Genomic DNA, 72089 nt, shown 5'->3' with positions numbered 1-72089 from the left:
AACGATGTTGAAATTGATTGGGATGGTTGTGAATTTGAAGAAGTTATTGAGACAAATTATTAGAAGTGTTTATTTTTTCAGGTATTTGAAGAACTGTTTTCTCAAAATACAGAAAGCACTCTGCCGAAATTTTTATAAAATTTACAGAAAAATAAAATAGACAAAAAATTTTAACTAGTTTTCAACTTTAATTAAATATTTTTAATACCTATAAAAAATGCTCACCACTTATAAAAAAATTAGAAAATTATTTTAAAATCTCTTGTAGGGTACTTAATGAGTTATCGGTAGGTGAAGTTCGGTAGTTCATTAGGTATTCTATGGGATCATGTTACGCCTTACAAAGGGGTGAGGTGTGACATGTTTTAGTGGTATCAGAGCAAAATTTTTGAAGTACGTTTTAACTTATGAATTTGTGTTTTTTCTTTGTTAAGTACAACTGCTCAATGTCCTTATTTGTTACATACAGTGCATTACATCATAAATATGAACTAACGGAGGGAAATCTCCTTGTGTTATTTGTTCAGGAGATACCCTAACTTCAGACTGAAATGGAAGAAGGGGATCGCTCAGTCGAGCAATCTGTTGAAGCTGAGGCACAAGGGGAAGCCCCAGCTCTACAAAATGTCGGATCGAGTACCACCCCACAAATGCCGCAGCTGCAGTACATTCGCATACAGATGACTGCGATGTTTCAACAAATGGCTGGGGGTATGCTTGCTCAAGCTCCACCCCAAACACCTGTGGTACAACCACTGCCTTCAGCTAGACAGTATGACAAGTTATTAAAGTATGAGGCTACAGAATTTAAGGGTATAGTGGACCCTTTAGAGGCAGAGTAATGGCTTGAAAGGATGGATAAAGTGTTTAAGAAGCTGCACTGCCCAGATGAACTGAAGTTTGAATACTCCGTGTTGCTACTGCAAGGGGATGCGTATGATTGGTGGAAGACCATCCCCCACAGCTTAGGTGAACCACCAGTACTGACCTGGGATGACTTCATCAAAGAATTCAGACAAAAATACATTCCAGACGCATATGTGGATCAGAAACTGCAAGAATTTCTGAGTCTAAAACAAGGCAACTGAACAGTGGCAGAATATGAGAGGGAGTTCTCCCGCTTAAGCCATTATGCTGGGAGTCTCCTTTTTACCAGCAAGGCAAGGTACAAGAGATTTGAAACGGGTTTGAAGCCCAGTTTGAGGATGCAAGTAGTGGGATTCAGACACAGCAACTTCTTTGAGCTCATCTCTCAAGCACTTGAGCTAGAAAGGATTGAATCAGAAGCGACACCTGTAAAAGAAAAATCAGAGAAGACTGAGAAAACAGAGAAAGATAAAGGTGAAAAGTCAGTAGAGCAAGGTCCTAGTGGTACCTCTGGAAAGAAGAAGAAATTTGGTGGTCCTAGCAGAGGTCGAGGTGGAAGATTTGGAAGGGGCAGATTTTCTGGACAGAGACCCCCTAGGTCTGGTCAGCAGTCGAGCAGGGGTTCATATGCTGCCCACCCCTATGAGACTTGTGGCAAGATTCATGGGGGAGAATGCCATTGGGCAACAGGAGCCTGTTTTAACTATGGAGGCAAAGGCCATTTAGCTAAAGACTGCACTAGTGCTCCTAGATTCGGTCCAGCTCCTACGACTGCAGAAGGATCTGTTTAGAGTCCTGCTATCAGAGGTTCACAATCGGTTGGCAGAGGAAGAGGCAGAGATAGAGGCACTGCTTCTGGCAGGTACTGTTGGCCAGTCAGTACAAGGAAGTGCTTCAGCTAGAGTTTATACGATGAGACAGCGAGATGAGGTTGAGACTTCTGATATGGTAGCCGGTACATTCTCTATCTCTGATCAAGATGTATTTGTGTTGTTTGATCCGGGTTCAACCCACACATATGTTAGTGCTAGCATAGTCAGTTCACTTACTGTTCCATGTGCTAAAATGGATTTTGAAGTGCTAGTAACTAGTCTATTAGGACAAGAAGTTTGGGTCAACAGAATTTATAGAAACTGTTCTTTGGTGATCCAAGGACATGTTTTTCTGTCAGATTTGATTGAAATACCCTTCAGAGATTATGATATCATCTTGGGCATGGATTGGTTAGCCAGGCATCACGCCATGATTGATTTGTAGATCAAGAGTCACTTTTGGTCTCCCTCTGTATGGTGATGTGGTAATACATGGGGAGAGGCATTTATTGCCATCAAACATCATTTCGGCTGCACTAGCCAGAAGGATGATCAGAAAGGGGTGTGAAACATACTTGGCACATGTGATAGACACCCAAGTGGGGAGTCTAGCACTGAGGGACATCCCTACTATATGTGACTTTCCGGATGTGTTTCCTGATGAATTGCCTGGATTACCTCCAGAAAGAGAAGTGCAGTTTGAGATTGATGTTATGCCTGGTGTAGACCCAATCTCCATAACACCATATAGAATGGCACCTGTAGAATTGAAAGAGTTGAAAGTGCAGTTGCAAGAGCTGCTTGACAAGGGCTTTATCTGCCCTAGTGTGTCACCTTGGGGAGCGCTAGTGTTGTTTGTAAAGAAGAAGGATGGCACTCTCCGGTTATGCATTGACTATCGGCAGTTGAATAAGGTGACAATAAAGAACAGATACCCATTTCCCCGCATTGACGACTTATTTGATCAGTTGAGGGGTGCAGCTGTGTTCTCCAAAATTGACCTGAGATCAGGTTATTATCAGCTGAAAGTACAAGAGCAGAGTATTCCTAAAACTACCTTCAGAACCCGCTATGGCCATTATGAGTTCTTGGTCATGCCGTTCGGGTTGACTAATGCTCCGGCTGCTTTTATGGATCTGATAAACACTATCTTCAGACCATACCTCGATCAGTTTGTTGTGGTATTCATAGATGATATATTAGTCTATTCTAGGAGTGCATAAGAGCATGATAGACATATGCGGATTGTACTACAGACTTTGAGGGAGAAACAACTATATGCCAAATTGTCGAAGTGTGAGTTTTGGCTGAAAGAAATATCTTTCTTGGGGCATATAGTATCAGTAGAGGGCATCAAGGTAGATCCAAGTAAGATAGAAGCTGTCCTTAATTGGAGGCCACCCAGAAATATCACAGAGATTTGCAGTTTTTTGGGTTTAGCTGGATACTACTGTTGATTTGTGAAGGGATTCTCCATGTTGGCATCTCCATTGACCAAATTACTTCGAAAAGATGTGAAATTTTAGTGGATGGATAAATGTCAACAGAGTTTTGATGAATTGAAGAGGTGTTTGACTGAGACTCCATTCCTGACTTTACCTACTCCAGGTAAAGAATATATAGTTTACACTAACGCTTCTCGCAATGGGTTAGGCTGTGTACTGATGCAAGATCGAAATGTCATTGCCTATGCATCACGCCAGCTGAAACTGCATGAGAGGAATTATCCGACACATGACTTGGAGCTTATAGCTATTGTATTTGCTCTTAAGATCTGGAGACATTATTTGTATGGGGAAAAGTATTACATCTACACAGATCATAAGAGTTTAAAGTATTTGGGCACTCAGAAGGAGTTGAATTTGAGACAGAGGAGATGGTTAGAATTGATAGAAGACTATGATTGTCTGATAAACTATCAGCCAGGGAAAGCTAATGTTGTGGCTGATGCCTTAAGTCGCAAGGCTATGGCAAGTCTACGGGTTACTCCTTTGTCTATGGTCCATGAGTTGAGATCATTATATGCTAGCTTAGAGATTAATGATGAGGGGCAGACAGCAGTTGCATGGCATGTATAGCCAGTGTTGATTGATCAGATCAGAATGGCTGCTCATAATGATTAGAAGTATCAGAAGTTGTTAGAAAAAGTCAAACAGGGCAAGAAACTAGAATTCTCAATAAGAGATGACGGTCTACTGCTACACCAGGGTAGAATGTGTATTCCTAATGATGTTAATTTGAGGAAGATCATTTTGAAGGAATCACATGAGTCTCCTTTTACCATGCACCCTGGTGGCACAAAAATGTATAGAGAGCTAAAGGAGCATTACTGGTGGATAGGTATGAAAAGAGATGTGGCAGAGTTTGTTTCTAAATGCCTAACTTGTTAGCAAGTGAAGGCAGTACCCGCTGGGTTGTTACATCCACTTCCAGTACCAGAGTGGAAATGGGAGAGAATAACGATGGATTTTGTGATGGGACTTCCGAGGACACAGAAGTGTCATGATGCAGTTTGGGTCATAGTTGACAGACTGACCAAGTCTGCTCATTTTCTACCAATTCAGATGGACTACAATTTAGAAAGATTGGCCAAGTTATACATTGATGAGATAGTAAGACTGCATGGAGTGCCAGTATCCATCGTATCTGACAGAGATCCTAAGTTCACTTCTAGATTCTGGGGTAGTCTTCAGAGAGCCCTAGGAACTAGATTGAACTTCAAGATGCGATATTCCACCCACGCATGCATGGTCAGTCTGAAAGGGTAATTCAGATCTTGGAGGACATGCTACGGGCTTGTGTGATTGAGTTTGAGGGCAGTTGGGACACACACTTGCCTTTGATTGAGTTTGCTTACAACAACAGCTACCAATCAAGCATTGGAATGCCTCCATATGAAGCTTTGTATGGCAGAAAATGTAGAACTCCCCCGTGTTGGGATGAGGTAGGTGAAAGAAAGATGATTGGGCCAGAAATGTTCAGCAAATAGAGGAGAAAATTAGACTGATCAGAGATCGACTTAAGACTGTATCAGACAGTCAGAAGTCCTACATTGATTTAAAGAGAAGAGATATTGAGTATGCAGTGGGTGAGAAAGTATTCCTCAAGGTTTCTCCTTGGAAGAGAATTATGAGATTCGGCAGAAAGGGGAAATTGAGCCCTCATTTCATTGGGCTATATGAGGTTCTGGAAAGAGTGGGTCCTTTGGCATATTGTTTGGCGCTACCTCTAGAGTTGGAGAAGATACATAATGTCTTCCATGTGTCTATATTGAGGAGGTATCGATCAGACCCATCTCACGTACTACCAGTAGAAGAAATTGAAGTGAATCCAGACCTCACATATGAGGAAGAACCCATAGAGATTTTGGCTTATGAGGTGAAGCAGCTACGAAATAAGCAGATACCGTTAGTGAAAGTGCAGTGAAACCATAATTCAAGCCAAGAAGCTACTTGGGAACGAGAGGAGGACATAAGGAGACAGCACCCATAGCTGTTCAAAGATTGATACCAGGTAAAATTTTGAGATGAAATTTATTTTAAGGGGGGGGAGAATTGTAACACCCCTATTTACATAGCCTGGTATATTTCACTATTTCGGTGACCGGAGCCGGTCCGGACAATTAAGGGGATTAGAACCACATTTAAGACAACTAGAGAAGCCATAAACACAAATAATTAGTAATTGCCAATTAGTTAAGTATAAGAAAGAAAAACAGAACATAAGAAGTTAAATGAGCCGAGAGTCACAGCGATGGGTGACCTTCTCAGGAAGGATTGCGAAGTCAATTTAAACTCAAATTTTGAACCGTAAAATATGACACTGTGGTCCTTAGGACTATTGCGAACACAGTGGAAAAGAGAAAATCATGAAAAAGAATTGTTAAGCCAGTCAAATAATTAGGTCAGAGAGAAAGAAGAAATATTGAATTATTTGCGAAACGGGTTGAACAGGCGAGGGGCAATTTGGTCAATTAACTCCGAGAGCTGACTCCTGACCTGACTGTCAAATAAAATCAGAGAAAAGAAAATTTCGGAATCGGAAATCAAATTAAAGAACTAAAGGAAAAATAAAGGAAAAAGAAAAAAATTAAAAGTTGAATTATTAAATCACACATATGACATCATGAATGATGTCAAAATTTATTTTAATTTTCCCCCAATAATTGACCAAGTCAAATATAATTAGTAAACACATAAAACACGAAAAAATTAAATGAAAATTTACTCTTCTTCCCTCACCATTTTCGGCCAACTCTCTTTCTCCCAAGCTCTCTCACTCAAAACTCCATTAAAGCTCATTTTGAGCTTGATTAAACCCTAAATCCCACCATAAAAACTCCCCTTTCTATCATTAAACCTTGTTAACTCCACTTGAGAAGAAGCTTGAGCAAGAAAAGAAAAGAGGAAAAGGAAGGAATTGAAGGATTTGAAATTCTAAGAAAGGTTAGTAAGCTAAACTTGATTTGTTAGTTAATTTAATTGTGTTTATAGTTGAATAAACTTAGAAATTCACTTAAAAGGAAATGAAAACAACTTTGGAGAACTAGTTATGGAATTTGGTTAGTTAGGGTTTGATGTGGAAATGTAAAAATTTGATTGAATTAAACTTGTTAGAATGCTTGAATGATGTATGTAAGCTATGGATTGGTGATTGGAATGTATTAGATTTGAAGTGCATGAAAATTAGGGTTTGGGCACCTAGGGATTGGGAGGCAAAAATGTGAGAATTGGTCAAATGTTGTATTTGACCTTGTTTGAGATGAAAAATGGTCATTTGTGACCAATTGAGATGTGTTGGAAGTGTTAGAAGTGAGTTCAAATTCAGACTGAAAATGGCCATGCTGCAGGCAGCAGGACCAAGGTCCCTTTGAGGGACCAAAACTGAAAATTTACAAGTCCAATTGGTGTGAGGCTAATTGGGAATGAAAATAGACACAAAATGGAACATTTTTCATTAAGGAATTATGCCCAAAAAGTGACTAAAACCTAGTGAACAAATTGACCAAATCCGAATTTATGCAGTCTGACTTGTACAAAATGACCAAATGAACAGTATTTGTTCATTTAGCCATACCTTGGGCTAGGTAGGTTTAAATGACCTAAAATTTTACCAGTGGACAACTGAGATATAGACCTAAAACTTTCATGAAGAACACAAACCCAAATTATGCCCTTAACCAAGTCATTTGGCCATCCAAATTTGGTGACCTAAAACTGCTAGAACCAGTTTGGTGCCCAGAAATCTGGGTTAAGTCCAATCCGGCAACCATGATTCAAATGGCTATAACTTGAGCTACAAAACTCCAAATGGAGTGATTTAAAAAGGCGAATAAATTTAAGACAATAGGAAACATTTTCTATGAAGAAAGTTTTGTCAAATTCTAACAGAAAAATGACCAATGGAATAGTGCATCATAAGACACCAAAACTGAAAATTTGCAAATTTGCCTAAAAGACTTAGATTTTGAGTAAACAACCAAAATCAATAAATTTAGTAACCAAAATGTAGTATGTCGGTGAAGTTGGAATTCCCATACCTATTAAGCCTTAGAAAGTCAACAAATTGACTTGAATAGTATCGTGATTAGTAACCCCGAAACACAAATTTTAAAGAACGTCAAGTTTAGCACATTAGAACTAGGTATAAGTGAATTTGAATTTATTTTGGATTTCTGATAAGTTATGATACTAAAACACTGTGAAACTATGTGTTTCAGTGGAAAAGAATATCGGGAAGGAACCTGAGGTGTCGAGTCAAGACCAAAAGGTGACTTATATAAGGTTTGTGCACAACGTAGAATTTCTATAAAATTTCTTCTGCATATTGTTTTGAATAATTTGAAATATTGAATTGTGACACCATTGTGATGAAATATTTATTATGCTTTTAATGTAAATTGTTGAAAGTTATTTGTGTATATTTGAGATGGCATAAATGTTTAGTAAATTGTTAAGATAAGTTTTGAAATCACAGTGTCATGACCATATATTTGAACACCTTACTAGCATGACTAGTGGGGGTAATCAGTTTCGAATTTTAATTCTTTCTCTGGCTGAAGTGTTGAGGTGTGTGCCAGTAGAAGAAGAAATTGAATGGATATCCATATATTTGAGCTAGCTAGCCTTGTGATATGACTTCTCCTTAGCCTCTGGCTATTGAGATTATATTTGTTTCGAATGGCATAATATAACTGTGGGTTTTATGAAATTGGTTTTGATATACTTCGAAATGAAATTATTTTGATTAAAATCTCATAATTCATGTTTTGTATTTAATTCTCATATTCAGTCCAATTTTTGAATAAATATGATTTAAATTCTGCATAAATATTATTTTAGTATGTTATGCACCACTGAGTCCTAGTACTCAGCGATAGTTGTTATTGCTGTTACAGATATAGAGACTAAAGGAGCAGCAGATTGAGCTCTTGAGGATTGAGGAGCCACCTGCTTTGAAGTATCGGGTATATTTTATACCCTGACTGAAAAAAATTTATTTTAATGTATGTAATTTATGTAAAGGTATGTACATGTAAAATTGGTCTTGAGCAGCTTGTATAAAGTTTGAAATAAATTTTAGTTTGAATTTCTTTTAATGTAAATTTTTGTAATAAAGTATATAAATTGTTTTATCTTTAATGAAATATGAATGGAAGTATTTTGTTTTAAAATGAATGAAATTGATAAATGATATTTTGATGATTTTGAATATTGAAAATTGTGGATTTGAATTTTTGGAAATTGATAAACGATGTTGAAATTGATTGGGATGGTTGTGAATTTGAAGAAGTTGTTGAGACAAATTATTAGAAGTGTTTTTTTCCAGGTATTTGAAGAACTATTTTCTCAAAATACAGATGACACTCTGCTGAAATTTTTATAAAATTTATGGAAAAATAAAATGGGCCAAAAATTTTAAATAGTTTTCAACTTTAATTAAATGTTTTTAATACATATAAAAAAATGCTCACCACTTATAAAAAATTTAGAAAATTGTTTTAAAATCTCTTGTAGGGTACTTAATGAGTTATCGGTAGGTGAAGTTCGGTAGTTCATTAGGTATTCTATGGATCATGTTACGCCTTACAAAGGGGTAAGGTGTGACAGCATGTATTATCAGTATTGTAATAATTTGGGTTGTAATTTCATTTATTTGAGGACTTTAAAGTGCATATTCTTGTAAATTCGCCTTGGTATGCCAAGGATTACAATGTAATTGGATTGCAAGAAGATTAAGGAGGTCAAGAGCATTGGTGGGACTAGTGGGAGGAAATCAAGATCAAGTGGTGATTATGTACTCCTTCAGCAACTATTGTAAAATGAATTAATGAAATACACCTAGGAATGTCCTGATTCAATTCTTGGTGGCTCAGAATTGAATCCCTTAGAAAGTCCATGATCATACCATATTATTTGTTTATTCATGTATGCATGAGGTGTATGTGAATGTATGCAAGTATATGATATATGCATGGCAATTGGATAATGTGCAAAGTGAGACCATAATAGTAATTAAGTCAATCACTAAATCTTCCAAACAAATGATTAAGTTGGAAATGGTATAATTAAAGTAATTATATCATGGGCCTTCCATTGAGGCAATTATTTTAAGAAATTTTAAATACTTGCATGTGATGCATTTATTTAAGAGATTTTCTTAAGAATAATTATTAAGCATGAGATGTTGTAAATATGTAAATAGTTGATGGCCAATAATGGATATGCCCGAGGACATTAAAATTATTTGCATGTTTACTAGCTCAATGGGATCAACTTAACTAATGCAAGATAAATCAATAATGGATGTGCCTGAGATTTTGAGCATTAGGGGCTAGATAAATGATTGAACCTCACATGAGATGTGATGGGCAAGGAGTTGCTCACTTATAGTTTATTGTAATTCCAATAATGGATGTGCCTGAGGATGATCAATAAGACTATAAGAATTCAATTACCCACTAGAAATCGATCTAACTAGGATTTTCGTGTTTTACTTTGGAAGTGTAGGATTCGCCAAGTTAGTGGGAGGACCAATTTGATTAAAAGACTATAATCATTTTGGTTAATTACTTGATACATTTACTAATTAATCTAGTTATTTTCTACAGTTAATTTTCTGATAATAATGAGCACACAACAACTACCACCATCCAATATCCTTGCAAACATACTTGATCATAATAGGTTGACGGGACCTAATTTTTTTGATTGGCTCAGAAATTTAAAACTTGTGCTGAACCTAGAATGTATTGAATATGTTCTAGACTCAAAGATTCCTGGTCCCTTACCTCCAGAGGCCACTCAAGAGGAACATGACACTTTGGACAAGTGAAAGGAGCATGATATGAGAGACAAATATTACATGCTTGCTTTTATGAGTAATGAGTTACAGAAGCAGCATGAAAATATGCAAAATGTAAGTGAGATCCTCCTTCACCTGCAAGAGTTGTATGGTGAGCACAGCAGGAATACAAGGTATGAGATATCTAGACAACTATTCCGCATGAGGATGTCTGAGGGACAGAATGTAGGAGATCATGTCCACAAGATGATTCGGTTTATTGAGCAGCTAGAACATCTTAACTTTCACATGGATTTCCAACTGCAGACGGATTTGATTCTTCAATCCCTGCTTGAGTTATTTGGGAATTTTGTAATAAATTTCCATATGACAAAGCAAGAGTGTACTTTGGATGGGTTACTTAATATGCTGGTTATTGCCCAAAAGAATATGCCGGGCAATAAAGGAAAAGAGGTGGCTTTGATTGTATCTTCATCTTCTGCTGGAAAGTCCAAAAAGAAGAAGGGCAATAGGAATAAGAAACCTCAAATTCCTGGACCTTCTAAGAAGACAGCCAAACAGAAGGGAAAGACCAAAGCTGATAGAGACAAGGGAAAGTGTTTTCCACAGTCAGAAGGATGGGCACTAGAAGAGGAACTGCCTAGAGTATAGCAATCTAAATGAATGTAATGCCATGATGAAAATCAACTCAAGTTCAAAATATATTTCGCACTTAAGATTAGGTCATATTGCAGAAGATAGGATTGCAAAGATGGAGAAAATGGGGATTTTATTCTCATTAGGTTCTGAAACTTCTCCAACTTGTGAATCCTGCCTTCAAGGAAAAATGACTAGATCACCTTTTGTTGGACAAGGGTTAAGAGCTGAAAATATTTTGGAATTGATACATAGTGATGTATGTGATCCATTTAAGGAAATGGCTAGAGGCGATTTTCATTACTTTATTACCTTTACTGATGATAAATCAAGGTTTGGGTATTTGTATTTGATGACATACAAACAATCCTTTGAAAAGTTCAAAGAATTTAAATGTGAAGTAGAAAATCAAACAGGAAAAAGTATTAAAACTCTTCGATCAGATCGTGGAGGTTAAAATTGGAAAAACTAAAACAAATCCCAATTAATTTATGCATAAACCCCCAACTATGGAATCATTTTTACCATTAATTAGCATTTAATTTAAATTACCCATTATTAATTTAGTTTAATTGCATCTAGATTTAGAATTTATTTGCTTGCTCTTTACTTATTCTGTTTAGCTTTATCAATTTCAATTAGTTTGTTTGCATTTACACTTTACTTTCATTAATCATTAGCCCACATAATCGCTTCTTTCATAGTTTGGTAATCAAATGTCAAATCCTCATGGAAATGATACTTTACTTATTATTTTATTACTTGATACGGCTCGTATACTTATAGATATGAAATCATCATTCTTAGCAAGATGTTGAAGTATATCAACTTCAATCATTACGGCATCTCGATATTTACTTATGCTATGGACTAACTTGATTGCAACATACTCCATGTTTGACGATCCCAACATTCCAAAACTTGGCCAAATGTGCCTACAACACTAGCAATTTGCTGAATGGCACAAGCAAAATCACAAAAATTTAAGATCTTGTGGATAACATTAGCACTTGGTTGCTAACCTTCACCCATTTTGCTGAGTATTTTATCTGTTACAGAATATTGATGAAATGTTCTTTGTCAGAAATGGGTACGTAAATAATACATTATATACATAAAATATTGTACTAAAACTTAGATAATAACCTAAATATAACTCTAAATTTTCAAAAAATTGATTTCCTGTCTATTTCCCAATGAAATTACTAAGCCAAATTTTGCTGCATACCAAAATGGGGCATGTTCTAATGTACCGCAAGAACAACCAGAATGAGTGAAATTAAAACCAAAACTTACATCGTGTAGTTATATTTTCCCCCAAACTAAAGACATAATGCCCCTCGCAATCATCGTCCCGTTTTGGCGGTGAAGCATGCCTTGAGGCTCCTTTGTTTCCGACCACTATCAGAGGCCTTTACGCCTATGAACATCCATCGAACAAAACCATCCCATCCAAGTCAGATTATGATAGCCCATACTTTGATTAATTCTTATCCATTAAAGAACCCTAACCTAAATAGAATTCTTTGTGCCAGCTCGCAGTTTGAGATTTGTGAACTCTCTTTAGAAAACCCTAAACCTAGCCAGAATTGAAGACCCTAAAACAAACGAACCTCAAGTTCAGATGGCCCATTGTCCCAAGCTAGGAGAGACCGTTTCCTAATTCACTCCTTTGCCATTTTCTCAACTTCCACTGTCATACTTAAGCAAGCAAGCAATTGATCCCCTGTTCAAGCTACACAGAAATCTGTAAGACAAAATTCCAGCAGAACTTTAAGAAAATTAGGGTTTTGTTGTTAAGAGAGATTTGGAAAAGTTGGAAGGGAAGGATTGATAAACGATTTGATTAGGGTTCATTGAATAACGTTATATATGTTCGCGAATTCTTTGGTTGTCTTTCGCAGTTCATGGTATGTAACACCCTCATTTTAGCTAGTCCGTGCATTCGACTATTCCGGTGACCAATATCTGTTCGAACAGCTAGAATGACTGGAATTATATATAAACTAGAGTGAGGAGTCATAAATAATTCAAATAATGGTAAGAAAAATTAAGGAAAAATTTTAGAAATGAAATACAATAAAGTTAAATGAGTCGGTGCCCTAGCGATGGGTGACCTAACGAGAAGTAGCGGTGAAGATAGCTAGTAGCCCTAAACCTGAGGGAAATCCCGTAAAATAATTTCTGGGATGCCAGATAAGAGTCATTGAGGTTTTGATGGCATTAGAATGCCAAGAAAATGCTTAGAAAAATTTTTAGATCGGTACAGACGATTTTGGCTCAATAAGCTAAACGGAGGGCATTTTGGTCATTTTGTCTTCAAAGATGATTTTTGGCCAACTTATCCAGTTAAGTAAATAAATTATATGACATAAAAAGTGACTAAATTAATTAAAATGAATTAAAACATGAAATTGTGTAATGGAAAAGAAAAAGGGAAAAGAAAGAATTAAAAATACAAATATTAATTATGACATCATAAAAGTGGTAACCAATCAAAGCTTGACAAACAAATCAAAGGGATAAGAGAGTTTATAAAAGTCAAAAATTTGACTAAAAATTTCAGCTCATCTTCTCACTTTCTCTCCCTCAAGTGGCCGGCCATCCATGAGAGCCTAACTCCTCCATTTTCATTAAGATTTAAGCTTGATTTCCATGCTTTCTTCACCTCAAAACCCTAGTTTGCGTTCACTAAAGTTAGTCCCCATACCATGTATAAGTGCCTATCATGTTTGTTATATGGCATGAGACTCACCATTCCATCTTATTTACATCTCATATAAATAACTTGGGAACAAACATGATTACAATCTTTCTGGATAAGTCATGTCTTGTGTGAAGTATCCTCGATTGTGAACCAATTTATGATACTTAGTGCTAGAAATACTGTCACTCATGTTCTTAACAACTTAAGAATAAAATTTCTAATAAAATATTAATGGACCTTTTCTATTACACATAAATACATTATGTAAATGGAAAAATGAAATTGCCTTTTATTAATAAAATATATACTAGATACATATTAAATGATATGCTCTAGGGCATACAACTAACAATCTTCCACTAGCACTAGAGTCATTCATTATAGTATCTCAGACCCATCTTCTCAAGATGTCAGTCTAACTGAGCTTGTGACATAGCCTTAGTGAATGGATCAGCTTGATTTTCAGCTGATGCTATTTTCTACATGGCTACATCGCCTTGCCCAACTATCTCTCTAATAATGTGGTAACACCTTTATATGTGTTTGGATTTCTGGTGAGACCGGGGTTCCTTAGCCTGTATGACTGCTCCATTATTGTCACAGTAGAGTGGAGCTACTGACTCAAGGGAAGGAATTACTGCAAGTTCTGTCACAAACTTCTTTATCCAAATAACTTATTTTACAACATCTGATGCAGCAATATACTCAGCCTTTGTAGTGGAATTTGCAGTCGTACTCTGTTTGGAACTCTTCCAACTGACTGCACCTCCATTACAAATGAACACATATCCAAAGGTAGACTTTCTATCATCGATATCTGATTGGAAATCAGAATCAGTATAACCATCCAATTGCAAGTCACCACCTCCATATATCAAGAATAAATCCTTAGTTCTTCTCAAGTACTTAAGGATATTCTTGATAGCTATCCAGTGCTCTAAACCTAGATTGCATTGATACCTGCTGGTCAAACTAATAGCATATGCGATATCCATCCTAGTACACATCATTGCATACATCAAACTTCCAATAGCCAAAGCATATGGAATCCTGGCCATTTTATCTCTTTCTTCAGCTGTCTTTGGAGACATCTTTTTAGAAAGGTGGATACCATGTCTCACTGGTAATAATCCTCTCTTGGAATCAAACATGTTAAACCTCTTTAACACCTTTTCCAAGTATAGACTTTGGGATAAACCAATTATTCTTTTCGCTCTATCTCTATAGATGCAAATCTTAAGAATATAGGTTACCTTCCCTAAGTCTTTTATGGAGAATGTATTTGACAACCATATCTTTACAGTTGTCAACATACCTGTGTCATTACCCATCAACGGAATATCATCCACATATAAGACAAGGAAGGTGATAGCACTATCACTAACCTTCTTATATACAAATGGCTCATCTTCATTTTTTATTAAACCAAATGACTTAATGGCTTCATCAAAATGGATGTTCCAACTCCTCGAAGCTTGTTTCAACCCATAAATGGATCGCTTTAGCTTGCATACCTTGGAACCATCTTAGGATTCAAAACTCCTAGGTTGTTCCATGAAAATGTTTTCTTCAATGTATCCTTTGAGAAAAGCTATTTTTGACATCCATCTGCCAAATCTCATAATCATAGTATGCAGCTATTGCTAATAGAATCCTAATTGATTTAAGCATGGCAACAGGTGAGAAAGTCTCCTCATAGTCAATTCCTTGCCTTTGGCAAAACCCTTTCGCTACTAGCCTTGCTTTATAGGTCTCTACCTTTCTATCAGAACCAATTTTTTTCTTGAAAACTCATTTGTTCCCTATAGGTACAATACCTTCAGGTGGGTCAACAAGATCCCAAACTTGATTCTTATACATAGAATCAATCTCGGATTTCATAGCATCAATCCATTTTGAAGAATCTATATCTGATATAGCTTCTTTATAGGTAAGTGGATCATCTCCATGATCTACTTCTTCATGAGTAGACAACTCTTGTTCTTCTTCATGAAGGAAACTATATCTCACTGGTGGGTGAGATACCCTGGTTGATCTACGAGGAACAGCTGTAGATGTTTCATCAATAGGTGTAGGTTGACTAGATGGATCCATATCCATCTGATCTGTTGGTTGGTCATAATTCTCCAATTCTAACTCTATTTGCCTTCCTTTGCCTCCTTCTTGAACAAACTGTTGTTCAAGAAATGTGGCATCTCTACTTACCACAACCTTTTGTGATGTAGGAAAATAAAAATATTATCCAAAACTATCTTTTGGATATCCAACAAATCGACCATTTTCTGATCTGGTTTCCAATTTTATCAGTGTTCAGCTTTTTAATATAAGCTGGACAACCCCAAATCTTAACATGCTTAAGACTTAGTTTTCTTCCATGCCATATCTCATAAGGTGTGGAAGATACTAATTTTGATGGAATCCTATTCAGAATATACAAAGCTGATTCTAATGCAAATCCCCAAAAGGAGATTGGCATATCAGTATAGCTCATCATACTACATACCATATCCAATAGGGTACGATTTCCCCTTTTAGATACACCATTCAGCTGTGGTGTTCCTGAAAAAGTCAGCTGGGAAACAATGCCATGCTCTTTCAAGTATTCATTAAATTCAGTACTCAAGTATTCAACTCCACGATATGATCGAAGAGCTTTAATACTTTTTTCCATTTGATTCTCTACTTCAGATTTAAATTCTTTGAACTTTTCAAAGGATTCATGTTTATATTTCATCAAATACAAATATCCAAACCAAAAGTAATAAAATAATGAAAATCGCCTCTAGCCATTTCTTTAAATGGACCACATACATCACTATGTATTAGCTCCAAAATATTTTTAGCTCTTAGCCCTTGTCCAACAAAGGGTGATCTATTCATTTTGCCCTGAAGGCAAAATTCACAAGTTGGAGTAGGTTCAGAACTCAATGAGGATAGAATCCTCATTTTCTCCAGTTTTGCAATCCTATCTTTTGCAACATGACCTAACCTTAAGTGCCAAATATATTTTGAACTTGAGTTGATTTTCACCATGGCATTGCATTCATTTAGATCACTTGCATTCAATTTGTGTTTGTCATTATTATCCAAATAATAAATACCATCATTTATATAACCCAAGCCAACATATTTATTTTCAAAATAAATATTACAAACATCATCTGTGAACTGAAATTCATAACCATCTCTAGTCAAAGTAGATATCGAAATGATGTTCTTAAAAGCATCAGGTACATATAAAATATTATTCAAACACAAAACATGTCCAGACATGTAAAAAGATTTAGATCCTATGGCTAAAGCTTCAACAGTTGAGCCATCGCCAATCCGGAGTCTAACATCTTGAGAACGCAAGCTGCTACTTTTTACTAGTTCCTGCATATCATAAGAAATGTGAGAACTGGCACCAGTTTCTAAAACCCAAGCTGTAGATGAACTATGAGTATCATCAGAATCTAAATAACAAGATATGGACATACCTTCCGAAGGTGTATCCTTCTTGTCCTTCAGAGAAGCAAGATACTCTGGGCAGTTCCTTTTCTAGTGCCCATCCTACTGGCAGTGGAAACACTTTCCTTTGCCTCCATCAACTTTAGTCTTCCCTTTTTGTTTAGCTATTTTCTTGGAAGGACCAGAAATCTGAGGTTTCTTTTTCTTATTGCCCTTCTTCTTGTTGGACTTTACAGCCGAAGAAGATGCAATCAAAGTTACACCTTTTCCTTTATTACCCGGTATATTCTTTTGGGCAATAACCAGCATGTTGAGTAAACCAGCCAAGGTGCATTCCTACTTAGTTATATGGAAATTTGTCACAAAATTCTCAAATGACTCAGGAAGGGACTAAAGGATCAAATCCATCTGCAATTGGAAATCCATGTTAAAGTCAAGATGTTCCAACTGCTCAATCAGTCGAATCATCTTGTGGACATGATCCCCAATATTTTGTCCCTCATACATCCTCATGCGAAACAGCTGTCTAGATATCTCATGCCTAGCATTCCTGCTGTGCTCACCATACAACTCTTGTAGGTGAAGGAGGATCTCACTCGCACTCTGCATGTTCTCATGCTGCTTCTGTAACTCATTACTCATAGAAGCAAGCATGTAACAGTTGGCTCTCATATCATGTTCCTTCCACTTGTCCAAAGTTTCATGTTCCTCTTGAGTGGCCTCTGGAGGTAAGGGACCAGGAATATTTGAGTCTAGAACATATCCTATATGTTCAAGGTTTAGGACAAGTTTCAAATTTCTTAGCCAATCAGATAAACTAGGTCCTGTCAACCTATTGCGATCAAGTATTCTTACAAGGATATTGGATGGTGGTAGTTGTGGTGTACTCATTATTATCAGAAAATTAACTACAGAAAATAACCAGATTAATTAGTAAATGTATCATGTAATTAAGCAAAATGATTATGATCTTTTAATCAAATTGTTCCTCCCACTAACTAAGAGAATCTTACACTTCCAAAGTAGAAAACAGAAATTCTAGTTGGATGGATTTCTAGTGGGTGATTGAATTCTTATAATCCTATTGATCATCCTCAGGTACATCCATTATTGGAATTACAATAAACTATAAGTGAGCAACTCCTTGCCCATCACATCTCATGTGAGGTTCAATATTTTACCTAGCCCCTAATGCTCAAAATCTCAGGTACATCCATTATTTACTTATCTTGCATTAGTTACGTTGATCCCATTGAGCCAGTAAATATGCAAATAATTTTAATGTCCTCAGGTACATGCAATATTGGCCACCAAACCATTTACATATTTATAACATCTCATGCTTAACAATTATTCTTAAGAAAATCTCTTAAATTAATTGCATCATATGCAAGTATTTAAAATTTCTTAAATAATTGTGTCAATGGAGGGCCCATGTTATAATTACTTTAATTATACCATTTCTAACTTAATCATTTGATTGGAAGATTTTGTGGTCGTCCTAATTACTATTAAGGTCTCACTTTGCACATTATCCAATTAGCATGCATATATCATAAACTTGCATACATTCCCATACATCTCATGCATTCATGGATAATAAATATGGTATGATCATGGACTTTCTAAGGGATTCAATTCTGAGCCACCAAGAATTGAATCAGGGCATTTCTAGGTGCATTTCATTCATTCATATTACAAGAGTTGCTGAAGGAGTACATAATTAACACTTGATCTTGAATTCCTTCCACTGGTCCCACCAATGCTCTTGACCTCCTTAATCTTCTTGCAATCCAATTACATAGTAATCCTTGGCATACCAAGGTGAATTTACAATAACTAAATAAATGAAATTATAACCCAAAAATATTACAACCTTTATAATATATGCCACCAAAATAAATTAAAATAAATTAATTAATTTGCAACCCAAAGGAACATAAAAAAAATAAATCCAATCACATTGGTCTTTTATTGTCCATGATTATCCATCATGCATATCACTATTTAACAATTAAATAAAACATACACACTTAAATTAAATTGAATATCTCATATTCAACTTAAAAATCTAAATTTGAATATGATTCAAACTAATTTAAAAATTCATATTTGAATTACATTAAAACAAATTTAATTGTGTGATTATAACTCTAATTCAGATTTGAATCACATTCAAATAAATTTAAAAATTCAGATTTGAATCACATTCAAACAAATTTAAAAATTCAAATTTGAATCACATTCAAACAAATTTAATTGTGTGATTATAATTCTAATTAAAAAATTTAATTAGATATAAAATGGACCTTAGATCATACAACAACTGCACATTCAATATCCATCATACCTTGCGCACCATAGTGGTCATCAAACATACCGCCACCTTTGCTTTGCAACCAGCAATGAACCAATCATCTCATGATCAAATCACACAATTAAATCATATAATCAACAATCTAAATGGCAAATATAGTGGCTATGATACCAATTGAAGGAGCAGAAGCATGAAAAATATAAGTTTAGATCATTGAATTCAAATTTTTTCTTTTAGGGTCTCATTCATCATGTAAGATTCATTATTTATCTTTTTGATTTCAATGATAAACAACATATTAAAACACTTTTAATATATTTTTAGATCTACATTTGCCATTTAAGATTTTAGAATTAACATATTAATTCATTAGAACCCTAGATTAATTCAAGAACAAGTGCACTAACCTTTTGATGCAGTGTAGTTGTGTTTGGCACCTTTGGGATGCGCCTAGGACACCAGATGTTGTCCCTCTAGCTTGTCCACACCAAGATCACCAATGGCAACCCCTTTAACAGCTTCTCAAGCCTTTCCAATTAATTAGAAAATTAGTTTTTGCCTTTAGAGATGTTATAGATGCATACAGGACACTAGAAACGATTTCTAGTATTTTTAATTTAAGAGAATATTGGCAATTCTCTTTGAATTGATGAGAGATGAAGAAGAAGAGAGGAAGAGGTCTCCAAGGGTGGCGGCACATATGAAACAATAGCAGCTTGTATTTTTGTTATTTCATCCTTTTCCTTATATAGCTAGGTCATCACTTAAAACCCTTGCCACATGTCACTTTCTAATTGGCTCTTAGTTTAATTGACCCAATCACATTGTGCCAAGTGTTAAACTTAGATTTAATCTTGACTTTAATTATCTTACATGATTAAAAGACAATTCGCAAGCTTATGTGTAGTGCCATGTGTCACCATCTCATGGTGCCACATGTCACCCTGTGAAATGACCAAAATACCCTTGTGTCTTAATTTTGAGTTCTCAACCCAAAATAATTATTTCTCTTCTTCTAATCAATTTATATCAAATATAAATTATTAATTAATCTCTATTAATTAATTTCTCATAATTAAATTCATATTTAAACACTTTAAATATAAATTTAACTTATACTACACATCCAATAACCTAGATTTGGTTTCAAGCCATTCTAGGGACTTTGTAATCTAATTGCAAACCAAACCTATTTAATTAATCAATTAAACTCTTTAATTAATTAATTAAATCATATTTAACTTGGTGATTACTTGTGTATGCGTGTGTGACTCACTAGGCTCATCACTAATTGGCAATGAGATATAATATCAACTCTTAATATCATCAGAACTCTTTCTTACAATAAATGATTTCTCTAAATCATTTTATACACCTCATAGACCATGGTTAACACCTTGCATAGTATGCCATGGCCAACCAATCAGTAATAAGGAATAACTTAAATGAACCTATAATCATATGTTACCATGCACTAGAATCTCTCTGTTACAAAATCCCAATTCCAGCTAGAGTCATGGTTTATGTCAAACCCCATTTGCTATGAATATTATGTTCTCTTTTAATTCCAATTCTTGATTAAAAAGATTTTCTCATCAGAAACTCTTTTCTGATTAAATCTGTCTATCCTAGCCAGAAACTTGAAACATCAAGAACAATTAAATTAACATAGGATTTTATCCCTATTTACTTAGGGTAACAGATTCCATCTTGATCAACACCGATCTCCATATATAACTGGTAGGAGCCAACACATGCCCATATACCCATACACAGTACAAGTATGAAAGCAGTATCAAACTCAAACCATCTATATACAAGATAACTGTGTTATCTCAGGTCTAAAGATTATATGCACTGATATGATTTATGACAATGCAGTGACAAAAGTAAACTCCATGTGCTTGTCATAAGTGTCACTGGTTCAGCCTACTTAACATGTATAAGTGCCTATCATGTTTGTTATATGGCATGAGACTTACCATTCCATCTTATTTACATCTCATATAAATAACTTGAGAACAAACATGATTACAATCTTCCTAGATAAGTCATGTCTTGTGTGAAGTATCCTCGATTGTGAACCAATTTATGATACTTAGTACTAGAAATACTGTCACTCGTATTCTTAACAACTTAAGAATAGAATTTCTAACAAAATATCAATAGACATTTTCTATTACACATAAATACATAATGTAAACGGAAAAGTGAAATTATCTTTTATTAATAAAATATGTATTAGATACATACTAAATGATATGCTCTAGGGCATACTGCTAACACTAGACTCCTATGAGACAAAAACTCTCAAGTCCTATTATGATACCAACTCCTAAACCTAATAAGAGACTATGCCAAATCCTACATGAAGACCATCAGGTATGCATGTCTAATTCAGTTAGTCTCTCATTCATCCACAGTCAAGTTCTTAATACTAATTTAAACATCAGAGATGTTACCTAAACCAACTCACCTGATATTCTCTCTTTTGTCTTGTAGGTCCAAACCCGCAAAAAAATTTACAAACAACATTAATAAGAAAATAAGAATATGAGAGAGAGGAGAAAAAGAAAAGAGAAATGAGGTAAAATAGTGATATTCTTTTTGAAGAAGATGGGCTAAATAGTAATTTTCTTTTTCTACTTGCAAACCTGCTATTGCAGGTCATGGAAACTTTTTCTGAAATAAAATTAAAATTAAGAGATTTTATTTTAACAAAGTAAAGTTTAGTAATTGAAAATAAAAAAACCTTCTAAGTTAAAATATGGTTGGTGCGATTAATGTAAAAAATCAAATAACCAATACTTCTCCTATTTAATGTAAAAAATTATATTAATTAATTAGAGATAAATACGAATATATTATAAAAATAAATACTATTTTACTTTTAAAAATTAGGTATGAAAATAATTATTATATTTATCATTAAATATTTATTTTTATAATAAAGCAACTTTTATAGTAGTGTGAATGAAAAAGCTTACAAGCAATTATAACAACAAATGGAGAAGGCAATCAAATGAATACCATTTTTTTTAGGTCTAATGGCGCTAAAAATTCAAACGTTTGCAAGTTTTGGTATTTTAATTCAATTCTTCTAATTTTGGATCAATCGATCAGATTTTAAAATTTTGGTTAAATTTTATCCAATTTTGAAATTGAGATCAAGGGAAGTGTGCTCAATTTGATGTGGCAGTGATTTGGCAGTCTAGGTGACTTTTTTTTTATTCTCATATTGTGAGACTCACACGAGGCAAGATAAATTTTTGTTTAAACAAAATCTCTCTCTCACTCACTCTCTCTCTCTCTCTCTTACTTAGTCGGATTGGAAAGGAGAATATCTAGAGCTACTTATTTACGGTTCAGGTCAAACACATTTCGCACTCATAAAGGCAACTCAAATTGCTGGAATTCATCTTGAGAATTTTCGAGCCATTAAGACAACTAAAGCAACATTGTTTGCGCTATCCTCTAATTCATTCATGTTGTCCATTCAATCAGATTGAGAAGGCGGCCTGATCCCTTAATTTGTTTCTCTATTCCACTGTGGGTACAACTGTAACCACCACTGTTGATCCATTGAGACCATTATGCGAAGTGGCAAACCAACACAACATATGGGTTCATGTAGATGCTACTTACGCTGGGAATGCCTGCATATGCCCAAAGTTTCAGCATTTTCTTGACGGGGCAGAGGGTACAAACTTGTTTAGTCTCAATGCTCATAAATGGTTCTTTGACACTTTGGATTGCTATTGCCATTGGGTGAAGGATCCAAGTGCTCTTATATAGTCCTTTTCAACAAATCCTGTGTATCTAAGGAATAAAGCTTCTTAGCACAAATAGTGGACTAAAAGACTGGCAAATAGCCCTAAGCCGGAGATTTTAAGGTGGCATGGAAGCTTTATTAAATTTTACATAATTTAATATATATATATATATATATATATATATATATATATATATATATATATATATATATATATTAAACATGAGAGAGCGAGATTTTTAATTTTATCCTATGTGTAATGTGGGTCTCACAATATAAGAATTAAATTTTTATGCCACCTAGACTGTCATGCCACTGTACATATTGAGCATACACTCTTTCCAATCTCAATTACAAAATTGGGTAAAATTTAATCAAATTTTTAAAATCCGGTCAATTAATCAAAATTAAAAGAATTAGATTAAAATATCAAAACTAAAGGTTTTGAATTTTTGGTGCTATCAGACCTTGTTTTAAGATGAAAACATAACTATATAGAACTAAAATGGAGAATATATGTCATGTTGAAGAAGCAAGGCTAGCTTCTAAGCCATCTCAATCCAATACACAAAAGGATTATGCTCATATGAACCAAGAATTTCAATTCTTATACAAATTCTTGGAAATCTTGGAATTGTAAAGGATTAATGAAATGGAGATTGTGGAGTTGATAAAAGATGAACAACAAGAAATAATTTTTTGCTTAAAAATTCCTCTTCTTCGCAACACAGCACGGCAAGGATTGGCATATGAGAATCAGGTTTTATAGGGTGAACTTTGATTTGTTTATTCAGCGTGTGAAATTAACATATTTATATCTCTGATTCATAGTAAATCAGTATACTTTTCCTGTAAGTTTCAATATTCTTATTTTATATATATAAAAAATAAAAAAATAAAAAAAGAAAGAAAGAATTTATTGGACAGAATATGAAAATAAATAGTAATGCTGCAAGATTCTCTTGGGCTTTCATGATGTTGTCTTCCACATGAGAATAGTAGAAAAGGTAAAAGTGAAACATGCCAATGAGCAGCATGTTGATCTACTTGTGTGCGAAGTAAGAAGAAAAAGTAAATCGGACATACATCCACACCTTCTCTTCTTCTCTTGTAAATTGTGTTTTGTGGTGATAACATATCTTCAACTAATTAATATATAGTCAAATAGAAGATGGTTGAGATATCATTATACTAAAATATATAAATTAAGAATTAATCCAAATAAATATAAATTTAGATTTTGCTTAGGACTACTTCCTTCTTGCCATAATCTAAATGCCCATATTCTGTTTTGCCTCAAAACATTTACAAACCATTAGTTTAGACTTAATATCATTGCACTAATAACCTAATTATTAAATGCATATTTCATCATTTTTAAATAATTTCTGGAAGTAGAAAAAAAAAATTAATCCAGAATAATTGATATGGAGAAATACCAGACATATACTTGAATATTGCATTTGTTGATGATTTATCCCATCAATCATTCTTTAATTAACATACCCAATAAAAAGAATGGAAAAAAACCTAAAGAATAATCAGAAAAATACAACTTAATTATATATGATATGAACATGCTCAAGGTTAGGGATCAAACTGACAAAAACTCTCATCATGATCATCAAACTCCCCGGACACATCTAACACTAGAATTCTTTTGCAAGATTCTTGAAGGATCAGCAAACCTAGCTGAGAAAGAACGAGAAAGATTATCAGGCTCTGCCCACCCAGTTCCCTGATCAAAATTCTGAGAGTAATCATCTGGATCATAAGAAGCCTGCAATGTAACAGGAGCACTGAAAATTTTCTTCTTCTCCCTGTAGATTTTTCTCCAAAACTTATGCCACTTGGGTTTATAATTAGCTTCATCCTTTTCACCTTTTACTTGTAGTTGGTTCCTACCCAGATAGATAGTTTCTCTGCACGATGAGTTGCGCCAGTTCTTGAAGCTCATTGCCATGGTAGAAGAAGATCAAAATTAGCAGAAGCTCTCCTGAGTTCATTTCAAGACTCCGAGGATGAGAGGCATTATATAAAGAACATGAAATTGATAACATGTGACTTAATGATGTAGATAACAGATAATTAATCATTTCTGAAAGAGGATTACACATTGTTTAGGTGTAGAAATATAGGTATTTATTATAGACTGGCTTGGTTGTTTTTGACTACAAATGGCTCTAAACATTGAACACGGCTTAACTAGCTTGGCTGGCGGCAATTATTCTATTTCAAATATGGCATGAATATGAGATTAGGATTAAATAATAGGAAAAATGTTCAATTTTACCAATGGAATTGCACTAGCTGTTGGAAAAATAAAAAGCAATTATTTGAATCAAGAGTCAGAGCCATCCGGATAAGAAGACAAGACCTTGTCAAATATTTCAAGGACAAGTGGGGAAGGGTAATCAAGCACTAAGCACTGAGCGGTAGGTTTGCAAAACAAAAGGCAAGAAATTTTCAACAATATAATCTTGGATTCGAATCATTCCTGTGAAAAAGGGTGCTAATTTTTCTAGTTGGTCCCTGAATTTTATCTTATATTTTATTTTTATCTCGTAACTTTAATTTATTAATAAAAAATCTTTAAATTTTAATTTTATTTCACAAAATCCCTAACCTATTATAAAAAGATTTTCGAATTAAAAAAAAATAAAATTACCTTTCTACCTTATTTCCTTTCACACTCAAAAAATACTAATTATTTCAACTACTATCTAGATCTATACAAAAATACTAATGCTATTACAACGATATACTTCCTGAAAAGGAAGAAGATTTACTTTTCATCAGAAAGTATTAAAACTGTATTTGTAGACGTTACATTATAATTTAGATAGATTTTTTTAATTTAGAAACCCATTATTGTAGGTTATATGGATTTTTTTTGAAATAAAATTAAAATTTAAAAATTTTTAAATAACAAATTAAAATTAAGGGATAAAAATAAAATATATGATAAAATTTAGAGACCAATTACATGATGTCAAAGTTTTTAATTTTTAGTTAATATTTGTTCTGAAGTTAAATCATAATTATTAATAACAAATTAAAATTAATTTTTAATATTTGATTTAGTGAATGATTTAATCTTTCATTTATTTTCATCCACTAAGTGTTAAAAAACAGTTAAAATTTAAAATACATGTAAAATTTTAAAAATATTCTCATAATTATTTTTTTAAATTAATTTTTTTATAATTTAAAAAAATACATTACAAAAAATAATAAATTTACCAGTAAATATTTTTATTGTCAAAAGTATAAAATTTGTTGTCATGAGTTTATAAGCCATAATATATGAATGATTGGATATTGCTGCTATAAAATTATAATTATAAATATTTTATAAAAAAAATTATGATTGCTGTAAAAAGAAAATATTATTAAAGATAATAATTATTACTGTAAAAAAATTTTAATAATAACAATAATTGCTACCATTTAATTGTGTCATAAAATAATTATCGTGTCCTCAGTTAATTCTCTAACTCATTACTGACGTATCCATAATATTTGTATAGAGAAATATAAATTTAATTTTTTTATAATATTATAATCAATTATATATAAATAATACATAAATGAATAAATATTAAATATTTCCACTTTAGAATTAGAAAAATAAGCATATATATATAATTCAGTTTATTAGTATCGATAAGTGATTTATTAAATAATAACTATATTAATTTACTATATATAAAAATATAATAATTTTATGATGTATTTATGCAATTTTATTTTTCTAGAATAGCATTAGTTTAATTATTAGTTTAAGCAGTTATTTATATTATATTTATAATATAGTATTCTAGTAATTTTATATTAAAAATTTAATAAAGCTCCATTAGACATTATTGTAGAAGAATATCATTTTAAATATATTAATTAGAGTATGAAAATTTTATTTTAAATTATATTTAACATATTTTAATTGTAATAATTGTGTTCGTAAATTGAAAATATCTTTTAAAAAAATAGATATGTTGGGGTGGAGGCTCAGTTGGTCATAGACGGTAGTCTAGCTGAAGAGGGCATGCCAATTGTCAGCAAAGTTCAGTAAAATAAAACTTTTAAGGGTCAAGTTAAGACCGCCGAAAGAGTCCATTTTTGCGAGCGGCGTGTTCCTAAAAGTCTGTGCATTTTATACGTGTATGCCGACTTTTTTAATAAACAAATAAATAAAAAGATTTAATTTATATAATTTAAGATTGAGTATATCTCAAAAGTGATTACTGATTAATGAATTTTTCCTAAATTTTTAATTGGCCTCTTTTCTTGAATCCGAATGAAAAAAATTTATAAACAACAATGTTCAAGTCAAGTTCATGAAGATTTGCCGGCTAGGAACACCAATGTATATTACCTTCCAATTCAGGATTAAACAAAGTGCCCACCCAGATGCCATTCTTCAGGATCACCAATTCATTATGCAGTATGCGCCACACCTACATTCATATGCATTGAGTGGGCTATACATGCTTGAATATGAAAGCGAAATTAATTTTTCCACACAACAAATACAGATTACCAGTATCCTAGAAAGGCATGTCTCAGATAAAAGGTACTTCTGACTAGGATTTAACTTAGGAGTCTTTACATCATTATGGAGGACCATGAGTTGAATTCTGCAACTGAGTGAGGGCCCTCAGTTTCTCATAAACATCAGAGCATGTATGAGCATAGTCTGACATAGCTCGGAATAGCTCAGGCAACCGAATCTTTAGACTTCCTAGTGACTTCTCTCTCACCTGAATGCAATGTCTTTGGTGAGCTTCAACTTCTTCATGCATTTTCTTCTTCAAGCTCTCCACTGCGAATTGCCTCTCTAATACTGGATCCTTGGAATTTGCATCTTCACCTCTTTCAGCATCTGTTTCATCAGTTGATGTTCTACGCTGCATGTACTTTTGATACCATTCGTCAAATGCCTGATTCTTACGAAGAAATTCCTTCCTGGTTTCTTCACATTTCTCTTTTAGCTTCAGCTCTTCTTCCTGATGCAGTTCTATGGTTTTTATGACAGCAGCAAAGGATGAGATAGCAGATTTGGCCACATCATCTGGAAGCTTTTCTAGATAATCATGCCATGAGTGGAGGAGGGCTTGGATAGGGGGATTCGGGGCTTTTGGCGGTGATGATATTTTCTCTTTCAAGCTGCTTTCAATTGGGATTAGATTTAACCTTAACCAGTTATGAAGAGTTTGAATGCATTGCTTTTGATGGGTCACAAGTTTTTCAAATTGTGAATGCCATCCTTGCACTACATTATAAAGTTGTTTGGTGCGCTCATGATGATGTCTTGTAGTTTCCTTAACATGGCCGACATCAAGGGACTTTAGGTCTGTAACAATCTTCAGCTGGCCATCATGATGTATGCACATACTGGTCCACATTTTGGCCATCCTGCAGTGCAAGGGTGAAATTCAAGGCCATGACTAGAATCCCATTCCAGGTGTTCTAGGGTAGTACAGTTAGAGATCAACAGATAACTATTTATGTTTGTTTTTATACTCCATAATTACACCAATCAACTAACTAAAGAAAGATTAATGATAATAACAGCATAAAGAAAGAATAACCACCAGAAGTTTATGAGAATTAATCCCAGTACATTAGAAAGAAGGTGAAGACTAGACATGAACATATGACAGGTGCTGGTTGAGCTAATCTTTTAGATGAGCGAACAGTATTGATCAAGTGAAAAGTGTTATGTGAGATCAAAATAAATACACACCACCTATTAGAAGCTGCTTTAGATATTTTGCATCAGAAAAACAATTCACTAGGTAAATCATTTGTAGTTAAGAATTTTAACATTTAAATTCCAGGCACTTGAAAAACAAAATGTATTTAACCCCAGCCCTAAAGAAGGAATACAATAAAATTCAAGGTTTATCAACTGTTCTGGGCAACTTTACTTCCCACTTCATAAAGATCTGATGGTCATGAAAACGTAAAACTAAAACTGCTGTCTCAAATTGGCACTAATTTTTCACAGAAGATATCGAGGTCCTAGTTCTGGGAATTCTTAATTCAGCATTTGTGAGAATGCAGACACTTGACACATTATAACTTTAGTTACCAGCTATTCACTTAAGTTACAATTAGTATGTGCGGTGGAACACACATCAGACATTCCACCACAAAGAGACGTGGTCATTTGTTACTTCAGCTCAAATATAGGGATAAAAATTTAAAAATAAATAAATAATAAGAAAAACCATATCCATGTTGGACGCATGCATGTCCAAGTATCTGTATATTTAATCCAACCAACATAGCATAACAAAAAGAAACCATATTTTTCAATGAAGGAATGGGTAAAATAAAACCAGTATGGGGGAAAAGGGAATGTTCTAATTTCTCAATTGCTTTTTCTAAATAAAAACATACCCGTTAACAAGATCAACAAGTCTTGGATACAGCTGCTTGTCACGTATATCATTGACTTCTGAAACAGTAGAGTCCATGGACTGCATGTCAACTATATACCTCGTATGCAGATGACTTACAGCTGCTTTCGTTTTTTCCAAGGATTCAGCACTGGCACCATGCTTCTTCTGCCTATTTAACTGAGCAACTTTCTTCCTATACTCAAGCTTCATAAGCTCGCCTTGCTAACAACATGAAACAAAATTCAATAAGATTCAACAAAGCCCATCAAACAATAAATAACAATAACAAGCTTTGCACCATTTTACTTCACCAGAATGCATTAGCCATCTATGAATCCATTTTATGAACCATAAATCTATGGCCAATCATGAAAGGAAGCTAAAGTTTCACGCCTCCTATTCTCAAAGAAGGAAAAACTCCTGTAGATAAGGGTCTTTTTCTGCTATTAAGAAGAATTAACTGTAATGTACCTTTACTTCATCATATAGTTTTTTTTCCCATGCTAACAACTTATCCAACACGGTGGCAAGAGTCTCATAATCTTCAGAATCAAGTTCATTCTTGCCACCTTCACCATTAGGTACACCTCTGAATGACCTATTCCACGTGATGACACGCATAACTCTAGCAGAATGATCAACATATCCTGCATTATTAAGAGCATGCTATTAGGAAAAGACAAGATTAATACCACAAACCCTTGCCACAAATAAAACCCAAAGTGAAAAGAAAGACTCATAGCAGAATAATCACATACTCCACTTTTCAAACTGAATAATAGACAAAGCTTTCCAGCTCCTTACAGCAAAATTACCCTTAAGCACTGGTAGAAAAGGGACATCTATTACTAAATGAACCAACTTTCTTGCTTTTGAAAAGGGAAAAGCAAGAAATCTGAGGTTCTCCACAAAAAGTTAGTAGAAAAAAAATGAATATGCTCAACAAAAGCCCAGTTGATATAAAAAGTAGATGCTAACATTCCGAATAACAAATTCAAAATGTTCACATATTTTATAGCAAACTAAAAATTGCAAATACTTTTGAGCTTCAATATTCTGCATACTAACGTGTCTACCCATTTCTAAGCTTCATAGACCAATAAGAAGTAACTGCAAGAATGCAAAGATTCTATAACAGAACATTGAAAATAAAAAATGCACATGGATCCATCACAAAGTTGGATAATTATACCTCTATTGTCTGCAAAATTGGAGTGGTAATGCAAGCGAGTGGCCTCGAGCATCTTTGAAACCTCCTGTGCGCTCTCCGATGCCTTCAGGAAATGATCATCAATCTCGCCCAAAACCTGCATTAAATTCACAGTAGGAACCGGAAACACCTTCTTCCCAGCCACTTTAAAATCAGGAGATGCTGTTTTCGAATGCTCAATCTGTTTCTCCGTCTTAGACTCCTTCTCCTCCTCCTCCTCCGCCACGGTAGCCAAGTGTTCAGTCGGTGGTTTCTCCGGCGTCTTCGGCTCAACCCCACTGATTTCACCACCACTGGGATTCTCAATGCTACCAAATCGAACGCCCACATCCTGCTCAACACTGCCAAAGGTATTGCCATTTCTATTCGCGTCAACTTCAGGTTCCAAAGACGGCCCCGGCATATGGTCCACATTAAAGAAGTAATCCCAAGCCATATTCTTGGACTCCGGCATTGGTGGCACGGCGTGATTTTCCGGTGTCCTTGGTGGGGACCGCGGTGTTTCCTCCGGTCCCACCTTCCCATTAGGTGGGCCCCGCGACCCGCTAAAATCTTTATTCTTTTTATCATTATTGACATTCCCATTTCGAGCTCCGTGATCTAATCCACGTTCCTCTTCCTCCTCATCCTCCTCCTCTTCCTCTGCAATGGCAGTGGAATCAATTTCTTCCCCCGCCTTTCGATGCAGCTTCATGGGGATCTCCGGCATGCTCAACGCACGCTTGATGGGATTAGGACTAGGACTAGGAGAGAAATCAGGCAGCGGAGGAGGAGGAGGAAGAGGAAAGCTCTCCATGGACGGTGGAGGAGGAGGGGGAGGCGGAGGAGGCTGAGAAATGGGCTCAAGGGGAGATTGCTGGAGGTGGGAGTGGGGTTCTTGGACTTCACCCTGGGCATAATCACTAAGCGCAGCACCGGTATTCTTAAGAGAAATAGCATAGCCAGAATGACCAGCAGCGAAGGCGTTCCGAGTAACCACAGCCTCCTTCATAAGGATTTTCCTCTCCTTACACCTGGCCACCGATTCTTCATCGTCCACCTTAGACTGAGCACAGCCCATTTCGAGGACTACTCCTGGCCAAATTTCAGAGTCTGGTTTGAAAAATAAAAAAATGGCGTAAAGGGTTCAACAGTTGGTTTGGTGGGTTGGGTTTGGTTTGGTTTGGTAGCTTAACACACAAGAGAGAGAGAGAGAGAGAGAGAGAGAGAGAGAGAGTATTTGATAATGGTGAATTGGAGAGCATGATGTGAGAGAGGGGAGGAAGAAAGAGCCAAGCTAGTACAGAGGTGTGTGCAGTGAGCAGCGAGAGCAGCGAGGCATGCTTTTACGGGACTTCTTGAGAGTACGAAATAGAGTGTACTCGCTGGGTTTGGGTTTTTAGGTGCGTGCGACGAGCACTCTAAATTAACGGTCACATTTTTTTAGGCGAAAAACCACGTCGTTTTATGCGGGGATAAACCAACATCCCACTGATGGTGTCGGGCCCAATTCGTTGATTGATAGAGGGTTTTCATGCGCCTTTTTTAATACATTGCCGTTTTATGATTGCGTCGCATTTGAAAGATCAAAATTAGTTTTTTAAATAAAATAATTATTTTAAATATTATTAAAAAATAATTAAATTTTTTTTATTATTTTAACATTTTATAATTAAAATTTATTAAATTTAATTTTAAATTTTTTTAATATTTTTTAATTAATATATTAAAAAAATATTTCATTTATAGTAATATTTTTTTATAAATAACTAATTAGAAAATTCCTTTAACATGATTTTCAAGAAAAATTATATAAAAAAAGGAGTTTTAGTTTTTTATGTTTTAGTGTAATTTATTTTGAAAATACGTGTTAAAGTTATAACTTATTCATAATTTATCAATAATCTGAAAATTTATATTTTAAAGTAAATTTCTATTTAAGTTAATGATGTGAAATAGCATATTATTATCTATTTAATATTTTTAAAAAATAAATAATTATTTAAATATAAAATTTTAAAATAATAACTAGTAAAATGAAATTTCTTATAGGTTTTTTTATATCTTAGAGAGTTGATCATAATTTACCCTTTTCAACACTTTATTTGATATTAGTCTAAATTTTATTTTATGTAATTAAAAATATATTTAATAAATTTTATAGATTAAATAGAATTTTTTTTAATATCTTTTTTCTATTTAAAGTATATTAAAATTGATCAAATAAAAATATTAATAAATATAAATCTCATGAATTTTTTTATTAATATAATAAATAAAATTTAAAATCTTAAATATTTTCAAAATTAGTAAAACCTCAAGTGAATATTGTACTCAACTTATAAAATATATTTGGAATTACTTTGTATGAAATTTAAATTCATAGTAAATAATATTATAAAGAAGTGATGCTAGTGTATAATTAATAAAAATTTATCAACGGCATTAATATTTATTTTTTTTATTAAATTATATATTTTATCTATAATATAATAGGGGAATATTTATTTTGTTAAAAATGTCCTCTATTTTTAAATTAATTGTTATTATATTTTTATTATTTAAATTAATTTTAATATTTGAATATATTTAAAATTTTTAGACCTATCTATACTATAACTTCAATTAAATATAAAATTTTATAAAAAATAATTAACTAAAATAAGAAATTAATAAATAAATAATTAAAAAATAAAATTAATCTACATATATAAGAGTGAACATTCAAATTTTTAAAAATATTTTTTATTATTTTTATTATTTAAAAAATAAAAAATAGCCAAAAAAATTAACAAAAAGGTCTATAAAATATGGTCAACATTGATTGCAATAATTTTTTTGATTTAGGATTTGGGAATTATTTTTTTAGAATTTGATTTAGGATTTGAGAGTTAAAGAGTTAAAGTGTCATTAGAACACTAAGTTTAAATTTTAAAAGTATATGTAAAGTTTTTAAAATTAATTAATGTTTTAAAATATAAGTAACTAAAAATGTTGAATTTATAAAAATCAAATAAATAAAGATAAATTTTTATGTTGAATTTTTTTTTAATATTTAATCTATTTTTATAATTAATGGTAAAATTAAATTTAAATATTAAAATTTTAAAAATATTATTCCTAAATTTAGAATGAAATTTTTAGCCATTAATTAATAAAATTAATCACTAAAATTAAGATTTTTAATAATTTAAATAAGTATAAAAAGTTATTAAAATTTTATATCTATTTTTTTAAATAAAAAGGCCTCTTTTAAAAAAAAAATAGAGGGACCAAGCTCCTAACTAACTAAAACGTCGTCCGCGCCTTGTATATATCTATTGTGATAGCATACAAATAAAACAATAAATAAAATAATTAATTTATAAAAATTATTGTGAAACTCTATTTATTAGTTGATCTAATCCATGAAATAAAATATTATCTTCCATTTTCAAATACGAAGTCTGTATATTAAAAAAAAAAGAAGAATTTCATGAAATTTGGGGCTGGGGTTCATAGAAATGGAATTCAACTTTTTGAACAAAAGAAAATAGTGTAATTGGCAAGTTGTTTAATTAAGGGGAATTAAATGCTTGGTATGTTACATTAAAAGTCTCACATATGATGTGGAGTGATAACGATGGCCTAAATACACCAACTAACATAACCTAAGCATTTAACTTTCGGCTAAAAAGTGATTGAAATTTTGGTTTTTAAAGGTAAACAAATATTGTTTTGTTTGCATAGGGTCTAAATCCAATTTTACGAATGGTTTCAATTTTCAAATTCTCAAATATATTTTGTTTGGTTAATATTTTATTCTGACTTCATGAAAAGTTAAGAAGTCAAAGAAGTAATTTATTTATTTCTAATGAAATAATTTATTTTGCCTCTATAAGAATAAGTTACTTTATGAAAAGTTAATTGCTTAAAAAGTAAAGAATCTAAACTAAATAAAACATAAAAATGAAGCCAAATATGAACATGACCTGACCCAATTGATACTCTTTAGACCTCAAGAAAAACTCACATCATACAAGTTAGCCATTTTAACTCATGTCAAACGCCAAAATCCACTATCACAGGCCTTTTTCCTTTGTTTAGAAATTATAATCTTATAAAAATTCAACTTAAATGATAATTTGAGATTTTTTTTTTTAGATTAATGCAACACATTTTAAAATTTTTTAATTCAACTCTTACTTATGCATATATTATGTCACACCTTACTCCTCTGTAAGGTATAACATGTTCCCGTAGAATACCTAATAAACTATCGAATTTCACCTACTGATAATTCATTAAGTACACTATAAGGGATTTTAAAACCATTTTCTTACATTTTGGAAGTGGTGAGCATTTTGGTAGGAACTAAAATCATTTAATTGAAGTTTCAAAACTAGTTAAAACTTTTACCCATTTTATTTTTTCGCAATTTTTATAAAAATTTTGTCAGAGTGCCGTCTGTATTTTGAGAAAATAATTCTTCAAAAACCTATAAAAACACTTCCAATAATTGTTTCCACAACTCCCAACCTCCAATTAATCTCAATTCAACATAACTCAAATCAATTTCACAATTCAATCAAAGTTTGTCATCTCAAAATATTTCGTCATTTAATTTACATTGCATTTAGTACGAAATTCACAAATACAAATCTTAATTTACAAAAAGAAAATTCAAAAATAATATTATTAAAATTTATTATACAACTACTCAACTTTACATTGATACATAAAATATTACAATATTTACATCAATTAACTACAAGGGTATAAATAAATACCCGTACAAAAAAGATCAAAGAAGTTCTTGCCAATCCAGCAGCTCACTTTGCTGCTTTTTCCTTGCCCTTATCTGTGACAGCAAAATAAGCTATCGCTGAGTATAAAAATACTCAGTGGTACACAATAAAAATTGAAATGCAGTATATAAAACATTCCTTGACAAATTCACAATTTGAATATTTCACAATCACATTTCACAAATTATCAAAACTCATTATAGCACAATTTTGGTAAAATAATTTAATAAATACAGTGTTGTCAATTCATACACAACTTAAGTCATGACACAAAATTTTCGATCAATGCCGCGTTGTACACCACGACAAAGCAATCTACAACCCTACTAATCGAAATCAATGAGGGAGGTGGCTAGCTAGTTAATGAGTACTCATCCGATCTACAACCTCAACTGGTAAACCATAGAGGGAGGAAAATAATCGATCTCAACCCCATAAATGGGGAAATAATATGGCACTGTCATGCTAAGTGTGAATCTAAAATCAATTTAAAATAATTTATTCAAATATTGCATACAAAAATCAAATCAATTTCCAAAGTTACATTTTCATTCACAAAGTGGCAACACAAAAGTTCTTAAACTCATAATGCATGCTAAATCAATTTTTCAATGATAAAATGCTTAAATAGGGTTTATTGTGCACAAATCTAACGTGAGTCGCTTCTAGGCCTTGACTCAGTCTCTCGGACTTTCCGAGTCTTTTTCAGCTGAAACACAAAATTTATAGTGTCTCAGTCTCTTTACTTCATAACAATTCCAATAACTAATTCCAATATGTTTAAACTTATATTCTTGCAATTTCATGTTGAGGTTACTATTCATGGTACTATTCAAGCCAATTTATTGATTTTCTAAGGCTTAATAGGTATGGGAACTCCAACTTCACCCACATACCACATTTTGGTCACCAATTTTGTTGGTTTTAGTTGTTTTCTCAAAACTTAGGTCTTTTAGGCAAAATTGTAAATTTTCAGTTTTGGTGTCTTATGTTGAACTGTTCCATTGGTCATTTTGCTATTAGAATTGGGCTAAGTTTTCTTCATAAAAATTGTCCCTTAATGTCTTAAATTTATTCTCCTTTTTGAATCACTCCATTTGGAGTTTTGTAGCTCAAGTTATAGCCATTTAAATCATGGCTGCCGGATTGGACTTAACCCAGATTTTTGGGCATCAAACTGGTTCTGGCAGTTTTAGGTCACCAAATTTGGGTGGCTAAATGACTTGGTTAAGGCATAATTTGGGTTTGTATTCTTCATGAAAGTTTTAGATCTATATCTCAACTTTCCACTGTTAAAATTTCAGGTCATTTAGACCTACCTAGCCCAAGTTGTGGCCAAATGAACAAATACTGTTCATTTGGTCATTTTTGTATAGGTCAGATTGCCTAAGTCTGGATTTGGTCAATTTGTTCACTAGGTTTTAGTCACTTTTTAGGCATAATTCCTAAATGAAAAATGTGTCATTTTGTGTCTAGTTTTATTCCCAATTGGCCTCACACCAATTGGGCTTATAAATTTTCAGTTTTGGTCCCTGAAAGGGACCTTGGTCATGCTGCCTGCAGCATGACTATTTTCAATCCGAATTTAAACTCACTTCTAACACATCTCAATTGGTCACAAATGACCATTTTCCATCTCAAACAAGGTCAAACACACTATTTCACAATTTCTCACATTTTTGTCTTCCAAAAACCTAGATGCCAAACCCTAATTTACACAATTGATTAATTCATACCCAATTTACTACACTAACCACATATTCAGTCTTAATCAATGTCAAATTTATGTCTAAATTAAATTGAACATATCAAAACTTCAAGGTACCATGGCTGGCCGAAATTCATGTTTAGTCCTCTAACAATTGTTTTCGTTTCCATTTTCCATAATTTCTAAGTTTATTCAACCATAAGCATAATAATTAAACTAGCAATTTAAAGTTTAGATTACTAACCTTTATGCAGAATTTTTTTCACCTCTTCAACTTCTTCCTTTCTTCTTTTTTTTTTTGTCGTCAATAGATGAATCAAGGTTCAAGGACAATATTTACTCAAGAAACCTTAGGGAAATTATGGCTAGGTTAGGGTTTATGAAGCTTGAGTCAAGCTTCCATGGAGGTTTCAAGAAAGAAAATGAGAGAGTGACCAAGGGAGAGCTACGGCAATATGGATGAAGAAGACCCAAAAATGAATTTTGTTTTAATTTAATTCCTTTTTTTTTTATTGGTCACTTAAGTAGATAATTATCCCACTTTTCAAAATTTAAAATTAGATTTATTATGTCATGCATTATATCATGCATGATGATGTCATCACTTTTTCACTTTTTCTTTTTCTTTTTTTTTTCTATTTATTTTTCCATTAGTTCTTTAATTTAATTCCCGACTCCAAAATTTTCTTTTCTCAGATTTTATTTGACAGTTAGGTCAGAAGTCAGCTCTCGGGGTCAATTGATCAAATTGTCCATTGCCGGTTCGACCCGGTTTGTAAATAATTCAATATTTCTTCTGGATCCCTAACCTAATTATTTGACTGGTTTAACAATTCTTTTTCGTGATTTTTTCTTTTCCACTGTGTTCACAATAGTCCTATGGACCACAGTATCACATTTTACGGTTCGAAATTTGAGTTTAAATCGACTTCGCAGTCCTTCCCGAGAAGGTCACCCATCGCTGTGACTCTCGGCTCATTTAACTTCTTATGTTCTGTTTTTCTTATTTATACTTAACTAATTGATAATTACTAATTATTTGTGTTCAGGGCTTATCTAGTTGTCTTAGATGTAGTTCTAATCCTCTTAATTATTCGGACCGACACCGGTCACCAGAATAGTGAAATATACCGGGCTATGCAAATAGGGGTGTTACATATTAAATTGAATAATTAAAATTATTTCATTTATTAATTGAAGAAAAATACAGTTTAATGCATTCAATTCAAATTATCCTACTTGATAATAAGTCTTTACAAATTCTTTCATACAATATATAAAATATTTACTTACAATTGGGATTTTCATGGTCCCCTTCTTGATTATCTTTAATAAGTATCGGTTTGGGCTACATTGGTTTGGTAAATTTCAAAACTGAAACCAAAGCAAAATACATCGATTTATATAATTTCCAACCCATAACCAATATAACTCACATGAAAACTATAAAAATTGGACTGCATTAGTATGATTTCATCGGTTTGGATAGTTTCATGTGCACCTCTATGTGTGTACATGAATGATAAAGGGAGAAAGGGGAAAAAGGAAAAAGCTTCATTTGGTTTTCACTATTTACTCCTAGACAATCAAAGCTAAATCTAACAACTTTATAGAAATAATACAAGTTTCAAATTTATCTGAAACAAGAGCAATCGTAGATTGGAACTTAACTGTTAAAAGACATAGGTCTTGTCAATGAAAGAGGAAAATGAGAACAGGTCTTGTCAAAAAGAGTGGAATGAGATCATTTCCAACAAGAACAATATAAACTTTGCAGAAAAATGGAAGCTAAAATATGCAACATACATTAATTAAAAGGTTAATTGAAAATAACAATTACTTACGATGAAGAACAAAATACACTTGAGTTCATTTGGGCTTCAAAATAGCCTTTAGATTTTTAAATTATTTCCCTTGTTGCTAAAAAAGCATCAACATATCCAATTCAGGATTAAATTTGATAGCAAATAAAACAAGTCAATATTGACAAAATATAATTGTTAATAACAATATATTATGAGATCAAGACAATTAGAAAATAGCTTTATTAGTTTCAGAACTTGTACAATTCTTTCCATTCTAGATCTATTCTTTCTTGTAACAAGCACCAATCCATGGCCATATCATATTTTACTGTATTAGGCTCAAGTAAAGAACAATGTGAAGTAAAGAGAGCTTCTTTCTATACCACAAAAAGTATATTTATGTGGGAGGAAGCAAAATAGGCAATAAAAAAGTAGGTGTATTAGTAAAATATATTTTTTACTGGTATGAATCCATTAAAAGTAATTTAAAATATCAATGGGTGTTTTCATGATTGCAATGGTTATAGTTTAAGTTAAAAAAAAAAAAAAAAAAAATCCTTCTTGATATAGATTTGGTGACACTGAATTTTTGACAGACATTTGACCATTGGTAATCTATCAAAAATTTAAAAATTAATTCTCTTTGAATGATCATAGGTGAGTGTTTTCACCGATGACAGTCTCTCTCATTTGTTTTCTGCTGGTTTTTTTGTTTTTTTTTTTCCTCAAAACTTTCAGAATTGTATTCGTTTGGAATAGATTTTTAACATATCTCCCCAAATCTATCGTTGTTGATAGATTTTGAGTGAATAAATCTTATGGTGTTTTCTTTCTCTAATGGAGTTTTTTTTTTTTTTAATTGAGATCTTTTGTTTTTCTTTTGGATAAGAGTATTCTAGGAGGTGCATATCTTTCATTCAATATGAGATCAAAATTTGGAGATCTATAAAGCTCAGAAAAATATCATGAAGTCGAAGAGTGAAGCATTCAGTTCGCACATTGGCCAATCTATGTGCTTTATCAACATTATTGGATCTTCCAAGTTCTTTATATTATTTATGCAAAAGTATAGTATGTTGATTTATACTTATCTTTTGTACTCTATTTCTAATTAATGAAATATTTATTTATTTCTATTAAAAAAATTTAAAAATTAAAAGTTGAATCCTATAGCATTTGGATGTGCCTATAATCCATTCAATTAATATTTATTTAATACATGATTTTAAGTGAAATATATGTCAATAAAAATTGAGAAGTTTACTCTAATTAATATGTGTATTTTTATTTAATAGAAGTCATAATTCATATGGGATATATTATTTTCAAATTTGCTTTGTAAAATAATACAAATTTATTTTTACATTTTATTTCTAAATGCAGAGATTTATTTTATTTATTCAAAAAATAATTAAGTTAATTTCAATCAGTAAAAATGATTCTTTAGTATAAAACTTTAATTTAAAAAAATATAAAATATATTTTATATAATATATATTTTTTAGATAATAAATAAATAATATTTACATATAAAGTTTAAACTAGTGGACTACTTTGTTAATCAAATAAAATTTTAGGGATTATATTGTAATTTACCATTAACTTTCTCAAATTCAATTTAGCCATTTGGCTACAATTGTAACAAATGATAAAGGTTATGTTATAATATAAAAATTTTAAACAAATGATTATAATTATGAATTCACACAAATATTTAGATTTTTTTCATCCGTTAGGCCTATAAACAACATAAATTTTTTTTTTCTCTTCATTTCTCTTATTTAATTTTTCATCTTTTCCCCTGTATATTTAGGGGTTATTTGGTTCAAATGAAATCACAAATTTTATGGAATTCAATTGAATTTCATATATCATGTTTTTAGTTTGTAAACGTTTTAGAATTGAATTCCAAGAATTAAAATTATATGGAATTTGTTATGACTAAAACCAATTCCCAATAAATTTTATGGAATTTGAGATGAATTCCAAAAACTTAAAACAATAAAATTTTTTGAACTAAAATGCTCATGTACTTCTCACAAACACACCCACTCTTTCCTACATTTCCCCCCTTCTCTCTTCCCTCTTTCTCTTCTACATTTCTCTCCCTCTCTCTCTCTCTCTCCTATCTTTCTCTCCCTCTCTCTCCCTACCTTTCTCTAACATAATGAACTTAGACAATGATACTATTTATGTTGTTAAATAAACTTCCCACACACACACACACATATATTATTAATTGATTTATATGTTATTATTAATTGTTATAAATTTATTAGATATAATTTATTTTACATATAATTTTTAATTTTGCTATTTAGGGTAGTTTAGGAGGTGAGAACAAATGAATTTCAATTATGAAATTATGTCAAATATCAATTATATGAAAATTAATTGAATTATACATTTAAATTTTATCATACTAAACTGTGCAATTCATTTCAAATGAATTCTATTCATTTGAAATGTATTCTAAATTTATGGTCAAATTAGACCAAACATGATGTTAAGGATTCAAACAAATGGTAAATTTTTCAGCTACAGTCTCTCCTCATTTTGCTCTCAAGCTTCATCTCTCTCCTAACATTGTCTCTCCCAACATTGATTGTTCCTCTTGCTGATTGTTGTTTGTGTCGACATTCATTTGACATTGTAGCCCATCACCCTTGTCGTCACCGTTGTCATAATTGTTGTCATCGTTCCTCTTTTGCTGCAAAAGGTGTGGTTCCATCTCTAAGGGTGTAAACAAACCAAGCTACTCGAGGCCCAACTTGATAAAAATTTGGCTCAGTTTAAATAAGTCAAGCTTGAGCTTGAATTTTAGGCTTATTTAAGAAACAAGCTCGAGCTTAGTAGTATTTGGCTTAAGTTCGAGTTCAGCTCCTTTCATAAGCTTGCAAGCTGATTTGTTGAATAGGCTTGTGAGTTGACTCATTAAACAGGCTCTTGAGTAGGCTTGTTTATAAAAATATTTAGGCTACTATCTACTAAGAATAAGCATATCTATTTATCTGGATTCTTAATCTCACAATAACTAGACTTCCTCTAAGATAGAAATCTATGATAATCACACTCTTCATCTAAACAAAAATATACTTGATGTCTATATAAGGGGTTCAAGCCTTGATTGTAACGATCAGGCTCTAACTACTAGAGGAATTATCCGCTTTGGCCATAAGCCTCACGGTTTTGTCCCATAGATGGAATGAAAAACTTTTCAGGAGGTCACCCATAATAGGATTTCTCTCAAGCGAGCACGCTTGATCCTGGAGTTCTTCCAACTCTCCAGACCATTTCATCAAAAGGCGCCTTTAGTGATTAGTTCTCCTATTATATATATCATTACTTTCCACTCCCATTCCGATGTGGGATGTGTTTCCTATCTTTCAGAGAACTTTACGCCACGTCCAATGAAATCATTGGGGCACTGCCTTAGGGCCTTGTGGTCCACTAGCTTCTACCACAAGTGTCCTCACTTGTCGCAACGTATTGAGTGAAATTTCGGCTCTGATACCAATCGTAACGGTCAGGCTCCAACCACTAAAGGAATTATCCACTTTGGCCATAAGCCTCATAATTTTGTCCCATAGGTGGAATAGAGAACTTCCCAGGAGGTCACCCATCCTAGGATTTCTCTCAAGCGAGCACGCTTAATCATGGAGTTCTTCCAACTCTCTAGGTCATTCCACCAAAAGCCACCTCTAGTGATTAGTTTCCCCATTTTATATATCATTACTTTCCACTCCCATTCCGATGTGGGACGTGTTTGTCATCTTTCAGGGAGCTTTTCGCCACGTCCAACGAAATCACTGGGGCACTGCCTTAGGGCCTTGTGGAATGATATGACATGGCATATGGAAAGAATAAGATGGATAGTATAACATATGATATAAAATTATTTTTAACAGTAAATAATGGAACCCGCCATATGCTAATAAAAATAGAGGAGACTCCGTCCGGGTCTCCACAAAAATAAGATGTGATAAAAAAAATATTTCTACACGTAAGATAATATAATTGAATTAATATTGTACACGACAAGACAGGATAGAGTACTCCAACACCGAGTGTGACATACCTTGCTCGGCTATACTGTAGGCGGGTAAGGGATGTCACATCGATAGTTAGACAAGTTGTTTTCTTTAGTCAATTATTCTCAATCTCAGTTCCAATTATTAACTTAAGCATCGGAAAGGTTGCCCAAAGCAACCCACCCAGTATTCTCTCTCTTATCTTTATAGGTTTAGACTTGCAAGCAAAATCCAAGAACAACATCAGTATAGACCCATATAAAAAAAAATCTAAGAACAGTATGAGTGGCCCCGTTTATGAAAATGACATAAAAAGAAAACTGTATCTCTTCCTCATATTATTTATGTTATGAACACAACAAGAGAAGAAATCAAACAAGTGGGTGGTTTGTGGTTTGTAACAACTTAACAAAAAAAAATATTATCACTATTGTTCAAGAGTTCCATCAAACTATTTGAGAAAATCTCCAAAAAATATAGTGCCTGCCAAAGAGCCAACAACTGTAAAGAACTCAAGGCTAAAGAGTTTAAGGCATAAGTCTACCCTAAAAGGCATTGACAAGCCTACCATTACACATGTCCACCCAAATAGGCATCGACAAGCTATTCAAGATATAAATCCACCCAAAAAGGCATTGACAAGACACTTTTTAAGGCGTTAGTACACTAACAAAAATGTTCAAGGCAATGGTTTGCCCAAAAATCTCAAAAGGCTCTACACATGGCTACAAGTTTATCATTTAATACACTATTGACATTGAACCTAAAGATTTGTACTCGAATGGGGACTAATGATATAGTAGCACTCTTAAATATAAAAATTATTCACTGAGGATAAGTATCCCTATTTATCTGGATTCTTAATATTATTCTAATTGGACTTCTCTAGGACAAGAATCTACGATAATCAAACTCCTTATCTAAACAGAAGTCTACTTGTTGTCTATATATGGGGCGCAAATCTCCATAGTCAAGTTTGTCTCTGTATTCAATTATTCTCAATCTCAATTCCAATTATTGACTTAAATATTAGAGAGGTTGCCTAAGGCAACCCACTTGGTATTGTTTCTCTTTATTACATGTCCAAACCTGCAAGAAAAATTCAAGAATAGCATCAGTACAGACCCACTGGAAAAAATTTCAAGAGTATTATCAGTTTAGTAGAAGGTAATGTAATATAATATAATCAATTGTATAATGGAATCAAAGTTGTAATATAAATTACATTACTATGTTTGGTTGCAAAATAAAAATATAAGCAATGCAATGTGATAATAATTTTATTTTAATTATTTAATTTATTTATACTATTAATAATAAATGGTAATTATTGCGGTGATTAGTGGCTGAGTATTAGTCATAGCTAAGTGGTAGTGGTGGTGGCGACAATGATGGTTAGGTGTTGGTGGCAAGGTGAGGATAGCGTTGGCGGCAATGGTGGCAATGACTAAGTGATGGTAGCAGTAATAGTAGTCGGGGTGATGGTGGTAGTAGTATTAACAATAAATGAAAAAAAATTAAAACAAGTAATTATTATTACATCCATTTTTGAATGTAATAATCATTATGTTACTTTTACGTAATTAATTATATTATATAATTATCATTTTATTGCGTCAATTTTTTTCTTGTGTTATAAAACAACGTAATCAAATATGCAATGTAATTACGATTATATTACAGTTTTGATTACGTCATACCAAACATGAACTTATATTAGTTATTGTATTATAATGTTGTAAATATATTAATTTTATTTATTATTATATTTAATTTTATTTATTTATGATTATTCTAAAAATAATTTATTATTTTAAAAAAGATATAATCAATTTATAAAATATATTTAAAAATATATAGTTATTTACGTTTTACATTTAGTTTGTTTTATAAAAATAAGTTAATTTTTATATGAGAAATAAAATTAATTTATCAAATAATAAATATATTCTCTCAGCATAACATTATGGTAAGCAAAATAAAAATTATATTTATAAAATATAATTATTTGTAATTGAAGGTCATTATTGTACAGATCAGCCATGGAGTTGTTGAGCATTATCAGTATTGTACAGTATTTTAGGTATAGTACAATATTAAAAAAAAACTGAATGTCAGAATTTATGAATTGGATACCGTTACGTGAATTTGTTATATAAATAATTAATTAAATATAAAATATATTTTTTAATAACATTAATAAATTTTTATATAATATAATTTAAATAAATAAAATTAAAATATTTTTTAAAATTATAAATTTTTAAAATATAAATTGTTAATAAAAAATATATTTTTATATAGATTATTAATTAAAATAAATAAATCTAAATGAATTTAGATATTATTCGGATATCAATAACTAAAGTTAGTATATGTTTGGATAATTTAATATTAATCTCATTAGAATTTGAGATACAGTTCAAGTTTTGTAAATATAAATTAGGTTGAAGCTCAAATGAATGATTTTTGTTTTTAAATTCAGGTGGAGTGACTTTCGTAAGTATCCTATCTATTGTCATACCCTTACTTGTCTTAGGTTCCTACTCTCTTGCATTTGCATAGTTGTGCTATATTGTACGGATCTAACGGGTTCTCAAAAAATATAATTAAAAAAAAAAGTTTCTTGCAGGAGTTATAAATATTTTTTAATAAAGAAAAATTATAATTTTACTCGTTTGTATGCACCTAAGTATAGGGAAGGAGTTACAAAGTCACAATATTAAACTCTTGAATTTATTAAGCTCTTGAAGTCTGACTGTATTATTGCTTTTATAAGGTGTGAAAAAAAGGGAAGAATCCCAGCATAGTCTAACCATGATTATGCTTTACTAATTTAATCCAACTTTGAGTATGGGGGTAGAAAGATTGGTTCATTGATGACCGCATTCACAGCACTAACCATCTTGTGTGGACTTGAATAGCCATCATCATCCAAGTAAAAGAGGTGCAAGGTCTTGCTCGTCTTCCAAAACATATCTTTGCAAGCTTTAGGAACCACGCTTCTTTTTGTTTGCTGCACCATTCTCAGTAATTCTCTCCTATGGCTCTCTACGAGTCTTGCAACCTCCTCCTGAGCCTCCTTTTCAGTTATGGCTCCACGATCATGTTCTATAGTTAATGAAACACTATTCAGCTTTCCTTGTGCACCTTCTCTCTGCAAGTTAATTTGCATCAATGCACAGATGGAGTGTAAAGAAGAAGTTGGTGAATAGAAATTAATACATGGTTATTATATTTATATACATTGAAGAAATTAACAAAGCTACGTGTATATACCTTAATGGATGCACGATCATTTAGAAGTCGCCCAATCATGCTGAGATGCATGAAGAGATTATTGTACTCCTTTGTTTCTACAACTTGCTCAGAGAGTTTAAAGCCCAGAAAATAAAGTGAGGTGAGAATAATAGGTCCTAAGCCAAATGATACATATCCATTTGTAATGTACTCATACATTGTCGGCACTAGTTTGTTTCTTGCCCACTCAGCTTCCTTTAACATGGTATCCAGCAGATTGATCCACTACACATACGATAGACACACATTATTATGATAATTAAACACAAAAATTTAGCAACTAATTAATTAAAAAGAACATGTACTTCCTACAATATCAATCAAGTGCTTTCTAACGCATCGGCCTTGTTGTTTTCTAGCCTTGTCAGCAATGTCATTAGTTGTGCCATAAATTGAATAAAAGAGTATCTCCACATCTTTGGACTTGAATCCAATGGTTGAGTGATCATCCCATCTGAGTTCCATGAGATCTTTTGTCAGATAAATTAGAAAATGGATAATTGATTAGAAAAAAATGGATAATTGATTAGAAGATGGAGTATATATACACACATATATACCTATGAACCAATTCAATGAGGTTTAATAGCTCCTCCATCGAACCACCTAAGTCGAAGAAATCATCGACAATAGTAACTAGAACAGACATTTGGGCCCATGATATTCGAGCATCAGAGAGATGAGGGTGGGAAAGGACTGCAGCAATGGAGAAATAGGAATATGCGATCTTCTGCCTTGCAAACTTTAAATTTTTAAAACTATTTTCTTCGACCCATCTGCTTAATTTTATTAGAAAATACAATTTTAATTAATTATTCATAGAAATTCTTTCTTCTTAGAGGCAGGGGAAAACAAAACAACAATAAAGCAGATAAATTACCTCTCCAGATATTCCATTTCTTTACGGTATATAGCTTGACACTTATTGAAGTCTTGAAATGAAAGCATCAAGAGATCTCTGTTATCAATATTGAAATACCTATAAAGAAAAAAAAAAGTGAAAGATAATAATTTTTATTATCAAAAAAATATAATAAGAGATGTCACATTACCTATAAGATGTTTTAAGAAGTGAAATGTCATCTACACTGTAATTCTCAATATAATGACGGCTTTCAATTCTTTCCAAATTGGCATATGGATGTTTCAGAGCATAATCCACCTGTCGATTTAATATTCTTTAATTATTTTTAATAAAAGAAAAACATAAATTGAAGCTATAATATGTTTATTGTGTACCTCATTATGCAAACTCTTATCTTGAATCGTCCCAACTAACTTCTTTTCAAGATAAGTTCTTGTCCAAGCATAAATTCTTTCCAGAACAGGTTCATTTTGAAATATTGTCATCTGTGAAGCCTTGTATAACTCCCAAACAGACTTTACATTACTCGTTGAATTTAAGACATTTTCTTGTCTGTCAAAATTTACCAATGTATCTGCATGCAGCAAGACGTATTTATTCAAGTGGTAAGCTAAGTACAAACTCTCAAACACCTTAAATTCATAGATGGAAAAATTTTTACCTGAAGAGATTTCGTATCCATTCATCCGTAGGAGACGAAATGCCATGGCAAGACATGCAGGGTCTGAAAATATTTCTTCACTGCCTTGCGTCCAGGATCTGTTCACCAAACCACTTAATTATTTCGTTTCCTAATTACTGGAGGGTTTCAGTGGAGAATCACCTGTATATGTCGTCTAGTGTGGTTGCTATTACTTCAGTGAAATGTCCATCAATTCCAAGCTTTGCCAAATTGTCGATCATATAGAGACGAGGATGGATATTCAATGGATAAATGGTAGGAACTGGAAAAAAAAAATTTACTCAATATATCAATCTGAAAAATGCCACAACTTATATTAAGAATAAAACTATGTATGATCACCTGCTTTGTCGAATTTTTTCATCAGTGAAGACAGGTAATCTAAACATTTTCCATCATGAAAATGAATAAAAGCAGCTGCAGTTGCAGATGGTGAATTGAAGAGCGAGCCGTTGCTTCTTTGATATTTCATTAGCTCTTGCCAATCATTTAATCGGGTCAGCCCCTCTGCAACGTATGCAAGACGGTTTGTCTCGCCCTGGAAACTGCGCGCACATGGAAGAAATTGGTATTAAAATATAACACCAAGTCATTAATTGTTTATAATAGTTGAATAATAAAAAAAAAAAAAAAATACAACTATATATATTATGCCTTTTAATTTCTAAATCTCTCTTCAGAAGCATTCCCTCTATTGAAGAGTTGTTGAAAGGAAGATTCAAGCCCGTGTCTCTAGCATGATCAATCATGCCTGGAAATATTATATCAAATCCACGCGGAGAACGTTGATGCTTGTCAGTGGCAGCCCAAATGTTAGAGGCTATGAAGTCCAGACCTTTATGCACAAGTTTGTCACCAACATTCCACTTGTGCAGAGCTAGTAGACAGGCCAATGTGGAAGAGAGTGAGTCTTTAATTAGGAGGGGATGAGCGGGATCAAAAGCCCATGAACCATCAGGCTGTTGATTCTCCATAATCCAGTTCAGGCATTGCGGGAAAAGAGGCTGCTTGGAACTATTCTGGGAGGGTACCATCGCAACCCATGCAGTGTCATACGAGGAAACTGATAGCTCAACCTCATCTTTCTTTAACATATCTCTGATTTTTCTAAGTGAAGTTTTTGTATTCTGTAAGAAAAATATGGAATTTGTCCATCTTAACTAATTGTTTAAATAGATTAATAGTTTGTAAGAGAGAGAGAGAGAGAGATAGAGAGAGAGACATTGCTTACAACAACTTTCTGCGGCTTTCTGTTGAGCAGTTGAGATGGGTCTGCTCAAGCTCAACACAAGACGAAATAAAAGACTTGCTCATTAATATCAAAATGTGTTAAAAATATATAAAAGTGTGTATCTAACCTTGTTTTTCTATTACCTGGTGAGTTTGGCTTTCCTTTTGTGCTTTGTGCTAGCACAATCTTGAGAGTACCACAGGTGGCTGCAAGGTATAGATTAGTCATTTGGAATGGGTCGTACTTAGTTTTGCAGGAAATAAGAAAGAGAGAGCTAATGGCTTGCTTTCTGAATTGTTTGTAATATATATGGGTTAAGTTAGGCAAATGGCGCCGAGATTGGCAATAATTACAGGTTCACCACTGAAAATGATTGGAGGAATTGACTGATAAAGTCTTTGTTAATATTTCTGATGCTAAAAGCAAGAATTAATAATATCCATATACCGTTAAATTTTTTATGAAATAATAATATTAAAATTATATTTAAAATTAAATTTTAATAAATGAAAAATATAAAATGAAAACTATTTAAGTTATTGAGGCCCATAAAAATAATTTTAGTTGGTGCAGGAGGAGGATATTTTTGTGGTCCTACAGATATCGTGGATGGTGGATGACCACACAAGTGTTTTTTTTTTTTTTTTTTTTTTTTTAAATAACAATAACAACAGAACTGCTTAATATTTTATGAATATCAAAAAGAAAATTAAATATTGTATTACTCAATATTTTTATATAAAATTTAAAAATATTATTAAAATTTATTAAATATAACTTAATGAATATTAAAATTTTATTTTAAATAATAAAAAAATTAATTATTTATTTTTTTTATTTATATATTTTAGGTGTTATATTTAATTAATTTATATATATTTAATTATTTTTTAATAAATCATTAATTGAATCATTAATCCATTAATTGAACTATTAACTCATTCACTCTCTCTTTATCGAGTCAACTTTTGGACTGGGTTTAATAATACTGATTTGAGCAAATCCTTTTAGGATAATAAAGTCAAAATAAAATTGTAGACAATAATTTTAAAATTCTCACAAGAATAAATTAAGGAATAATAATATTGATTATAAATAAAAGTGAAGAGAGGAGATAAAAGAAAAAGAGATAATGAATTTCTATTTAAAACTACTGCTATTTATAAAATATTTGCATATATTCAAATATATACAATAATTCATTTTGTATCTATTAAAATAATCATATTTATTCTCTAGTACCTTTTATAACAGATATAATAATTTACTTCATATCTTCTAGAAAAATTATATATATTCACTTCTACCTCTTGAATAAAATAATTATATCTGTTAATACATACCTTTTTGAACAGATTTAATTATTGGTAATAAATAGTTTCTTTTGATACTTTCTAATGAACTATATTTAGTAGATGAATTTTATTATATACTTTAATATATATGAATCGAATATAGATAAAAAAAATTATATAAATATATTATTTATATTAATTTCAAAAATTAGGTAAATTAATAAGTGAATTTGTGTAACACCTCAAATTTTTAAAATTTTCATTTTGTGGGTAAATATTAATATTTTATTTTATTTAAATTTTGAAAAATTATTTGAGATTTTTCAGATTTTAAAAATCGGGTTCTATTTTTCGAAAGTATAGAAATTTGATGATTTTTAAAAATTAATTTAAAGACCATGTGGCAAAACTAAAAATATATTTGGACTCTAAAAATTTTTCTGAGTTTTCTGAAATTTTTTCAGAATTTTTGGACCTCGTTTTTTGTCTCAAGACAGAGTAAAAATTCAATTTCGGGTACCCTGAATCGAACCGGACAGGATCGGACCGGCCTTCTTCTCCTTTTTCTTCTCCCCCGCGCATTCCCGTCGCCCTTTCTCTCTCTCCCGTTTTCTCTCTCCTCCCTCCTCCCCAAGCTGTGTCGCCACCACCCAGCCCTCTCCAGCTTACCGGCGCACCTCCAGGCCTCTTCCCCGCCGCCAGCTGACGCTCCAGGTGACCAGAAACGTCGCGCGAAGACCCAACTGCCCGCGCTCGCCATTTTGGCTTCTCGGCCAAAATTCGGCCGATCCGACCACCGTTTAGGCCGGGTCTTGTGTCTAAACTCATCTACACCTCGATAGCTTTCCATAGACACCAAGAATACCAAAATCCATCGAGAAGTTTGCCCAATTTTTGTCCGGGAAGTTTTAGTCCATTTTAATTTTTGGGCTAAATTTCTCACAAACCGTGAACCCCACGAGAAAACCAAGAGTATCAGAGCACTCCACTCGTCGAGAGCTTCTCGGCAATATAAATTTCAAAATTTTCCGACACCGTTTTTCGGTGGGTCCCACGAAACTTCGTAGTGTTTTTTCGAGCACTAAATGAGTTTAGAAAATTTTGTAAAAATTATGTACTAACCCCCGTGTTGTGGGCTTCGTGTAGGTACCTTCAATTCACGGAAATTCAACGGTTGCCCAGGTTTGCAAATTTTCGGCCAGACAGACAGGCTACCGAAAAAGTCTTGGAATTAGATCGAGATTTTGGCTACCCCACCATTGTCAAATGTCCCGAGCGCGTCCCTGGAGTCAGAATTGGCATAGGTAAACCTGAACCTTGTTTTTTCATAATTTTCTAGTGCTTGAATTGGATAAAAAATTCATAAAATATTTGTAGTAGCTCAGAAAATTATAATTCCTTTTGCATTAGCTTAGTAATGATGCTAAGGACCTCGGGGCAAAGTTTTAGATTTTTTAGAACTCATTTGGATAGTTTTTGCAAAAGGGTTAAATTATAAGGACTAAACTATAATTTTACATATTGTCATTTATGACTGTTTGGATGGGCCCAGGAGGGGCTGTGTGATGTGATTGAGTTGTGGGTGTATGGCTTGTGGATATAGAAGTGTATTTTTAAGCCTTTTTGTAGGTTAGGTAGGTCCTAGGTATAAGGGAGACTCTGCCGGATTTTCGACACGACTTATGACATATTTGGTCTTTTCTTAGTTTGTATTAAGTCAATTGTATTAAATAATTGTAATAAAATTTTCAGGTGAGTCTGACCTTTCCTCCTCTCGCCACCGCCACAAAGAATCGCGTTAAGTCTGTGAGTAAAATATTAATTTTAATTGTAATTTCGATATTATTATATGTTCAAGCATGCTCATGCATCACTTATATGTATGTATCTATGTAGTTAAACAATAGGCACATTTTACGTTGCATTCATAAATGTTGAAGTGCCATGGATGTTGTTTGTGGTGATTTGGAGCAGTGTGTGTGCGTTGGCGTGCGTGTGGTATAGTGTTGGATATGGACAGGACGGGTAAACACGACTTGAGATCTTCACTGGGACCCAGTCCTTCGGGGTAGACACAGCTTGAGTTCTTCACTAGGACCCCGTATTGGTTTATTAAGCGAAATTCCGGCTTGGGATCTTCGCTGGCAGAGGTTGGATTAAGAGGGCTATATAGGGGATCAGCTCCCATATATGTATTATTTGACAGTGTTGGGTGTGTGAGTGCTCCAAATTGCCTTTTTGATGTGATTTGTATGAAATCTATGACGATGTTGCATTTCACTCTACAGGGTGCATTAGTTTTAGATAGCCATAGAGATTATGGTTAAAATTGATATTTTACTCTCTGAGTCGAATGCTCACTCCTGTTCATTATTTTTCCAAGCTATAGGAGGATTATTGTTGTAGTTAATCTACTTTTCTTCTTTGCAAGTCGTATATTAATGTCTGTAATATTTGTATAATTCTGTTAACTCCTAGAATTTCTGCATGTGTTAGAAATATTTATTTGATTTGGGTCTATAATATAATTTTCCATGTTGGACCTATAAACTTATTATATGCATGTATGTTAGACTGGATGAGGGAGCTGAGCTCCCATTTGACTTATGTTATTATGAGTATGTGGAGGGTGAGCTAAGCTCCCCAATTGATTATATATTGTGTTTACAGGTCGGGTGAGTCAAAAACTTCCCTTTAAAAGATCCATTTTATGGCCGGACTCTGTTCGGTTGAATTCTTGAAATTGGGTCCAAATGGGCCTTAGAGTTGGGTTGAGGAATAGTTAGGCTTACTACGGGCCTCGAGGGCTTTAGGCTGGCACAAGTCCTAGTGCCAGTCCAACTCATAAGTTGGGTCATGACAAATGTGATATCAGAGCTTAGGCTCCAGATTCATAGGGAATATTCGTCTAAAGTGTTGGGAAGAGTTTACTAGGAGTCACATGTGGAAAATAGGGTCCACATTTATCTTGCATTGTCATCTTTGCTTCTAGTTTCTGCCTTACATAATTGTGTGTAAATATGAGTCTATAGAGTTGTGTAACATGCCATTTTGAAATTTTGTGGGCTAATGCTATTGAATTTCAGGAAAATGCGTAGAAGCAGGAGAGTTGCCATTGCACTAGAACCAGATGTGCCTGACGAGGTGTCAGCACAGGATGAGGCGCCTGCCCCGAGGAGGCGGGGTAGGAGGCCTAGAGCTGCTCAAGTAGAGGAGCAACCACCACCAGTTCAGGAGCAGTCTTTTGTGGCCTCGGGTCCCATGGACCCAATGGCAGCTACTCTAGCTGGTTTGCAGAGAACCATCGATATGATGGCACAGTATATGGTCCACCCTCCTCATCAGCAGCAGTCTACAGCACCAAGAGGGGAACCTTATAAACAAATAATTAATTTCAAGAAGTTGGTGCTGGGTACTTATGATGTGACAGATGATGCCTATCGGTTTTTGGATTCCTGTAAATAGGAAGGGACAGAGTTGTAGTTGACTGAGAGGAGACTTATAGAGTGTGTGCAGCATGTCATGGGGCCTATGCCTAGACAATAGATGAATGACTACATATTACCTCAGATGGAAGATTTGTCATGGACCCAGTTTATGGAGCTATTTATCAACAGGTTTGTGCCAAAAAGTTTCAAAGATCAAAAGCAGTGGGCCTTTGAGGCCTTAAGGCAGAATGGCAGGTCTATAGATGACTATGCTATAGAATTTCTGGAACTGAGCAGATATGCCCCTATAGCAGTGGCTACAGAAAGTATGAAGGTAAAAAGGTTCCTAAAGGGGCTGGACAAGAGGTATGCAAACCTGGCCATGATGTCGGATCAATCTTTTGATATGATAGTTGATCGAGCCCGTAAGATTGAGATTAGCTACACAGGAGATGACAGTAGAAGAGCAAAAAAAAAAAATAGAGCAAAGGGTTCTTCAGGTATTCCCCACATGGGTACTACGGATAGCGGAGTCCAAAGTAATTACAGAGGAAGAAATAGGAATAAGAAGAGTGATTTTAGACACAAATCTCGAGGATTCAGACTGTGCAGAGATCATGATCCAGCAGTGGGTTTGAAGTAGCAGCCTTGGTGCAGTTCAGGATCCTCCTTTGCACCTTGCGCACAGTGTGGAAGAGGACATTCAGGACCTTGTATGATGAATTCAGTAGTATGTTTCAGGTGTGGCCAACAAGGTCACTTTGCTAGGGAATGCCCCGTGTTTAACAAGCCACAGATGGGGTCACAGGGTTCTGTTGCAAATGTTTCTTGTCAGTTTTATCCTGGTACTTCTAGCATGGCAGGCAGCCAGTTCAGTGGCCAACAGGGCCGAGGACAAGGAGGACGTGAATTTGAAGGCAGATCAGGAGGTATAAGTCAGTATCAGGATTCTGCAACGCAAGGTAGGGGTCAAGCTCGAGTTTTCACCCAAACCCACTAGGATGCTCAGGCTTCCAATGCAGTTGTGGCAGGTATTCTTCCAGTCTGTTCCTATGAGGCTCGTGTTTTGATAGATCCAGGTGCTACGCACTCATTTGTCTCCCCAGTGTTTGCCATGAGATTGGGTAGGAACCCTACAACTTTGGAATGCCCTTTGTCTGTAGCTATCCCGCTTAGTGACAACATAGATATAGACATGGTTTTTCCGGGTAGCCCAGTAGTAGTGGATGGAAAGATCCTCCCAGCAGACTTGGTTCCTCTACCAGTAATGGATTTCGATGTAATTTTGGAAATGAATTGGTTGACAACTCATTGCGCCACTTTAGACTGTAAGAACAAAAAGGTGTATTTTCACATACATGGTGTGGAAGAGTTTAGCTTTGATGATGACAGGAGCGTGGCTCCATATAATTTGGTGTCAGCAATTAGTGCTAGAAAAATGTTGAGGCATGGATGTCAAGGGTATTTGGCATTGGTGAGAGATATATCTGTAGAAGGTGTCAATATGGAAAATGTTCCTGTTGTCAGAGATTTCATGGATGTCTTCCCTGAGGGGCTTCCAGTGTTACCACTAGGAAGGGAAATAGAGTTCTGCATTGATGTTGTGCCGGGTATAAACCCCATATCAATGCCACCTTACAGGATGGCACCAGCGGAATTGAAAGAGTTAAAGGAGCAACTACAGGAGCTTTTAGACAAGGATTTCATGCGTCCGAGCACTACACCTTAGAGTGTAACACCCTCCCGGTAGCAACTCCGTACATTCTACTGTTTCGGTGACCGGTGTCGGTCCGGACAGCTAGAACGTCCGAAAAAATATTTAAACTAAAGTCAGGAACCATAATTAGCTCAAATATTAATAAGAAAAATTTAGTAAAAATTTTAGAAAGAAAATACAACCAAGTCAAATGAGCCGGTGCCCAAGCGATGGGTAACCAGAGGGAAGTTGCGGTTCTCGCAACTAGGAGCCCTAGACCTGGGGAAAAATTCATAAAATAATTTTTGGGACTCCAGAGAAGGGTCATTGAGGTTCCTATGGCATTAGAATGCCAAGAAAATATTTAGAAAAATTTTTCAATCGGTACAGGCAATTTTGACCCGTTAAGCCAAACGGAGGGCATTTTGGTCATTTCGCCTTCAGAGGTGATTTTTGGCCGACTTGTCCAGTTAAGTAAATAATTAATATGACATAAAATATGAAGAAACATTACTAAAAATTAAATTGAAATTGAGTAGTGATGAAAAGAAAAGAAAAATAAAAAAAAAGCTCATTATGACATCTTTATGATGTCATTTAAAAAGCTACCACCAATCACATTTAAACAAACAATTAACTAACTAATAAAAGAGATAAATGAAGACCAAAACAATTAAAAAAACACAGCAGCCATCCTCTTCCTCCCAACCAGCCGAAACCCTTGCCCTAGCCAAACCTCCATTAAAACCATCAAAAAGCTTCATTTCTCTCTTGTTTCCACTACTAAACCCTAAACCCCTTTCATTAAAACTTGTCCACTCATCTTGGGAAAGTGTTTGGCAGCCTAGAAAAGGAAAGAAAGTGAAGTTTGAGCTTGGAAAAATCTGCCCTACAAGAGGTTAGTGCCTATTTACACTTATACCTCTTTTATTCCATGTTAATAATAAGTATGAATTTGTGAATCAAATGAATAAAAGTTAAGTGTATGTACCCCATGGATTTCGGCTGCCCCTAAGGAAGGAACAAGATTGAGTGTTTTTGATGGACTTGGAGTGAACTAGAGATTATGTTTAAAGTATGTAAATATAAGTATAATGGATTAGTTAGTTAATTAAGGTATGTTGTGAAAACTCATAATGGGAATTAGGGTTTTGGGAGTGAAATTTAGACTTGGCTTATGAAGTGGTAAGTGAACATTATAAGGGTCAATTAGTGACCATTTGAGGTAAGTTGACCATAATTTGAAGAGATTTAGAGTAATACAAACTGAATTGGTGGGCTGCCTAATGAGTGCAGCAGGGTGGCTGTGAGTCCAGCCTGTTTTGACTGCCATATCTTTGGCTGTGTAGGTTCAATTGGTGTTTGGCAAATTGGACATGAAACTAGACATATAATGGCACAATTTTTCTGAAGAAAGCATGCCCAAAAGACCAAAGCAAGTGGACCAAAAGTTGGCTCCAATCCGGATACCTTGCAAGCAGATTCTGCAGAATGGCCAAATGAACAGTAACTGTTCATTTGGCCATAACTCATTATAAAATGGTCCATTTGACCTGAAATTTTTACAGAAACAAGATAAGACAAAGACAAACAACTTTCATGAAGAAACCTACCCCAAATTATGACCAAAACCTATCCAACAAGGCAGTGGCAGTCACTGTTCATTGTACTGTAGATTTGGTAAATTCTGCAGTTTTCCAATCCAGCCAGCTGTGGTTTTTGGACCATATCTGGAGCTACAAAACTCCAAATGGAGTGATTCAAAAAAATAAATTCAACTAGACAAAATAAGAAACAACTTTCATGTTTACCATTTCCTCAAATTTCCACTGTAACAGTCCCTAATGGAACAGTAAATTTATGGTACAAAAACTGAAAATTCTGCCCCTTAGTGCTAAGCTTGGAAATGGAATTGGTGATTAATTCCAACAAGTTTTAAATACAAAATGTGGTACATTGGGAGTGTTAAAACCAATGCACCTATTTTCTATCCAAAAGTCAACATTTTTGTTGACCAATGAAGTGAATAGTGACACCAAAACTTGAAATTCAAAAATTGAAGAATTTAAAAGTATCAAATGCCCTAGTATACCTAACAAGATTGGTTTGGATAGTTTGGCATGCCAATAGGGTTCAGTTAGCAGTACTGCATATGGCATTATGCCATTCTGTGATTTCATGGCTTTTAGCCATTCTGACCTTGTGTTGATATTTGGCCTTGTGCCTATTGTCATTACAGCTTATTAGCTGTTCTGTTGCACACCGGGAGATGCACATGTGACCGATGGTGTGACGGCCCGAGGTACTAGATACCCAGTGCGGTTTACGTTTATCGATCCGATCGTCCAGTATAGGTTACTTGGGCAACCAAATGAATGAAAGTGGACAAAGTTAACGAAATAAATGGATATACAAATACAAAACAAATAAGACATATACATTCAATGCATATTTATTTTCTGCTATTTCCTTTTATTTTATTATTACACCACTAAGCATTATTGCTTAGCGCGTTACTTTTGCCACGCGTAGGTTCTGGAGATACTGATCGAGAGCCCAGTAGACCGCAGACTGGGTGAGACCATTCCGCAGCTCTGCATAGTGTCCGTGTCACCTCACCTTCTACACTGCATAGGTAGGACACTAGATTTCATTTTGGTATTTTGTAACTAACTTTTATTTTCTCATATGTAATTAAACTTATGTAATGTATTTTGATGCTCATGTAAATAATGAAAATTGTATTTGTGAATGGAAAAGTGAATGTCTATCTGTGACTTGTACATGATTATCAAATGAGATGAATGATTGAGAAATGAATGGTTGAAAAATATTGAGATTTTGATATTGGAGTTTGAGATGATTGAATATAATCATAGGAAGTGTTTTTCACAAGTTTCGAAGAACTGTTTTCTCCATTTTTAGCCGGTACTCTGCCGGATTTTCTATAAAATTTTCGAAACCTCAAATAAATTATAATTTTGATAAATGGCTTAAATAAATTATATTTCATAAATTATATTCAAAACCATGATAAAAATTAATTAAGGTAAAATAGAATGTGCCGGTACACCGTGTGACATTGCTTACTCGGATATACTATACACGGGTAAGGGGTGTCACATAGAGTGCTCCTGTTCTATTCGTGAGAAAGAAAGATTGGTCCTTGAGGTTGTGTATTGATTATAGACGGTTGAACAGAGTGATTGTGAAGAACAAGTATCCATTTCCTCGGATCGATGATCTGTTTGATCAGTTCCAAGGAGCTAGATTCTTTTCCAAGATAGACCTGTGATCAGGCTACCATCAGTTGAGAATCAGGAATGAGGATGTGTCCAAAACAGCATTCAGGACAAGATATGGTCATTATGAGTTCTTGGTGATGTCTTTTGGACTCACTAATGCACCAGCAGCCTTCATAGACTTGATGAACAGGGTGTTTAGGCCATTCCTGGACCGTTTTTGTCATCATATTCATAGATGACATTTTAGTATACTCTCGGACCGAGGAAGAACACGTGTGGCATTTGAGGATGGTGTTGCAGACTTTGAGGGAGCACTAGCTATATGCCAAATTTTTAAAATGTGAATTTTGGCTAGAAAGCATCTCATTCTTGGGACACATGGTTTCTAGTGAAGGCATTCAAGTGGATCCCAAGAAAATTGAGGCTGTAACTGATTGGCTTAGGCCTACAACAGTCACTGAGGTGCGAAGTTTTCTGGGCTTAGTTGGCTACTATAGGCGTTTTGTGAGGGATTTTTCCAGGATAGCAGCTCCCCTAACTAAGTTAACTCGGAAGAATGTTCCATTCATTTGGACAGGTGATTGTGAGGAGAGTTTTCAAAAGCTTAAGGAGTGTCTAACCACCGCCCCTGTGTTGACACTATCGACGAGTGGTGAAAGATATACCGTGTACTATGACGCCTCCAGAGTTGGTTTAGGGTATATTTTGATGCAGAATGAAAAAGTAGTGGCTTATGCTTCAAGGTAGCTGAAGAGGCATGAGCAGAACTACCCCACCCATGATTTGGAAATGGCAGCTGTAGTCTTTGCACTATAAAATTTGGAGACACTACCTGTATGGTGAAGTGTGAGAGATATACACTGACCACAAGAGTTTGAAGTACATCTTCCAATAGAGAGATTTAAACTTGAGACAGAGGAGATGGATGAAGCTTCTGAAGGACTATGATTGTACCATCCAGTACCACCCTGGGAAGGCCAATGTAGTAGTAGATGCTTTGAGCAAAAAATCTTCTGGCAGCTTGGCGCACATATCAACGGAGAAGAGACCGTTGATTCAGGAAGTACATGAGTTGATGGATCAAGGTCTAATCCTAGATTTTTCAGACGAGGGGGTATTGTTGACCCATTTTTCAGTGAGGCAAGACTTGCGAGATAGAACCAGAGTTTCCCAACACAGAGACTAACAATTGATGAAGATCATAGAAAGAGTACAGCAGGGTGAAGGTGGAGAGTTTGGATTTACCACTGATGGCACCCTTATGCAGGGTTCCAGGATATGTGTGCCCGACGTGGACAATCTCAGAAATGAAATCATGCGAGAGGCACACTATACACTGTATAATGTCCACCCAGGCTATACCAAAATGTACCATAATGTGAAAGATAGCTATTGGTGGAATGGCATGAAGAGAGACATAGCAGACTTTGTGTCCAAGTGCTTGACTTGTCAGAAGATGAAATTTGAACATCAGAGGCCGTCAGGGAAGCTGCAAGAGCTCCCTATCCCAGAATGAAAGTAGGAAATGATTACTACAGATTTTGTGACTAGGTTACCTCGTACCACGCGGGGATATGATTTGATATGGGTAATTGTAGACTGCTTAACTAAATCAGCTCATTTCTTGCCTGTGAAGACCACATCTTCTGTTGCACAGTACTCCCGGCTCTATATTCGGGAAATAGTCAGATTGCATGGAGTTCTTACTTTCATAATATCTGACAGAGGGCCCCAGTTCAGTTCTCTTAGTACCGCTTTCCACCCTCAGACAGACGGACAATCCGAAAGGACAATCCAAACACTGGAAGACATGCTTCGCATGAGTGTTTTAGACTTTGGAGGTTAATGGGATGATCAGCTACTATTGGTGGAGTTTGCCTCCAACAACAGCTATCATTCCAGCATAGGGATGGCTCCCTATGAGGGACTATATGGCAGAAAGTGTAGGTCTCCTCTGTGTTGGACAGAAATGGGAGAAGCGAAGGTGCCTGATGTAGACCTAGTGCAGTACACTTCAGAGATAGTTTCTTTAATCAGGGAACGATTGAAAACAGCTCTCAGTAGGCAGAAGAGTTATGCAGACCCCAGACGGAGAGATGTAGAGTTTGCAGTAGGCAACTATGTATTCCTGAAGGTTTCTCCGATGAAGGGAGTCATGAGATTTGGAAAGAAGGGCAAGTTGGCACCTCGGTATATTGGACCTTTTGAGGTTACTGATAGAGTTGGAGCAGTTGCCTATCGGTTAGAGTTACCACCCAACCTTTCTCACGTTCATCTTTTATTCCACATCTCCATGCTCAGGAAATACATCATCTTTTATTCCACATCTCCATGCTTCTTTCACATCTAATAATGATTTGCTTTCTTTCATGTTTGCTTACTCAATAATTACGTTACGCTATATCTATATTTTATACCACCTTTATTATCATCTTAACATGATGTTCCTTCTTTCTTCTTTTGTTTTTGGTGAGAAAAGAGTTCATAATACTACTTAGCAACACAACTGCGAGAAGGTACTCGCTATCCTAGCTTTATCTTTGAAATATTGCTCGCAGGAATTGCTTTTGAATAAAGAAATTAACTCCCTGCATGAAGTAGAATATTGCTAGTGTTGGAATAGTCTCTAAGGCTATGAGGTAACGATTTTGATCCTGATCAAAGCCAATATCTTTAAGTTAATTAATGGGCTTAGTTATATATTTAATTAATGTATATTATACTGTATAAATACTTCAAAAGATCTGATTAATGAATGACTCATACCCAATATCTCTTTTTTTTCCCAAGAAGATGCACAAAACTGTGAAAATGGATTGCTGAATTGGAGAGCACTCTAATGTTTGAGGAGAAGGAATCGTGTGGGATGAGATAATATTAGGAAATAAGTGAGGAGTGTGCTTTCCACACGACTGCCACCATCTTCCATTATTTTTATCAACCAAATCACTTTCAAACATCCCACTCAAACAGCCCATTTGCTATATATCATTATGGTTTCCATCTTCTTTAATGGAGCAAAGAGCCCCATTTCTCCTAAGTATCTTTAATTTATTGGTTTTTTTTTTTTTTTTTTTTTTTCTTTGGAGTATCCGGGCAAATGTATTGGCTATTCATAGAATTGGCTTAGAGCATAATTTCCAGTATATTTAAAATTGAGGTTGAAATTTTTTTTTAATTGTTATTGAAAAAATAGTTTGAAATAATTATTTTATCATTTTTATGATCAAATTATAATAAATTGAAATTAAAATTAAATTTTAAGAGTTTTAAGACATATTTAAGATAATATTTTTCTATCCAGTAACTCAAATAGTAATGTCAAATGAACTTTCTATCCATAAAATTCCTTATAATATATTAGAATATGACTTTAGAAATCAATGAATTTTAATTTTATAATATTTATTTCTAATTAAATTCCATATATTAAATTATTTACTAGATGACTGCTAAACTGAATTCCAAATGAACTTTAATTATTTAATTTGGTAAAAGTATCACCACTAACTTTCCATATATTAAATATTCATATGCACTACATGTTTATTTTTAAGAATATGCTAGGTCTAGATTCTAGAATCTGGCAAAAAAAAAAAAAATCTATTTCCTGAAGGGATGGGCTTGATTATGATGTTTAATTTATAAAATTGATGATTTATATATAATCATAATAATTAAAATAAAAAAATTAATTTTTGTTAAAAGAATACCATTGCTAAATGTTTTATTGATAAAATTAACAATATTTATTAAGACAATTAGAAATAATTTGATTAGTTTTCCTCTCTATTTTTAAGAAAAATGTATAAAAAAATTTTAAAGATAAAATAGGGTAATGAAATATGTTGAAAAAGTGGAGATTTTTGAAGGTTTGAAACTTATAAAAACTTAATCTTCCTAAAAAATATTTTGTTGCCACAATTTATACTTTATTTCTAAAATCTAAGTGTAAGGAGTTGAGGAGGTCTAGAGTGTTTTCATCCATCTAATTTGAAATTAATTATTTTTTATAATAAGAAGGAGAAACATATGCTACTCACAAATTATTACCCAATTTATTGAACTTTCATTGAATATAAAAAATTATTAAAAATTTTAAATTGATTTAACTTTCTAAAAATTAAAAAATTGAAATAAAATAATAAAAAATAATAAATTTAGTTGACATTAATAATTACATTAAGAAGTTTTTAATAATTTAATTTACTAAATCATGATCACTCTATATTGCTCTCATCATTCTAATTGTGGTGTGAGCTTGCAGTTGTTTGGTGTTGAAATTAAAGGATGAAAACTAAATTTTTTTAAAAAAATATTATTTTAATTATTATAAAAAGTAATTTAAAAAATTACGTTATTTAAATATTTTTTATTAATATTTATCAATTTTAATTTTAAATTATTTTTAAATATTTCAAAAAATATTAACCATAAATAATTCTCCAAATGATCTTCCCATCTTAAAATCTTGCATACAACAAGGACATCAAAATTGGGCAGAAAGTAGAAATTTTTGTACACTTGAACTTGATAATTAATAAAAGGTTGGAATAAAGAGAGATTTTGTTTTTCCTATTTTGATACTTATGATTATTATCAAGGTCTAATGTATTTAAAATAATTATTTTTAAAATCATTTTTCATAAATTAAATTTTAATTGATAAAAAATCATATTTACTTATCAGATTAATTATTTACTTAAAATTATATTTCAAATTTATGATTTATCTTGTGATTTGAGAAAAAAAAAATTCTTAGAGCCCGTCTCATATTGAAGTTCAGTGTTAAAAAAAATCATTTTAAATAATATTAAAAAAGTTATTTTATTGTTTTAAAATTTTTATGATTAGAATATATAATATTTAATTTTAAATTAATTTTTATTAATAATATACTAAAAAAATACATGTTTTACTCAAAAGGGCAATTTTACCGGTAATAACTTTCTCTTTTTTCTTTCCTCAACCACTATTGGTGACTTTTCCTCTGGCCAGCAACCTGGGAGCCATTCCGATCAGGTACGCAACACCACCATTCATGCTCAAACCCTGCTTGCGAAATCGTTGAAAAGCCATGAAGGAAGTTAGAGATGATTGTTCGGTTCTGGTTCGGAGAATTGAAATTGAATCAAAATTTTTGTATGATTTTGATTCGATTCTTTATTATTTCGATTTTGATTTGATACGATTTTTAGTTTTTTGATTTGGTATGGTTCTCAATTCTTTGATTCAATACAATTTCAATTCAGTTTTCGGTTCTTGAAATAATTTTATGTAATTATTTCCTTAAAAAGTTACATACAATTAGCATTTAAGTATTGAATTGGAATATTAATATATAATATATTATATACTATATCTTTTAATTATTTCTAAATTATATAATTTTTAACTATAAAGTCTATATATAATTTAAGATTAAGTGTATTATATAATATAATAATATATCATATAACATATATTTTAACTATTTATTATATAATATTTAACTATAAAATATAAATATAATTATAAATTAACATATGTATATAGTATAATATTATATTTATAATTAAAAATATAATACAATATTATGTTGTATTTAATTTTTATATATATATATTTTGAAAGTATATAATGTATCTATAAAAATCATAGAAAAATATATATATAAATTTGATTCTTGGTTCGATTTTTATATAATTTCAATTTTATTTTTAATAAAAAATTAAAATTAAATTAAAATATTAAAATAAATTCGATTTAATATAATTTTTCAATTCAATTTGGACCCGGAACCGTGCACAACCCTATAAATAGATGTAATATTATAATTTTTTAATTTTAAAATATAATATAAAATTCTCTAAATTTTTAAATTTTACACAAAAAAATCTCTCTGATTTTTAATTACTGATTTTTCAATTAGAAATTGATGTGAACAGCTCCCGTATGGCATTTAGTCAATATTTCTCTCTTTTCTCTTATATAAAGTGTAAAATTATTCTATATACACGTGAAAAGTTATTCTGTTTACAAAGAGAAAAAGAATTCAATTTACACATCGCTTAAAAGAGAAAAGAGAAATTATGAATAAACTCCATACTGAAACTATCCAGATTAGCGTCTAATTAAAAAATTGATAATTTAGGAGTTAGAGAAATTTTATTATATAAAATTTAAAGATTAATAAAATTTTATATTACATTTTTAAGTTGAAAAACTATAACATTTTATCTAGATAAATTAAAAAATAATTGTCAAAATTTTTCCAGTTTTCCAGGGTATTGTCATACTTTTATATATATATATATATATATATATATATATATATATATATATTGAAAATGCCAGGGCTTTCTCTTCACCTGCGATGCATGACTTCAGAGTTTTGGAAAATGTCAGTTTAATCGACGTTTTCTTGTCATTAAAATTACTTATTTAAATGATATTTAATTATTTAAATTTTTTTCTTAGTAAATATTATTTTGATAAATATTTTAAATTCACATCATATTGATAATTTTTTTAATGTTATTGTAATAATAAACACTGTGTATTAATTCATAGTTCATTTAATTTTAATTTAATTAATGTAATTTTATTATTTCATTAATTATTAATGATAAATTAATTTTAAAATAGATAAAAAGACTTATACTTTGATAATTAAGTTGTAAGAATAAATTAATATATTTTAAAAAATTAATAATATTAAATTATAAAAATCAAATATTAAATTATTCAATAAAAAATATATACCAAAAATTCAAAATTATCTTGGTAGAAAGAATAAACGGCCAAAATAATAGTCAAACAAGGTTTTTTTTTTTAAATTTTGACTTTAAAATTTTGCAAAAATAAGGCTAGAGTCGACAAACCAAGCAACAGCCCCAGTATCCGTAGGTCTTTTCTTGTCCCCAAATTATGCCTTCCGTTCATGTTGGGATATGTGTTGGCAAATGCAACGCTCAAATCTTACATGTTTTTGGGAAAGTAAAATTTAGTAACATGTAATTTCAAATATTTTCTATTTGAATATTGAATTGCAAATCAATAATTATGCCATCACATTATTAGCAAATCGAGGATAAGCTTGATAGCAACACTATTAATTGCAATGACATAATGCTGATGTGATATATTGATATTAGTGTCATGTTTTATGTGGCATATTAATATCAATGCTACCTCATTAAAGCAGTGTCACGTCAATACTACACATAAGTCAATTTCTTAATTACAAAATGTTAAAAATATTAAGTCTCTAAATTATAAATAAAAGAAAGCATTAACTAAGAATGTTGAAATTTTAAAAATTTTAAAATTACATGAAAAAATTATATATAAAAAAAAAGAGAGAGAGCTAGAGGGAGAGAAATAAAAAATAAGGTGGCATGGTGGGGGTAGAGAGAGAGAGAATGGAAGAGATATGGAGGAAGAGAGATGCAGTGAGATAAAGAAGGAGAAAGAGATATAACGAGAGAGGCAAGGGAGAGTCACTCACTCTCACTCTCACTCTCTCTCTCTCTCTCTCTCTCTCTCTCTCTCTCTCTCTCACCCTTTTTCTCTCCCTCTCTCTCCCTTGTATGTCTCTCTCTTCCTATTTGCCTCTCTTCTTCATTCCCTTTATCTCTTAATTGTCATCCAACTCTCCTCCTCTCTCTTCACCTCAGCTAATTGAGAGATGAAAAATTAGGAAGATAGTGAGAGAGAGAGACTTGATCAGATGAGATAGAGGAGAGAAAAAGAGAGAGAGAGAGGTAAACAAGAAAAGACAGAGGCATATGGGAGAGAGAAACAAAGTGAGAGAGATTTGGAGAGAGATAGAACGATACAGAGTGACTTTCCCATGCCTCTATCTCTCCTTCTCTCTCTCATTGTATCTTTCTTTCTCTCTCCCACCCCTCATGCCACCCTTTATTTCCCAGCTTTTTTTTTTTCTATTTCTTCCCTTTTCCTCTGTTCCTTGCTTTCTTAATTTTTTCATGTACTTTCAAAATTTCGCTCTTTTAACCTTCGAGGCTGAAACTTTGCTTTATTTTCAATTTAGGAGCTTGTACTTTCAACCTTTTGCAAGTTAGAGATATGCTTATGTGGTATTGATGTTAGCATATTACATCAGACGTGGTGCTAACATCATCATGCCATGTCAAACATGGCGCTAATATCAACATGCCACGTTAGCATAATTAACGTTGTTAACCACTTTTATCCTTAAACAGCTAATAGCACGATAATATAATCTTCTATTTGCAAAAACTTAGTTCAATACTCGAATTGAAAAGCATAAAAGTACATGAACTAAATTATTTTCCCTTATATTTTTGTGTAATTTTTTAAAATAAATTATTATTAGAAAATATTTAATTAATTTTTTAAATTAAAAAAAATTAAATATTCATTGAAAATATAAAATTAAAAAGAAAATTAAATTAAATTCTTATAAAATTTTAAATAATAATTTTAAATCTTTATCTTCTTGAAATTAACTTAACAAAAGCTATGATACATCAATAAAATTAGGATGTATTTGATTTTAAATTGTTGGCTTGGTGAGAATAATATTCTATTACATATATTAATTACAAATGATATTAAAAATTAGATTAAAATTAATATTTTAAAATAAATAAATGATTTTTAAATATTTAAAATAATATTTTTTTCACAAAAAAAAAGCTCCTTTTACTTTTCAACCTGCCTTTAAAATAAATTATTATAGTTATGTTTATTCATTCATTTTTTCAGGATAAAAAAATCTTAATTATAAATTCATTTGTTTATTTATTATTTTATTTATTTTAAATATTTTTACCACTTAAGCACAAGGAATATATTTTTAAATTTATTAAACTTTAATAAACTAAAAATTAAAAATATGTTAATTAACTTTAAAAATTCATAAAAGTCACTGTATCTTATTTGAGAATGGTCCAATAATAAATATTCTCATCACCATCAGCATAATCCAAGAAAAATATTTTTTTTTTTTTAATTTCAAATCAAACCTAAAATTCTAAACTATGGTAATTAACTTTAAGAATTTATTAAAAGTTATTGTGCACCTTATTTGAGAATAATCCAAGAAATAAAGATGTTTATAATCAACTCATAATCTATGAAAAATGTTAAAAATTTAAAATATACTAATTAACTTAAAAATTCATATAAATTATTATGTACCTTATTTGAGAATGATTTAAGAATTAAAGATGCGTAAAACATCTACTTAATCTAAGAAAATACGTGTAGCTAATTTATGCTCTTTTCTAACCAATTTTAATGGTATAAATGGATACACAAATGTTAGCAAAAGTTAATGTTGCTATAAAATTTTTACTGCTAATTTTAATATTTATTATAGTAATATAAACTCACTTGTTCACAATGCACATACCATAAATTAAGAATATTTTATAATATAATTGTTCTAATAATTAATGGGGATTCCTTTAACATGATTTTCATTTATGCGCAATTTGTTAGTCCTAGGTGGACTTTAGTGTCAACTTTGTTAGTCCAAATGGAGTACATTAATTATTTTCTCTCCTAGTCCTAGTCCTAATCACAACCCTAAGTTTGGTTGTCAATTTGACCATGTTATGGTCAGAATTTGAGTTTGTGCTCTTCATGAAAGTTGTTCTACTATATCTAAGCTTTCTAATGGTATAAAAATCAGGTCATTTGGACTTTTCTACACCAAGTTATAACTATTTGAATATATACTATTCATATGATCAGTTTTATCCAGTGGTAAGGTGCCTAATCCGGATTTAACTAAATTTTACACTAACTTGTGTTCAGTTTTAGGGCAAGGTTTTTACATAAAAATTGTTGCTTTAGGTCTTAATTTTCATCTCTAATTAGCCTCACACTAATTTGAGCAACAAAATTTCAGTTATGGTCATTTGAGTGGACCAAGGTCAAGCTATCCAGATTTGGACATTACCACATTCACACTTCAATTCATTCCATGCATTCAATCACACTCATAAACACATCAATTGACCAATTTAAGCATCAATTATGTTAATTGGTATCAATTCACCAAAATCCCCAAATTTTCCCCAATTTTCCAATTGCCAAGAACCCTAACTTTTCAATTGTCTAATTCATGTCAAATTCAAGCATTTTAATTACTTATTCTTACTCCATGAAGCAAGTATACACACTTAATTCCATTTAAACACCATAAACCCTAATGTCACCAATCATGGCCGAAATTCCCTAGGTCCCATACATGCATAATTTTTTAATTTCTTTACATAAATTCATCAATTCTCCACTCACTTCAATTAATTTTACTAAAAGAGAATATTGGATTAACTTACCTTATATGGAGCTTTCCAATCATCCTAATTCCCCCTTCTTCCTTGAATTTCTCTCTTCAATCCTTCTAACCAAGGTCTAATTAGGGATTTTTAGTGGAGAGACTATAAGAATTAGGGTTAAGTTTAGAAGTTTGGAAGCTTGAATTTAGTGTTAATGGTGGAAGTGTAAGAGAGCAAGAGAGAGAGACAGTGGACGGGTTGGAGAAGAAAGAAGAAGACTCATTTTTTTCTTTTTAATTTTAATTTATCTCTATTTATACTTATCTCAAAATTTAATTTAATTAAATCAAAATTCTTTATTAGGTCATGCTTGTGTAATGATGATGTCATAATACTTTTTAATTTTGAAATTTTTTCTTTTCTTTCATTCTCCTCTTCAATTTAAAAATATTTTTCATAATTTTAATTTCTACATTTTTAATGGATATTCAGGCCAAAAGTCACCTCTAAGGTAAATTGACCAAATTGCCCTTTACTGATCTGATCCATTTTTCTAATAGCATTAAATTGCTTTCAGAACTCTGGTTCAATTATTTAAGCTAGTTCTCTATTCTTTTCTGTGGTTTTCATAATACCATTGGCTTTGCAATAATTCTTAGGCCTGGGGTGCCATAAGGTCCCACTCGAAAATAGGACAGCGACTGAGCTCGCAGTCACTTTCTAGTTTGGTCACCCATCGTTGTGGCCTTGGCTCATTTAACCCATTATGTTTTGTTTTCTTCATTTCCATTTTACCTTCATGTAGTTATGGTAAATTTTCATTCATGGCTTTTCTATATGACTTAAATATAGTTTTACACATCCCAACTGTCCGGGCAAACACTTATCACTGGAACAGTGGAATGTGTAAAACTAATAAACATAAGAGTGTTACATTTCCCAAACCCAACGTACATAAACTTCCCCAAGACTTAACTTAAAATGACTTTTCATGAAATTAAATTTATAGAAACCTAATCCCTCATCAACTTTCTTAGATCTACCCATTAGATCAAGAAAAAAAGGAAGTTACCTCTTGTATTTGAATTTGAAGGTGAGAGAACCAAAACTTCAAAACTTGAATCTACTATTTCATGCTTCTAAATAGAAGAATCCCCTTTAAAACTTCAAAATCTCTAGGAAATCTCTTCAAAAAGCTCATTGTATGTCCCAAAGTTGAGAGAGAGGGGAAAGAAGAAACCCTAAGTGTTTTTGGGAGCAAATAAGCTTTGGACCGGTAACACCCCTATTTTTTTTTTAATTACTTATTTTATGGGTAAATATTAATATTTTATTTTATTAAAATTTTGGGAAATTATTTGAAATTTTTCGAATTTTAGAAATCGGGTTTGATTTTTCAAAATCAATAAACTTTGTTAATTTTTTACAAATTAAATTAAAGACCACGTGGTAAAACTAAAAATATATTTAGACTCTACAAATTTTTCTGAGTTTTCTGAAAATTTTTTAAAATTTTTGGGCCTTGGTTTTGGTCTCAAGGCAGAGTAAAAATTTAATTTTTGGTATCTTGAATCGAACCGGTCAAACCAAACCAAACCAAATTGGACCAGTCAAATCGAAACGGTCCCTTTTCCTTCTTTTCTTCCTCTCCTTTCTCTCTCCTCAATGCCCATTTCTCCCTCCTGTTTCTCTCTCCTCCCTCTCCCTCCGCGCTGGCCACTGCCTCCCCACTCCTTCCCGCATCGCCGGCGATCTTCCTCGCCCCTCCCCTACCATTGGCTGGCCTCCAAGTCCCCGAAAAATCGTGCCAAAAACCCCCCCTGTGTGCATGCGCCGCTTCAGTTTCCTCGGCCTATTTCGACCGATCCGGCCACTAATTGGACTGGGTCTTGTCCCAAAACCTATCTACACCTCAAGAGCTTTCCATAGACACCAAGAACACAAAAAACCATCGGGAGGTTTGTCCAATTTTTGCTCAAGAAGTTTTAGTCCATTTTAACTTTTGGGCTAGATTTCTAGCAAACCGTGAACCCCACGAAAAATTCGAGAGTACCGGAGTGCTCCCCTCGACGAGAGCTTCATGACAATACCCATTTCAAAATTTTTTTACACCATTTCTCGGTTGGTCCCACGAAACTTTACAATGTTTTTTCAGGCATTAAATGAGCTTAATAAATTCTGTAAAAATTATTTACTAACTCCCGTGTTGTGGGATTTACGTAGGTACACTCATTTTGGGGAAATTTGACAGTTGCTCGGGCCTGCAAATTTCAGGTTAGGTAAGCAAGCTAATGGGAAAGCTTCAAAATTGAGTCGAGATTATAGGCTACCCCACCATTTTCAGACGTCCCAGATATGTTTTCAATATCCGAATTGGCGTAGGTAAGCCCAAACCATAAGTTTCGTTAATTATTTAGTTTTGAGTTTAGATTAAAAGTCCATAAAATATTCGTGGATAGTTAGAACATTATAATTCCTTTTATATTAGCTTAGTAATATTGCTAAGGACCGTGAGGCAAAGTTTAGAACTTTTAGAGCTCATTTGGGCAATTTTTGCAAAATGGTTAATTGTAGGGACTAAATTGTAATTTTTCAAATTATGGTTGTTAACTGTTTGGGTCGGCCCAGGAGGGGCCATGTGATGTGATTGAGATATGGTTGTGTGACTTGTTGATATATAAGTGTATTTTGAGCCCTTTTACAGGTTGGGTAGGTCTTAGGTATAGGGAAAACTCTGCCGAATTTTCGGCACAACTTAGGATATCTTTAATTCTTTTTAAGCTTGTATTGAGTCAATTATATTACATAATTATAATGAAATTGTCAAGTGAGCCGGGACAGCCTTCCTCCTTTGCCCAGCCGTCACAGTGACCTCAGTTCACGTTTATGAGTATAATATTGATTTTAATTATAATTTTAATACTATTATATGTTCAACATGCCCATGCATCACTTATAAATATATATATCTATGTAATTAAATACTAGGCACGTTTTATATTGCATTCTTAATTGATGAAATGCTATGATTGTTGTTTTATGATAATTTTGAGCAGTGTGCATGTGTTGGAGTGCGTGTGGTGTGTGGTATTGGATATGGACAGGACGGGTAGATGCGGCTGGAGCTTGACTCATTAGGACCCGATCCTTTTATGGATAAGTCGAGGTAGGCACAGCTCGAGATGATCTCGCTAGCCCCTACATTTGGTCTATTAAGCGAAAGTCAGGCTTGAGATGTACTTGCTGGCAGATGTTGGATTAGGAGAGCTGTATAGAGGATCATCTCTCATATATATACT

The 72089-nt window shown here is 33.0% G+C and overlaps 3 protein-coding genes across 6 annotated transcripts; all 3 read right to left on the bottom strand.

Moving 5' to 3' along the window:
- Window positions 1–24312: 24312 nt before the first annotated feature.
- On the bottom strand, window positions 24313–25064 carry LOC110633404 (uncharacterized). Its single transcript, XM_021781989.2, has one exon. The coding sequence runs from the start codon at window positions 24826–24828 to the stop codon at window positions 24490–24492; it is 339 nt and encodes a 112-aa protein (XP_021637681.2). The 5' UTR covers window positions 24829–25064; the 3' UTR covers window positions 24313–24489.
- A 2292-nt stretch (window positions 25065–27356) lies between these two features.
- Window positions 27357–31784, bottom strand: LOC110633400 (nitrate regulatory gene2 protein). Its single transcript, XM_058129915.1, has 4 exons — window positions 30465–31784; window positions 29744–29919; window positions 29271–29494; window positions 27357–28280 (listed from the first exon to the last, which is right to left on the bottom strand). The coding sequence occupies exons 1-4, from the start codon at window positions 31540–31542 to the stop codon at window positions 27479–27481; spliced, it is 2280 nt and encodes a 759-aa protein (XP_057985898.1). The 5' UTR covers window positions 31543–31784; the 3' UTR covers window positions 27357–27478.
- Window positions 31785–45512: 13728 nt separating this feature from the next.
- LOC131170580 (ent-kaurene synthase TSP4, chloroplastic-like) lies at window positions 45513–49143 on the bottom strand. 4 transcript variants are annotated; one of them, XM_058129911.1, is made up of 13 exons: window positions 49014–49143; window positions 48862–48911; window positions 48294–48766; window positions 47982–48184; window positions 47781–47901; window positions 47619–47716; window positions 47332–47531; window positions 47145–47254; window positions 46973–47071; window positions 46653–46868; window positions 46405–46546; window positions 46072–46317; window positions 45513–45949 (listed from the first exon to the last, which is right to left on the bottom strand). In XM_058129911.1, exons 1-13 carry the CDS (start codon window positions 49096–49098, stop codon window positions 45629–45631), a joined length of 2364 nt encoding a protein of 787 aa, XP_057985894.1. In that variant the 5' UTR covers window positions 49099–49143; the 3' UTR covers window positions 45513–45628. The 4 variants fall into 4 exon arrangements, with proteins under 4 accessions (XP_057985894.1, XP_057985895.1, XP_057985896.1 ...); XM_058129912.1 differs by having other exon boundaries at window positions 48871–48911; XM_058129913.1 differs by lacking the exon at window positions 48862–48911 and having other exon boundaries at window positions 48998–49113.
- Window positions 49144–72089: the final 22946 nt, after the last annotated feature.

The sequence above is a fragment of the Hevea brasiliensis genome, chromosome 11 (assembly GCF_030052815.1).
Source record: "Hevea brasiliensis isolate MT/VB/25A 57/8 chromosome 11, ASM3005281v1, whole genome shotgun sequence".
Classification (NCBI taxonomy): Eukaryota; Viridiplantae; Streptophyta; class Magnoliopsida; order Malpighiales; family Euphorbiaceae; genus Hevea; species Hevea brasiliensis.
This window is presented reverse-complemented; position numbering and strand designations above follow the sequence as displayed.

Coding starts and splice junctions, on each gene's coding strand:
- LOC110633400 (XM_058129915.1), bottom strand. CDS start 31,542: ATGGGCTGTGCTCAGTCTAAGGTGGACGATGAAGAATCGGTGGCCAGG. Junction 29,920..30,464: donor CAATTTTGCAGACAATAGAG/GTATAATTATCC, acceptor TTAATAATGCAG/GATATGTTGATCATTCTGCT. Junction 29,495..29,743: donor AACTATATGATGAAGTAAAG/GTACATTACAGT, acceptor TCATGTTGTTAG/CAAGGCGAGCTTATGAAGCT.
- LOC131170580 (XM_058129911.1), bottom strand. CDS start 49,098: ATGACTAATCTATACCTTGCAGCCACCTGTGGTACTCTCAAGATTGTG. Junction 48,185..48,293: donor AGAGATTTAGAAATTAAAAG/GCATAATATATA, acceptor ATGTGCGCGCAG/TTTCCAGGGCGAGACAAACC. Junction 47,902..47,981: donor GAAAAAATTCGACAAAGCAG/GTGATCATACAT, acceptor TTTTTTTTCCAG/TTCCTACCATTTATCCATTG.
- LOC110633404 (XM_021781989.2), bottom strand. CDS start 24,828: ATGGCAATGAGCTTCAAGAACTGGCGCAACTCATCGTGCAGAGAAACT.